At 41.9% G+C, this 72,089-nt stretch overlaps 1 long non-coding RNA gene across 4 annotated transcripts; it reads right to left on the bottom strand.

The window, feature by feature from the left end:
- Positions 1-18,494: 18,494 nt before the first annotated feature.
- LOC147380051 (uncharacterized) lies at positions 18,495-68,768 on the bottom strand. Of its 4 annotated transcripts, none has more exons than XR_015166398.1 (3): positions 68,640-68,768; positions 23,780-23,915; positions 18,495-18,906 (listed from the first exon to the last, which is right to left on the bottom strand). It is a non-coding gene; the product is annotated as an uncharacterized LOC147380051 (long non-coding RNA). The 4 variants fall into 4 exon arrangements; XR_015166394.1 differs by lacking the exon at positions 18,495-18,906 and adding an exon at positions 19,859-20,799 and having other exon boundaries at positions 23,780-23,918; XR_015166393.1 differs by lacking the exon at positions 18,495-18,906 and adding an exon at positions 19,859-20,799.
- Positions 68,769-72,089: the final 3,321 nt, after the last annotated feature.

Here is a 72,089-nt window from a genome sequence, read left to right as displayed (position 1 = left end):
CATCACACCTGGCCAATAAGGCTCAGCCTAAAACAATTCGATGACAGACAGTTCCATTGTCAGCACTCTCCCTATGGAAGGAATAACCAGGAATTGAAATATGTTCTTTTTAGTGTTCATAGTCGTATTAAGAAATGGATTAATCTATGGTTTGAAGGTTTTCTTTTCGAAAATTTTTAATAGTTTGGAATAGAACAGAAAGTAAAGAAACTGCTCCTATTCCAGAGTTTTACAGGAAAGCAGAAAAAATACAGCCAGATCAGGGCAGGAGAACTTGTCATGGACCTGGAGAAGGGCACCTGGATCTGTGTGGCGGGGAGCTCACGGTCCTTGCAAGAGGAGCAGAGAGAGATAAATGAGCAGGATTGTGCAGCCCTGAACTGTGCCGAGGAGTATGTAACTGACTCTGGAGGCCAGGAGACTCGTGTTATTACAGAGAAAGTGTATGGAAGGAATTTATATACAGATCTGGAGGAAAGAAAGACTGGAAGAGAGAAACATGCTTAAGATCAGCAGTGTGTTTAATCAAATAAATGAAAAACTGCAAAATATTTAGGCATTTGTTAGTGTTGTACTTAAGCATTCGTTTCTTTAGGGGAAAAAATGTACCAAGTTTTTAACCAAGACATATCTTTGGCATCAGTAACTACATGTAATGTAAGACAACAGTTTAAAAAAAAAAAAGAAAAGAAAAAACGAATTTACATTTCTAGGTTGGGATAATTTTCTTTTTCCTTCTGTTGCTTCACAGAGACTAAATTGTCAAAATAAAGATTTGGTTTTTCATTGACTATCAATAAATACATTTTGCACATGTCAGTGTGGGTGATTGTGGCTGCTGTTGTTTAGTCACTAAGTCGTATCCGACTCTTTTACAACCCCTTATATTGTAGCCCACCAGGCTCCTCTGTCCATGGGATTCTCCAGGCAAGAATACTGGAGTGGGTTGCCATTTCCTTCTCCAGGGGATCTTTCTGACCTAGGGATCGAACCCAAGTTTCCTGCATTGTAGGCAGATTCTTTACCGATTGAGCTACCAGGGAAGCCTAATGTGGAAGATACTATGGGAATATTAGACTAAATTAAAGACATGATGTCTGTCATTAAAAACTATATCATTCTCTAACAGGAGAGGCTTTGAGAAGCCAAGTAAACAGTTCACCATACCGAGAGTGCAGGCGTGGGGAGATAATAAACTGGATTAAATTGGAAATTCAAAAAGACTGTGAAAGAGTAGAGTGTGGCATCATGGAGAGGTGGGAAGAGGACAGAAGTTCACATACGACTGTCTGGGCTCAAGTCTCAGTCCCTCCAGTGACTAGCACTTGAGCTGCAAGCTCATTCACGGTTTTCAGCCTCAACTTCCTTCTCCATACATTGGAGCTAAAATATGTGGGCTGTTGACTCACGCTATTCCAATCTTGTATTTTTACAGCTTATTCCTTAGGTCTCTGTAGAAACCTTTACTTTTATCTCAGTCAAATTTTTCTTGGTAGCAATTTTGCAATATGTGAAGGTTTAGTATACTTGTGGAGGAATTAGACAGGGTTTGTGAGACCAGAGGCCAGAAGCAGGACAGATGTGGATGAGAGAAAGACAGATAAAGGGAGGGTCAGCATGGAAAAGTAATCTTCTACCTTCAAAACAAAAATAGGATACTTCCTCTATATCAGGAGGGGTGGATTTCATGTCACTAGAGGTGTCTAGAGAGGGACACAGCAGAGATGATTCAGACATCAGGTGGTATCTTTTCCAGATACAAAGTCGAATTTAAAGTGGCCCTAAATAAAATCTCATCAACATGCAACCAGAGTAGAAGGAGGAGGTGGCCTTCTGGTTGAAGACTAATGAGAAGGTTTCAGTTTAGGTTTTTACCACAGTGAGCTGACTTTGAATCTAATACCTATTTTCTTCCTCTTTTCTAAGGTAATTCTATTTTAAATAATTCTTAAAATGTATTTTACATTTTAAAATACAGGGTCTAAATACAAGGCTTCCTTTCTTTTTGAAAGAAGTGATTTCAATGAAAAATTACTTAACCCTAAAGTGCCTGACAAAGGTAAGCTTAAAAATTCTGGCAACGATAAGCTTAAAAATCCTAAGTAAAAGTAGAATTTCTATTGATATCTAGTAAATATGTATACACTATCAGTTCAGTTCAGTTAAGTCGCTCAGTCCTGTCTGACTCCTTGCGACCCCATGAATCACAGCACACCAGGCCTCCCTGTCCATCACCAACTCCTAGAGTTCACTCAGACTCATGTCCATCGAGTCAGTGATGCCATCCAGCCATCTCATCCTCTGTCGTCCCCTTCTCCTCCTGCCCCCAATCCCTCCCACCATCAGAGTCTTTTCCAATGAGTCAACTCTTCGCATGAGGTGGCCAAAGTACTGGAGTTTCAGCTTTAGCATCATTCCTTCCAAAGAAATCCCAGGGCTGATCTCCTTCAGAATGGACTGGTTGGATCTCCTTGCAGTCCAAGTGACTCTCAAGGGTCTTTTCCAACACCACAGTTCAAAAGCATCAATTCTTCGGTGCTCAGCTTTCTTCACAGTCCAACTCTCACATCCATATATGCCCACAGGAAAAACCATAGCCTTGACTAGATGGACCTTTGTTGGCAAAGTAATGTCTCTGCTTTTGAATATGCTATCTAGGTTGGTCATAACTTTCCTTCCAAGGAGTAAGCATCTTTTAATTTCATGGCTGCAGTCAACATCTGCAGTGATTTTGGAGCCCCCCAAAATAAAGTCTGTTTCCACTGTTTCCCCATCTATTTCCCATGAAGTGATGGGACCAGATGCCATGATCTTCATTTTCTGAATGTTGAGCTTTAAGCCAACTTTTTCACTCTCCATTTTCACTTTCATCAAGAGGCTTTTTAGTTCCTCTTCACTTTCTGCTATAAAGGTGGTGTCATCTGCATATCTGAGGTTATTGATATTTCTACAGCAATCTTGATTCCAGCTTGTGTTTCTTCCAGCCCAGCGTTTCTCATGATGTACTCTGCATAGAAGTTAAATAAGCAGGGTGACAATATACGGCTTTGACGTACTCCAGAAATTAAATAGATATTTTATTTTTAATATATTTCATTACCAATAATTTAGTAAGAGGAATTAATTGCAGACAACTTAAGGTATAAATTGATTCTGTCTGTATTTTTCCACATGCCTGTTATCAGTCTCTTAAAGAGCTGCTCCTAGAAAAGTTTCAAAAGAATTGTTGAAAATGATTTATTGTATTCAATCTGAATGCTTGATCAAGTGGAAACATTTGCTGGCTTGTCATAATTATGTATTTATCTGAATGTTCTTTGAGACAATCACTTGGAATATTTACTTCAATCAAACTTACTAGGAATAAGTTCAAATAAAATATTATGTAGTTGAATTCCCAGATTTAACCATCTGGTCTGAAATACTCTCTCCAGGCGGCGCTGTATGCTGTCTGATGCTGTAGGTGAGTCCTGAGTCCCTTGGCCAGTTGTGCTCATTGCTCTCTCTGTATCCTGACCGGGAGGAGCTGGTCTGGATGGGGGCGGTGGTGGGGGAGGCGTGGGTAGTATCCCATCCCAGGCCATGGACCCTCTCTTCCAGTCACTGAGCATGACCTCAGCAAGCTACACTGACTGCTTTTCTCCTCAGCACTGCATTTGGGGTGTAGGAGGCAGCTCCCCTATAAATAGAAGTTTGATGTGTTTTTCTGTTCCAGCAGTTTCTTCCTTTTTTTATGCCTCTGAAGTCCTACAGCACTACCATCCTGGTAATTCTCAACCCTGGATGTCTATTCTAATCTCTGGAAGCTTTTTGAAAAAGGTAACTTGGTACCTAAAGCAGTGGTTCTTGAACTTGAGCATCTGAGTAACCTGGGGAGCTTGCAAAGCACAGATGGCTGGACCCCAGGCCTGCCCTTCGCCCCAGTGTAATGATTCAGTACGTCCGGGGTGGGCCTGAAAAATCTGCATTCCTCACAAGTTCCCAGGTGATGCTGAAGTTCTTGTCTGGGAACCACACTTTGAGAATCAAGACCTAGAGATCTGGAATTAACTGGTCTTAGATGGGGTCTGGTCCTGTTGTTGTTTAGTTGCTCAGTTGTGTCCAACTCTTCAGCGACCCCATGAGCTGTAGCCCGCCAGGTTCCTCTGTCCATGGGATTTCCCAGGCAACGATAGCAGATTCTTTTACCGCTTGGCCACCAGGGAAGCTCAGGGTGAAGAACCTGCCTGCCAATCAGGAGATGCAAGAGATACGGGTTAGCTCCCTGAATTGGAAAGATCCCCTGGAGGAGGAAATGGCTATCCACTCTAGTATTCTTGCCTGGAGAATTCCATGGACAGAGGTGCCCGGCGGGCTATAGTCCTTGGGGTCGCAAAGAGTTGGACACGACTGAGTGACCAAGCGCACAGACATACACACACACAGATGGGACCTGGGCGTGCATAATTTCAAAAATTCCCCAGGTGATTCTAATGGGCAATTAGGCTTAAGAACTACTTATTAAATCTGATGGACTTCTTTCATGGAAACATATACTTTAAAAATTTTATTAAGTTCATTAATTTTATCAAGTTACATGTGATGTGAAAACGAGATGCAAAATACCAAGGTAGCATAATATCAACTGCTGAAAGTTGAGTGTGACCCAATTTAAATGCCCTTATTGACTTAACTATTACACCATAAAGGCTCTAGCTGTTAGCACATACAGTACGTGTAACGCTATGAATATCTTCTTAAAATAATTCTCACTGCATACTTAAGAAAAACAACAACAGGCTCACTAAATTACAGTCCCAAACATGTTTCAGTGTGTTCTACTCAGACCTCATAAGGCCGTAGAAGGAGCCAACAGAGTGTTAAACAAACATGGAGAATCTAAACAAACAAATGTGTTATTGACAATGACGTGGGAGCAATAGAAATCATTTTAGATGGAATAGGCTCATTTCAATTAATGCCAACAGTAAAGAGATTATAAAACCTTGGTTTAGAATTAAATCTTGTGCTGTTATCATGTATCATTCTGGATCAATAAAAACGGAATGAGCAAAAGTAATTTGGGAAAAATTTTTAATTGGCAAATCATTGAAACAGAGTACTGAGCGGTTATCTTAAAAGGTCCATGGGTGTATTTCTTTACATACACGTCCTGGGAACCCTACATCAGAGCTTACTTTAGTTATAACAAAGATTGCGGTGGAAATTATCCTAGGGAGGTTTTTACCAGAAAGCTGAAACACTCTATTTGGCCTGTAGCCTGCCTGTCTGGGATCATGCAGACTCTGATGTAACCAGTTTGTAATCTCGTACAATAGGCATATGTGCGGAAAGGAATTCCTTAAGATCAAGATGGTTAAAAATATGGATAAGGGGAACTTTCAAATATTAAATGGTGTTTGAAATCTGATGAATGTTTTTAGAAAACTAAAACAAAAAGCTAAAGTGAGTAGATATGTCTCTTGTGAGGGCTTTATTTCTACTTGCCATTACAGAGATATTCTTTCAGATGAAACATAATAACTGATGTTTACACAGCACTTTACAGTTTTCAGAGCACTTGTGTATATATTACTCACAGGATCTGGGCTTAATAAAAAAATATTACTTTTTGGGAAAACTATCCCAAGAAAGAGAAGTAGAAAATAATTTGCCTGCTCTTGTTCAATGATATTTATCCATGAACTATGTATATATGGTTCTTCCCTGGTCGCTCAGCAGTAAAGAATCCACATGCAATGAAGGAGATGCAGTTCGATTCCCTGGGTCAGGAAGATCCCCTGGAGATAGAAATGGCAACCCACTCCAGTATTCTTGCCTGGGAGATCCCATGGACAGATGAGTCTAGCGGGCTACAGTCCATGGGGTCACAAAGAGTTGGACATGACTTCTGGACTAAACAGCAACAAGACACAAATATTTGGTACAAGCTGAGCTGGAGGTGGAGGGGAAAGCCGCAAGCTTGGCTCAGGGCCCGGAGAGAGGGTGCGGGGTAAGAGATGGCGCTGTTTGGAAGGCAAGGGATAGGTGGGAGTCCCCTGCCCTAGGTGAAGCATCCAAGAATGCTCAGCTCCACACCTGGGTGGGTCTGGAGGTTGCAGACGACCTGGGCCAAGAGCCATTCACCAGAAAGGAGTCTAAAGCCAGACAGATGAAAGCGGACACTTGAGTGGGTTTCAAGATCAAGGTGCTTAGCTCGGTGCCCTGTGATGACCTAGAGGGGTGGAATAGGCGAATGGGAGAAGAGGCTCAAGAGGCAGGGGATACATGTATACATATGGCCGACTCATGATGTTGTACAGCAGAAACTAACACAACATTGTAAAGCAATTATACTCCAATAAAAAATAAACAAAACAAAAAGATCAAGGACAGTATAGCCGGAAATGGGTCAAGATAAAGCGAAACAGGAGGATTGAGAGAAGGGGAGAACATAGTGTAAAGGCATGGCGGGCATGTGGGCACAGGGAACTCTCAGGCACTGGGGGTCAGACCAGGTGTGGCCACTTCCCCGCTGGGCCTTTCCTCCTCCGGCCTTCATCCTGACATCGTGCCCAGCATCTTCCTCGGCTTGGAGAGAGAGTCAAAGTCGTAGTTTCAAGTTTGCACTTTTCCACAGGTCTTTGTCTCCATTTTAGGAATGAAATCGTGCCTTGGATAAATTCCTTTTCAGCAGGAATCAATTGCAGGCTTTAATATATGTATATTTTTTGCCAAAATAATAGGCCATTATCTCAGATTATCTGAATATGCTTAAGTCATATCAACTCATAAAATTAAGACATCTTTTTTTTTTTTCATAGGTATTCTGTGGTGGGAAGATGGAACCAGGTTAATCTATATGCCTTGCTATTGCTATAGAATATAAAAAAGAGCTCACAGAGTTCTGAAAGCACATTTTTAATCCTCTTTATTACTAAACTAGAAAGGGTATCAGTTCCCTTCTTCCTACCTGTACAATAGTGAGTCCCTGGCAGGAGCCCTTATCATCCTTCTTCCTATATACTAAAGAAGCTTACCCGGCCCGATCCTCCCCACGTGACTCAGCTGCAAGTTCCTTGCCAGTAAAAAAGGATGCTGCTGCTACTTCCTGAAAGGTCTGTTCCTTTCACTTTCTGACTCACATTTGTTATCTCTCTTGTCACAGAAGCTGATTCAACAAACATACTCAGTTATACCCTCCCCTTCATCTCACCAGTAGCAGGAGCAGAGAAGGGATGAACATGGCATTGAAACCTGGGTGCTGAAATGCCTTTAAAGAGCCCAGTGAATATTCCCACAGCAGCATCTTCAGGACAGTGTTTCTCAAGTGGACAGGCTGGCTGGTTCCTTACAGCCGTATTTTCAATGTGGGCGACCCCCTGAACTCTTGCCTTCGGGGGTGCTGGGAGGATTATGCCCAGAGGTCCTGAAAGCAAAGCCAAATACTAACATCAGTGGTGTCCACTGACCCAATCCTGTTGCCAGCTGCAAGACTGAGGAGCAGCAGGTGCGAAGGAGTGGAGAATGGGAAATGAGAAGAGCCTAGGGGAGGGAGGAAGGATAATCCGAAATAACCTGGAAATGGACCGGCTTCTATGGCACAGCTCAGGCTGGGCAGGTTCCCGGAGGCCAGGGTGGGGGCTGGCGGGCAGTGTGGGAGTATAGGATCTGGGCTCGAGGGGTCTGGCAACCCTCAGCCACATAGAGGCAAACAGGCAATGCCTCTCATGGCAATAGAAGCAGAGGGACATTCTGATGGCTGAACTGAGCCCAACAGGAATGGGGCGGGGTCCCTCCGAGGCGCGGAGGTTTGGTGGTTGGTGGCCTGTGTAGATGTGCAGGGCGCTGAGCTTGGTTTAATTCTCTGCTCTCATGATCTTGAAACTCAATACTTTTTAAACAAGGTGCTGGCATTTTCATTTTTCCCTGAGCTGTGACATGGGGCCCTGTCAAGATAGGGGAGTGTGATGTTTCTTTCAGTTGACGGGGCCCCAGGCAGCAGATTGGGGCTTGGGGCAAAACTGCATTCCATTCCACAGTCTCCATCACTATTACCTCTTCACCCTGCTTGACACTTTAGAGCAGTCTTCTTGTCCTGAAATTTCAATACTTATTTTTTGTTTGCTGCTCATCTCCTTTTGCTCGTAAGAGGCCAGGGCTTAGTCTATCTCGCTCTGGCACCATCCCCAGTTCCCGTAGCCCATCAGTCCATGCTACAAGCCTGGAGAAAACCAGGGCGTGGGAAGGTAAGAGTTCCAGGGCCTCAGAGGAATCACTGGGCTCACAGGGATCCAGGCAGAGCTGGGGAGGAACTCAGTCCTTTACATGAGGTTTGGGAGTCTGACTCAGAAAAAAAGCAGTTCTGTGTCAGAGAATGAGGAAGCTGGTGTTGAGGAAGAGATTTGTGGTGAGGCCAGATCAGTGTTTATGCTCCTCACCTTCATCTGTTACCTGCCTCCAGCTGACTGGATACTGGGAGACTGGACGGAACATGTTGGCGGGAGAATCACTGGTGAATCTGAAGCAGGCAGAGGCAGCTTTAGTAAGATATGCCATTGCCGACTCTCAGGTATTTTTGATTGTCTGAGTCGTTCAGTCGCTAGGTCGTGTCCAACTCTTTGTGACCCCATGAATGCAGCCCACCAGGGTACTCTGTCCATGGGATTTTCCAGACAAGAATACTGGAGTGGGTTGCCATTTCCTCCTCTACGGGATCTTTCCCACCCAAGAGTCAAACCTGTCTCCTGCATTGCAGGTGGATTCTTTACCAGCTGAGCCACTAGCAATGTCCAAATTGGCAAGTGATATGCCAGTTTATAGAGGCTTGAAGATGAAAAGGAAATGGAAACCAGTTTTTCCCAATTGTTCTCATCCAAGCAGATTAGTGGCAACCTCAAAAAAAGCAACTATGGAAGGAAATTGCCTATGAGGCCTGATTTAAGACCTTGCTGATGATGTCCAAGGCTTTAGAATTGTCATAAAACTAGCTTTTATCGATGCACTTCTCATTATTGTAAATGCTTTGTGCTTATGAGACCCTGTACCCATGGCCACAAATGTTCATAGAGGCTACTTGACCCTGGGGTGTGTCTTGGACCCATGGTGACAATTCTGGTTTTTTGGAACTAGTGCAAAATATTCCAAAATGAAACAGCCTTCGCTTTCCTATCTGAGCACCTCCAAAATCTTTCCTCTCTCTGGATTCCCCACCCCACCTTCCCCGATTTGCACAAGGACAAACGAAGGTGCTGTAGCTGACATCACAATAAATGATGAGCTGGTGCCCCTGGAGCAAACCATGATAAATGTGGAGGCGCGGGGCATAGAATAATTATGTTGATTTCCGATTAGCCTGAGTGACAAGTTCGGAAAACTAGTTAAACCAAGAAAGGCCTTCGATACTGGCAAACTTGCTGCTCTGCCTATTACTGTCACCCCTTCTGAGCTCAGGTTAGAAAGATAAAACTTTCTCCTCGCTGGTCACACCCTCCCCCCACTAGTTAGAGGAGGTGAAGTTCCCTCAGACGTGTGGCCGCTGGGTTTATCCTTTAGGCAGGACATGAGTTTCGTTTAATCAGGAGAAAATTATCTTTGAACTGTTTGATCTCTGCTGTCACTAAGCATGGTAGTTCCTCTGAGGTCTCTGAGGGCAGCGTGCCTGGGTTCAGATCCCAGCGCTGACACCTGCTAGCACTGTAACCTTTCACAAATTATTTTATTTCTCTGTGCCTCAGTTTTCTTATCTGAAAAGTAGCCCCTGCCTTGTTGTTGAGGATTAAATGCATTGGTTATCTGAGTCCGTTTAGACTGCTATCACAAACTACCACAGATTGGGTGACTTGACCAACATTTCTTTCTCACATTTCCCAAGACTGGGAAGTCCAAAATCAAGTTGATGGAAGATTTGACATATGGTAAAGACCTGCAGCCTGCTTCATAGACATCCGTCTTCTGTGACCTCACATGCGAGGGGCAAGGGAGCAAACTGGGGCATCCTTTATCAGGGCACTCACCCCAATCACCTCCCAGAGTCCCCACCTCCTGATACTGTCACACTGGGGATTAGGTTCCCACGTATGAATTTGGGAGGTAGCGGGGCACAAACACTGAGCCCATAGCACCGATACATATACAGTGCTTGGTGTGCCTTAAGAATTCAGTGCATGTTGACAGTTATTTCATTTTGTTACTCTTAGCACCACCTTTGTGAGCCCAGCTCCTCTGATGGGGAAATCAATTCCTGCCCTCACAGATTCCCTTCCTGTTTGGACTGACTGCTCCCGAGGCAAAGGTGTGGGCTGAGTTATACGGCATTTCTCAATTATTAATCCATTATTTAATCAGTCAGTAAAGATCTCGCAGTTCACACAAAAGGATAGCATGAACGTCTTTCATGCGGGGAATGGACTGAGTTGACTGATCTCTAGAGGCTGAATGTCTTGCCGGTAGGGCACAGCTGTCCAACACAGTCACCAAACAAAGCATGTGACAAGCACAGAGAGATGGAATACATTTATGGTGTTCATGTAGGGTTCCCTAGAGTCACATCAAGTCTCAGTCTCCCTAAAAAGATTGGGAACCAAATCAAACCTGGTATCAGAGTGGAACATCTCTTTCCAAGGCACCTTATAATCAGGCATGACTCCAAGTCACGTAATCTGCAAAACAGAGATAATTACACCTGCCTGCTCTATGTCGCACAGAGACAGGGTAAGGATTAATTAAATAATGACTGCCAAGAACACCGAGCTCCTTGGAGATAAATATTCTACAAATGCAATCTTAGATTATTATTCAGAATTCCATTCTGTAAATATCAGGACAGAACTTCAGCTTATGAGACCCAGACCACATGAGCATGGCTAGAAGTCACTCAGAGGATAGAAAGCCTGTCTGGAAAATTCCTGACCACCAGACTAACACAATATTAAGCTTTGCTTTGTATGGTCACACACAACTCAACAGATGCTTTCTTAACTGTTATCAGAGTCTCACACCAGGCACTCAGATTTGGAGTTACAGCTTCAGTGGTGATGTTGCTCCCTTCCAAAAGAAAATCTCTCCAATGGTTAGGACCTTCTTCAGCTGATCCCTCTCCAGGCGACTTTCTCCTCATCACAGCAGAGTGACCAAATATCCAACTTTGCTCAGAATACAGGACTTTTAATGCTAAAATCAAGATAGTCCTGGGAAAGTTGGGTGGGTGGTCACCCTAACATGCTGCTGATAGTAATGACACTAAATTGCTTTAGTGACCTCTGGGATTTATTTCTGGCAACTTGTTCCATAAAATACTAGTTTTGACAATAATATTAAGAATGAATTTTGTCGATGGTGTAGTTTTGAATACTTAACGCTTAACACTCACTGTGACTCCTGAAGGAAGGCATTAGCATCATATCCACGTGACAGATGAGGCACATGGAGATAAAGGAATTAGCTTCATGTTACACAGCTAGTGAATCGGCAGGGCTGGGGTTCCAACCCAGGGGACTTGGTGCAGGCCCAGGCTCTGAAGTACCACATTGTACTGCCCCTCTGGAACTTTCAGAGTCAGAGTTGATGACTGGCCTTAAAAAAGCCATTTTTTCCCTTTATTTCTATTATTTCAAAATATTTTTATTATTTCTAAACATTTCCTTTATTTATATTATAACAGCTCAATAAACAAAGGGTACCAATATAGAATGTGTGCGTGGGTGCATGCCGTCGCTTCAGTCGAGTCTGACTTCATGACCCCTTTATACCGTAACCCTCCAGGCTCCTCTGTTCACAGACTTCTCCAGGCAAGAACACTGGAGTGGGTTGCCATGCCCTTCTCCAGGGGACCTTCCTGACCCAGGGATTGAACCTGTGTCTCTTTATGTCTCCTGCATTGGCTAGTGTTCTTTACCACTAGCACCACATGTATATATACATGCACATACACAAGCCTCTATTTCTCCCATTAAAAATACAAACAAGCTTAGGTTTCCCTATGCCAGATGGTCAACAAATCTGTTATCTCCCTTTTGAGTGTTCCTCTTCCACTGAGGCTACAGGCTGCACATGACATATGAGGAGTTAGCTACATGGAATCATGGAGGAGGGAGTAAAGTTCTCTGCCACCATTCCCGCCACTGTATTCTGTTATTGCCCATTGGCTCTCCTGGAAACTGGCCCCAGGCCGAGCTATCACAGCATCACAACAGACTGAGCCAGCACTGGCGTGGTCTCTGCTCTCTGGGATGGCCCAGACAATCTCTGTGTCAGAGATGAACACAGACAACACTCCTTGCTTGCTTGCTGGCATCACAGCTCTCTAGGTCAGAACTGTGTCAGAATCCTGCCAGACATCTGTCCCTGATGGATACAGACCCTTCTTCCCTCTCTTCCCCAAAGACTCAGGTATCTTGGGATTAGGTTGCTTTTACTTTTTCAAATCTCAGTCAAAAGTGCTGATTACTTCTTTCCACTGCAGTTGACTTATCTCCTCACAGTTCTAAGGACAGCACTTAGCTCTGCTGCCTACAAAATGCTATAGGCTGGGTGACTTAACAGAGATTTATTTTCTCATGGTTCTGGAGGTCTGATCAGGGCACCATGCTGGGTTGTGGTGAGACCTCTCTTTCTGGTTTGCAAAAAGTCACGTTCTTGCTGTGTCTTCACATAGTGAAGAGAATGCTTTTGTGTTTCCTTCTTCAGTTCAGTTCAGTTCAGTCACTCAGTCATGTCTGACTTTTTGTGACCCCATGAATCACAGCACACCAGGCCTCCCTGTCCATCACTAACTCCCAGAGTTCACTCAGACTCACGTCCATCGAGTCAGTGATGCCATCCAGCCATCTCATCCTCTGTTGTCCCCTTCTCCTCCTGCCCCCAATCCCTCCCACCATCAGAGTCTTTTCCAATGAGTCAACTCTTCACGTGAGGTGGCCAAAGTACTAGAGTTTCAGCTTTAGCATCATTCCTTCCAAAGAAATCCCAGGGCTGATCTCCTTCAGAATGGACTGGATGGATCTCCTTGCAGTCCAAGGGACTCTCAAGAGTCTTCTCCAACACCACAGTTCAAAAGCATCAATTCTTCAGCATTCAGCTTTCTTCACAGTCCAACTCTCACATCCATATGTGACCACTGGAAAAACCATAGCCTTGACTAGACAGACTTTTGTTGGCAAAGTAATGTCTCTGCTTTTGAATATGCTATCTAGGTTGGTCATAACTTTTCTTCCAAGGAGTAAGTGTCTTTTAATTTCTTGGCTGCAGTCACCATCTGCAGTGATTTTGGATAAAATAAACTCTGAGAGTGTTTCCACTGTTTCTCCATCTATTTCCCATGAAATGATGGGACCAGATGCCATGATCTTCGTTTTCTGAATGTTGAGTTTTAGGCCAACTTTTTCACTCTCCTCTTTCACTTTCAGCAAGAGGCTTTTGAGTTCCTCTTCACTTTCTGCATATCTGAGGGGATTGATATTTCTCCCTGCAATCTTTATTCCAGCTTGTGTGTCTTCCAGCCCAGCGTTTCTCTTGATGTACTCTGCATAAAAGTTAAATAAGCAGGGTGACAATATACAGCCTTGATGTACTCCTTTTCCTATTTGGAACCAGTCTGTTGTTCCATGTCCAGTTCTAACTGGTGCTTCCTGACCTGCATACACATTTCTCAAGAGGCGGGTCAGGTGGTCTGGTATTCCCATCTCTTTCAGAATTTTCCATAGTTTATTGTGATCCACACAGTCAAAGGCTTTGGCATAGTCAATAAAGCAGAAATAGATGTTTTTCTGGAACTCTCTTGCTTTTTCCATGATCCAGTGGATGTTGGCTGTTTGTTCTCTGGTTCCTCTGCCTTTTCTAAAACCAGCTTGAACATATGGAAGTTCACGGTTCATGTATTGCTGAAGCCTCGCTTGGAAAATTTTGAGCATTACTTTACTAGTGTGTGAGATGAGTGCAATTGTGCGGTAGTTTGAGCATTCTTTGGCATTGCCTTTCTTTGGGATTGGAATGAAAACTGATCTTTTCCAGTCCTGTGGCCACTGCTGAGTTTTTCAAATTTGCTGGCATATTGAGTGTAGCACTTTCACAGCATCATCTTTCAGGATTTGAAATAGCTCAACTGGAATTCCATCACCTCCACTAGCTTTGTTTGTAGTGATGCTTCCTAAGGCCCACTTGACTTCACATTCCAGGATGTCTGGCTCTAGGTGAGTGATCACACCATTGTGATTATCTTGGTTGTGAAGATCTTTTTTGTACAGTTTTTGTATGTATTCTTGCCACCTCTTCTTAATATCTTCTGCTTTATTAGGTCCATACCATTTCTGTTCTTTATCGAGCCCATCTTTGCATGAAATGTTCCCTTGGTATCTCTAATTTTCTTGAAGAGATCTCTAGTCTTTCCCATTCTGTTGTTTTCCTCTATTTCTTTGCGTTGATCACTGAGGAAGGCTTTCTTATATCTTCTTGCTATTCTTTGGAACTCTGCATTCAGATGCTTATATCTTTCCTTTTTTCCTTTGCTTTTTGCTTCTCTTCTTTTCACAGCTATTTGTAAGCCCTCCTCAGACAGCCATTTTGCTTTTTTGATTTCTTTTCCAAGGGGATGGTCTTGATCCCTGTCTCCTGTACAATGTCACAAACCTCATTCCATAGCTCATCAGGCACTCTATCTATCAGATCTAGCCCCTTAAATCCATTTCTCACTTCCACTGTATAATCATAAGGGATTTGATTTAGGTCATACCTGAATGGTCTAGTGGTTTTCCCTACTTTCTTCAATTTATGTCTGAATTTGGCAAAAAGGGGTTCATGATCTGAGCCACAGTCAGCTCCTGGTCTTGTTTTTGTTGACTGTATAGAGCTTCTCCATCTTTGGTTGCAAAGAATATAATCAATCTGATTTTGGTGTTGACCATCTGGTGATGTCCATGTGTAGAGTCTTCTCTTGTGTTGTTGGGAGAGGGTGTTTACTATGACCAGTGCATTTCCTTGGCAAAACTCTATTAGTCTTTGCCCTACTTCGTTCCGTATTCCAAGGCCAAATTTGCCTGTTATTCCAGGTGTTTCTTGACTTCCTACTTTTGCTTTCCAGTCCCCTATAATGAAAAGGACATTTTGGGGGGTGTTAGTTCTAAAAGGTCTTGTAGGTCTTCATAGAACCATTCAACTTCAGCTTCTTCAGCATTACTGGTTGGGGCATAGACTTGGATTCCTGTGATATTGAATGGTTTGCCTTGGAAAAGAACAGAGATCATTCTGTCGTTTTTGAGATTGCATCCAAGTACTGCATTTTGGACTCTTTTGTTGACCATGATGGCTACTCCATTTCTTCTGAGGGATTCCTGCCCACAGTAGTAGATATAATGGTCATCTGAGTTAAATTCACCCATTCCAGTCCATTTGAGTTCCCTGATTCCTAGAATGTTGACATTCACTCTTGCCTTCTCTTGTTTGACCACTTCCAATTTGCCTTGATTCATGGACCTGACATTCCAGGTTCCTATGCAATATTGCTCTTTACAGCATCGGACCTTGCTTCTATCACCAGTCACATCCACAGCTGGGTATTGTTTTTGCTTTGGCTCCATCCCTTCATTCTTTCTGGAGTTATTTCTCCACTGATCTCCAGTAGCATATTGGGCACCTACTGACCTGGGGAGTTCCTCTTTCAGTATCCTATCATTTTGCCTTTTCATACTGTTCATGGGGTTCTCAAGGCAAGAATACTGAAGTGGTTTGCCATTCTCTCCTCCAGCAGGCCACATTCTGTCAGCCCTCTCCACCATGACCCGCCCGTCTTGGGTGACCCCATGGGCATGGCTTAGTTTCATTGAGTTAGACAAGGCTGTGGTCCTAGTGTGATTAGATTGACTAGTTTTCTGTGAGTATGGTTTCAGTGTGTCTGCCCTCTTGCAACACCTACCATCTTACTTGGGTTTCTCTTAATCCCACCACATGGGCCCCACTCTCATGAACTCATCTAAATCTGATTACTTCCCAAAGTCTATACCTCCAAATATTGTCACACTGGGGTTTAGAGCTCCAGTACATGATTTTCAGGTGAGAGAGACACAATACTACCTGTCGATAGTAACAGCTACCTGATCATCTTCTAGGGGTCATAGACCCTACCTATGGCATCTCACTCTACATATGAAAAGTAGCGTGAAAATGATGACTTAACCCATCCAATTTAGGGCTTTGTGACTTATGGATTGGGTGTATTAGCAGTTTCAAATGGCTTTGGCATATACCTGCCTTCCTGTTCTTGATCTTGAATTTGGAATTAATGTTAAAGTGGCTTGATCAAAAGAAAATTACTATTTTTCTGTTCTATAATTGATCTTCACAATGAGCTAGATGCCAATTCCTGTTCATATCTCGTTTAGTGCTTTGGCATATGCAGAAGTGCTCACATGAATCTAGGAGATGAAAGCAGATGCCACATGAAGCTGAGATTGGAAGATCAGGCCTTCTGGACACATGGTCTCTGATTACTGAAAACTGACTGATTGAAAGGGTTCCCTACATCAAAGCATTCTACTAATTTTTATAATATCCACCCTTTTCTTTTGTTTTTACCTACCTCACTGCTCAAGCTTTGGTTTCATAAAAAGCAATATATTTAAAACTTTCCAGTGTTTCTCTGGTAACATGATACCTTCTTGCAAGTACCATTAATAGTTTCTTTTCTTAGGAGGATAAGAACAAAAACAGGTCAGCTATGGGATCCTTTGCCAGAGGTGACTGGTGCTAATCCCACTTCCACTGCTTTTGTTTGAGTGTCTTTGTCTGCAGAATATTGCAAAAATTAAATAAAATAATATACCTAGAGCACTTATCATGGTGTCATGTACAATGAGTGTTAGTTGATTTTATTATTTTCATTCTCCTAGGACAAAGTTATTATTTTTCCTTTGTATGACATAAGAGCATGCAGATAAAGGAACATTTGTTGAATGAAGATTATCTAGATCAGTGGTTAGCAGAATTTTGGATTTCAAGGTCCATTAAAACATTTAAAAGGAAATTGGAATTGATATGGAGCTGATTACTTTTTATTTTTCTAAGCTAAGGCATGGGAAAATTAATTTCCAGCTACCAGCAACAATGTGATGTTACAAACAAAGTGAGTTCTATTACAGATAAAATCTATAATTAAAAAGGAACAAATTTAACTTATGGAAAAACATGATATATTATTCATTTTCCTCATTTTGCTGAGGAATGGTGTTCTCATAGTGGTCCGGCATGGGGACAGGGACCAGCATTTAGAAATAATCCAGCTCAAATCTTGTCTTCATAAACCGTCTGAGGCAAGTGATTGTCACTCCTGATTTTAGGGATAAAGATTTCACAATCCTCTTGGCATCTTGTCCTAAAGTTTAATCATGCTTAAGTTGTATCTGAGCCACCAGAGGATTGAGTCAAACCAGTGTGGGGGGAAAAAAAAACAGCCTGACCTGCCTACCTTCTGGGCAGGCTGTGCCTTCTGGAGTGTTTAAATTTGTAATCAAATCTCCTCATGGTCATTCAAATTTGAAGATGAGCCCTACACAGAGCAAGCACTCCTCAAATTGAAAACAAATGTGAGCACCAAGTGACTCTCAAGAAAGGCCCTTTTTCTTCCTCTTTTCTCTAGGGACATACAAATATTCTGGAAGCATTAGAATCAATATAATACATCCTTCTTTTAAGTCATGTGATCCTCACTCAGAGCAAATATGAAATAAAAACCAACTCATTGCCTTGGCCTGGGGACCCAAGCAGCCACTGGAGTCATTGGATATATTCTACTCTACTTTTCATCCAAATTTCTGAGCTTCATCAAAAGCCTTTTCATAGTTATAGTAGGACTAAGAAAAAGGCAAATCAGAATCTCTCTACCTGACATTTGTAGAAATTAATGCAAGAATCTGAAGTCTGTGGCTATTTAGAAAATGTTCAGTCATGTTGCCAGAGGGCCTCGATTCTGCTTGGGGAACTGTCAGGTAAGGCAGGAAGATTGATTTTATTTGTTAAGATGATAAATTTATGCTACAAATAAGCTAGGACTTATTTGTGAGCACTAAGAACAATGGGATTGGCTTCCTTTCAAAATAGAATTACAGACTGAAAATCTACCACTTTTTGTTTAAGTTGGGTCCGCATATGACAGCTAGTTGTCAATATACTTCAGTATTTGCATCTATTTGGGGTCTACATATACCTGTTTAGAAGTTTAGGCAGAATATAAATTTAATTTGAAATAAACTTAGGAGACAAAAGATTTATTTGCTTCAAAACTCTTTCAAGTAGAACAAACGTAATTTGAAAGAAAGGTTGGGATAAGAGTTCCTACAGTCTGTATATTTTTTATCATGTTTTACAATTATCTTGTCTTCAGTTCTTACCTAAGGTGGCATCTTTTCTGTACCTTCAAATCAGGACAAATGATCTAATAACAGGACAGAATATTTGGAATTTTTATTATCCTTGAAAACTTCTAGATATAAGGCCACTGAATCCAAATATGAGCAGAAAATGACCTCATAAAATATCAAACTGTAGCCTTGATTACCAGCATACTAATTTATATAGTTCTGTTTTTTTAAACTCGCCTTAAGATGAATCAAAGGAGTTTTTATATACACAGACTCATACACATTCATGCCATGAACTAGAGAATTTCCAAAAACATACTTTGTTTGTTAATAAATGTTACTGCTGCATTATACATTTTTATAGTTCTGAATCAATAAAGATTTATGTTAAAAAAAAAAGTGCCCTGAAGAACTAGGTAGACAGCTGAAAACAGGAAATTTGTCAGCTTTATTCGGTACACACCATTTTAAATGAAAGCATCATTCCTCAGAGACGAGTACGCTTCAGGAAAGCTGGAAACACATCATTCCACAGGAGAATTCTCTTCGCCCAGGTGACCCTTTGCAAAGACTCTGAAAACTGAAATTGTATAGTAAATGCAGAGTCTCTCTGCAACACGTGGGTATTTTGAGTAAAAGTCTAATTGTACCCTTTGCCTTCCTCCCTCAAACAAAAACCAAATGAACCTCACAACAGAAAAGGGTCTAATGCTACAAGAATTCACTCAATAAACCTCTTGCCAAAAGGAAGATACGTCACTGTTAAAAACAGAAATAGAGCTGGGTCTAGTGTGCTTTCACAACCCACTGCCCTTGCTTTTAGCAAATGCAGGAAACCAAGACATTACTAGGCCCATATACTATCAAGGGATTACCTTTTGAATACAAAGCACAGCCCAGACTGCATGAAGGACGTTGGAGAAGGCCAGAGACACTGAGCCGGAGAAGGCAATGACACCCCACTCCAGTACTCTCACCTGGAAAATCCCATGGACAGAGGAGCCTGGTAGGCTGCAGTCCATGGGGTCGCTAAGAGTCGGACAATAATGAGCGACTTCACTTTCACTTTTCACTTTCATGCATTGGAGAAGGAAATGGCAACCCACTCCAGTGTTCTTGCCTGGAGAATCCCAGGGACGGGGGAGCCTGGTGGGCTGCCGTCTATGGGGTCGCACAGAGTCAGACACGACTGAAGTGACTTAGCAGCAGCAGCAGAGACACTGAGCAGGGAGCAGGGTAGTAACGTTGAAAGGAAGCGTTTATTGGAGCCATTGGAAAGAAAGGCCATGTGGGGATAACGCTTTCTGGGAAATGTTTCAATTATAATCCTCCAAGGTCCAACTATCCATGTGCGTATGGACCACGTCTCCACAATGCTGCCAGTCTTTGCTGATGTATTACAGCATTAGTGCTATTTATAATCAACAGAATTACTAGCGCTGTAATCATGGAAGTTTCGTGATAGTAATTATGACAGAATAAATAGCAGTCAGAATGCCTTGCCTCGGTTATTGATGTTGATGGCAAACATGGCCAAGGGAAGCTTTTTATTTTTTTCTTTTTCTTTTTAAGGAAACCATTCAAGAGGGCGGAACCTGCAAGTGTTTGCCAAGAGAAAGATTTTACATACCCTTTTAAAATAGACTTCATGAGGAGCTGAGATTTCACAATGCAGATGGGGAAAAAAGAAGGCAGGGAGTGTACATTAGATCTGGTATGCTGGGTACTACTTGCCTTCAAAAGTCAAATAGAACTTCTCTCTGTCCAAAAAATACAAAAGTAAAATAAAATAGACTTCCTGAAAGATGTCAGAAAGGTGCATTGCCTCTTTAAATGATGTATGAATAGTTCATTTATTTTTAAAAATAGTCACATATGTGTTTATATAAATTATACATGCAAACATATGCTCAGCAGTTCTCCTCATGGAAAGGCTGTTGCTTATCCAATTTGGCGCTGACACTGTCTTTCCATGGTCCTCTCTCTAGCGACAGGATTCTGCTGTCCCCCCCCATGTAAGTGCCTGCATATAGAGCTCCTTCTGCACGACGCCAAGCAGTTACTTTTATACTTTTCTTACCACTGATGCTGGGTAAGAAATAAAATCCAGAGACTTCACTACCTATAATTAAGACTTTTGCTGCCACCATGATATAAAGATTGGGAAACAGATATTTTATCTTGTGGTTGGTTTTACTTCCTTGTGGCTTAAATTATGAGTGAATGTTTTTCTTATTTCTTACTTTCCCCATAAGTAGTCTTTTCAGCAGCAAAATTACTACTCATTCTTAATAACTACCAAGCAATAAAGTGAGATGTCTGTTTGGGAGACAGTGGGTGTGCATTCCAATTACTCCATTCATCATGATTTTAGGGTAGCATGCAGGGCCTCCAGGGAGGGTGGCTTGAAAGACTTCAGGAAGTTAGTATCAGTGCTTCACTTCTTGATGGAAGAGTCGGCTTCATGATAGCTCTGGGATTGAATAGGCACAGGCAAATAAAATCAATTCCCTCACACTTAGGAGCCCCATTACACAGAGCACTAGTTTGAACTTGGGTTTAAAAGTTCTTGCCATTTGATTCAGTAGTATACATTTCTAGGAATTTATTCTAAGGATAAGTCAATGGCCAAGATGTACATTTAAGGACATTTTATGTGTCACTACTTATCATAGTCTCTATTTGGATTCTGAGCCCGAGAGCAGGACTTACCTGGATACAGGTAGTTTATTTCCAAGATGATCCTAAAAGCAGGAGAGACAGAGTAGGAAAGGAGGAAAAACAAATATAATGCTTTTGGGTTCCTGGGGCTAGACTCCACTCTACCCTCTTGAAGCTGAAAATGTTAGTCTCTCAGTGGTGCCCAGCTCTGCGACCCATGGACTGTATCCTGCCATGGGTCTGTATCCTGCCATGGACTGCATCCTGCCTGTCCATGGAATTCTCCCTGCAAGAATCCTGGAGTGAGTTCCCATTTCCTTCTCCAGGGGCTCTTCCTAACCGAAGGATTGAGTTCTGGTCTCCTGCATTGTACCCTCATGGGCCTCTGGAATTTTCCTCTTGAAGGACAGGCAGTTGGAGCATTTATTCACCAGCTCAGTTCTCCACTGGCTGAAGGGTGCCTGGGGGCAGGGGCACAGTGCCCTCTCCTCTGCTTCTGGGCTCCTTCACCACTGGAAAGCCCATGCTGCCTTGGGCTTGGCTATCAGCTCCCGGCGAGTCTGCGCTCCCCTGACACTTTACCACTGCAGTTGTGGCTGCAACCAGAGGTAGGTCCATCGAGGAACACGACCCTGGGAACCAGAGACATCACTACAGCCCAAAGTGTAAACACCCAAACGCCCAAGTAATTAGAGGCTGTTTAAACAAATTGTCGTAGATTCATACAATGGAATATTTTTTAATGATGTCTGTGCTTATTTATGGATGTAAAGAGATGTTTGGCAACAAAAAAGTGAGTTACCAAGTGGTATATATACTATGCATTTCTTTTTTTTTTTAAAGAAAACTGTTAAGTATACACATGTTAAACCAGGTTGTGGGACATGGAATGGACACAAAATTGTTTCATGCAAATTACTCCAAAAGAGATGAAATTTAATGTTAGAGACTGGACACTCTCACACCCAGCGTGCAACACGAAGTAGCCCAGCACACAGACAAACTGTGGGGAGTGCCAGTGAGCCCACAGCAGCCGCCGAGCCTGGTCCTGCTGCCGTGGGATCCTAGGAGTCGACCGCTTGGCCCCTGTTGTTTGTGCCATTTGCCTTTCCTGCATTCTAATTGCAGCTGCACAGCGGTGATAAGGCAGAGGCCAGCAGTCTATTTGAAGGCATAAAAGGAAAAAAAATACTTCGTCCTTCGTACAAAGTTTGTGGCTAGTCACAGGTGGTTCAATAGTTCTAAAGATCTTGTCTTTTTCTGTAAAAAAAAATCATTTTAAAAGGGAATGGTAACACTGCTGGTGCTGATACAAAAGTAGTGGAAGCAAATCTCAAGCATTTCAATGTTTACAAAATGTGATTTACTCCAGACCTTTGAAAACTAGATGATTGCATAAATTGAAAGCGGTCTATATTTCCTAGGAAAAGTGGTTTTCTCTGCACGGTGGAATTTCAAATTACATTCCTTTGTTGGCTTTTTCCCCTTAATATTATCTCCAAAAACTGTGTTAGTTGATAACAAAGCATGGTGATGAAGGGGACAGGGAGGAAAGACATAGCGTCCTCTTCATCACTTGCGGTTTTTGTGGGAAATGGCCATTAAGAAACACACACAGGCAATTTCAGAACATCTTTATAGGTATCTGCTGGGAGGAGCAGGCTGAAGCTGTCAGAGCCTTCCAAATAAGACAGGGACGGTATCAATTCCAACTCTCTCTGGGTCAAAAACTGAGGAGGGTAATTATAGAGATTATGGCCAAAGTTTCCCCTTCCCCACAGCCCCCAATCTTTGCAGTGTGGCCACCTGAAAAGGTGATCCTCCTAAGGATGAGATCTCATCTGCCTCCACAAGAGCACAAAACCAGCTTTCTAAATTCACAGAAGGGCACAACCAGATAGCCTGGAATGTGGCTACAAGCAAACTTTCTGGAGAGACTTTCTCGGCTCCCTCTGACAGTGGATCAGTCAAAGCGGGCCAGCCAGCACTTCCTCAAATGCCACCAACTCTGGTTGTCTACGATGCCAGCTGTATCCAGCTGATTCAAGGAACAGAAACCTGTTGACTAGGGGTCAGCCAGCAAGAACCACTTTTTTTTTCTGTTATTTCATTGAGCTAAGTATCTTGTATCTTTAAAATAAAACACAATTATTTCCTAATTACTTATAAATGATGCTAATTTTAAAGTGCCATGTATTTTTAAAACACATACATGCCCTGGCTGAAGACAGCCATAATAAATTCTATAAATTGAAGTTAATAAATATTTAGACTTCTCAGTGCATAAAAAATGGAAGGTTGATGGGCACCCAGAAGAAAGGGGACATTATTTAAATTTCATGCATTTTAATAGAAAAAAATGGCTCAGTTGTCCTTCCTTCCTTCAAAGCAATGATTTTCAGGCTTAGATTTTTAACACCCCTGGTATCACCAATTATCCCAAGGAAGGCCACAGAATTGCTATTCTCTTGTGTTGAGCTCATTGCATTCATTGATTTAATGGGTCCACCTGGACATTTTTCAAAGATAGTAATTGAAAACGCAGCCTGACAGGTTCGCAGGAGTGACAGGCTGGAGTGGGTGTGTGAGGATGGAGTGGGGAGGAGGGTGAAGCTTGTTCCTTACGCCTGTGGGGTACAGTGAATGCTAGCTTTCAGGTCACAGACCTGGGGCCACCTGAACACCTGAGGACATAAAACAGGTGTGTCCTTCTGACTACAGACTGGCCTCAGGGAAGGGCTTGGACTCAGGAGAGAGGCAGGAGAGTCACGTGACAAAACGATGCTGCTCACCATGAATCCAGTAAGTTCAAAAGCAATCATGGGGGACTTCTCTGGTGATCCAATGGTTAAGAATCCTCACGTCCAATGCAGGGGCTGTGGGTTTGATCCCTGGTCTGGAAACTAAGATCCCACACACAGCACTGACCTGCTTAAAAAAAAAAAGGAACCATGTTACAAAGACCTTATGTTATTTTCTCTTTTCTTCATTATCTGAAACCTCTACCCCATTTTTTTTTTTTTGGCTGGGTGGACTGTCTCAAACTCAACTTACTTGGTTCTATTTACGCACACCCATGGGCTTCCCTGGTGGCTCAGGGGTTAAAGCGTCTGCCTGGAATGCGGGAGACCTGGGTTTGATCCCTGGGTCGGGAAGATCCCCTGGAGAAGGAAATGGCAACCCACTCCAGTACTCTTGCCTGGAGAATTCCATGGAGGGAGGAGCCTGGTAGGCTACAGTCCATGGGGTCGCAAAGAGTCGGACACGACTGAGCGACTTCACTCACTCACTCATGATTATGTTGGTAGCAGTAGTGGGATATAAACTTGTATAAGATATTTTGTTGTATAAAATGTTAACTGAACATTCTATGTTCATGTCGGTATTTTCCACCCCTGTCTCCATCGCTTCATGTCAATTGGCAATTCTGTGCTCATTATCTTGAAGGAGGAAGAGAGGGAAGGAATCATGGGCAAAATAAACCCAAGGCCTCCAGGAATGATGGCGCCTTTGGGAAAAAGCTGAGTCTGGGAAGGAGACTGTCACAAGGAATTATAAGGGAAGTAGACTCCTCCGGGCCTGGAAGGCATTTCCCCAGCACCAGTAAGGAGACTCGCAAGTATGGACAGATGTTTCCTTCTTGTTAGTAAATAGGAACCTGAGAGACAGTCTTAGAACTGGGCAACAGATGGGCTCCCATTATTATCTGAAGACCCCAGAGAGAGAAGTTGATAAATTGAGGAAGAGGGTCCTTATATAGTCTCTCAGGAAACCCCCATATCTCCAAGGATGTGTGGACACAGCGGCAAGGTGTATAGGGTCTAAGGTGCCAGTCAGACAGAAAGAAAGGATAGGTCACTGGCAACTGATGGGGCAACATCGAGGATGCCCAGAGGCCCCCACAGGCATCTGTGGGGCATTGGAAGCCTGGCACCCCCACCCCCATACTCACCTGTGCTCCTCCAGACCCCAGGGTTCACACTCCACTCTGAGTGTAAGAGTGACCAGGGTTTTGTCACAAGGCCAAGGTATTTAGGCTTGAAACAAACATTGAATTTAGTGGGAGAACATCAGCTATGTTTTTGTACATTTGAATTATGCAGAAGGTTCATGTCCTACAGTGTTACTTATCCCTAGCCTCCTCTGTCGGTGTTAGAATGATTAAATGTACATTGTAGATTTTACCATGTCAAAGCGTTTCCATGAACTTGTGGGAAATGGAATCTTCCCCAGAAGTGTGGGAGGTAGGCAGGAAGGGTGTTATCGCATGTCATAGATGAGGCTGCTGGAAACTGGGGTGAGAGACAAGGAATGTGTCCAACACCTCATAGCTGATACCTATATCCTGTTCACTGGACCAGTGCTTATCAGTCCTTTCAATCCATCCCTCCACCATCCTCTCCCTTGACCCACCCACCACTTTTTCTATCCATTCCCTAGTTCAGTTCAGTTCAGTAGCTCAGTCATGTCCGACTCTTTGTGACCCCATGAATTGCAGCACGCCAGGCTTCCCTGTCCATCACCAACTCCCGGAGTTCACTCAAACTCACGTCCATTGAGTCTGTGATGCCATCCAGCCATCTCATCCTCTGTCGTCCCCTTCTCCTCCTGCCCCCAATCCCTCCCAGCATCAGGGTCTTTTCCAATGAGTCGACTCTTCGAATGAGGTGGCCAAAGTATTGGAGTTTCAGCTTCAGCATCAGTCCTTCCAAAGAACACCCAGGACTGATCTCCTTTAGAATGGACTGGTTGGATCTCCTTGCAGTCCAAGAGACTCTCAAGAATCTTCTCCAACACCACAGTTCAAAAGCATCAATTCTTTGGTGCTCAGCCTTCTTCACAGTCCAACTCTCACATCCATGCATGACCACTGGGAAAACCATAGCCTTGACTAGATGGACCTTTGTTGGCATAGTAATGTCTCTGCTTTTCAATATGCTATCTAGGTTGGTCATAACTTTCCTTCCAAGGAGTAAGTGTCTTTTAATTTCATGGCTACAATCACCATCTGCAGTGATTTTAGAGCCCCCCAAAATAAAGTCTGACACTGTTTCCACTGTTTCCCCATCTATTTCCCATGAAGTAATGGAACAAGATGCCATAATCTTAGTTTTCTGAATGTTGAGCTTTAAGCCAATTTTTTCACTCTCCTCTTTCACTTTCGTCAAGAGGCTTTTTAGTTCCTCTTCACTTTCCCTATGATAACCACAAAAAAATTTCACGACTTCTTTAGCATGGTTTTTTTAAAAATAATATTTTAAAACAAATTAATGTATGTATTTAAAAGAAAAGCAAAGCAATGGGACAGAGAATTGCTTTGCTTTCAACGTCTGTCCCACCTGTCCCATTGTTCTTAAATATTATTGATTTGGTAAGCTTTCAGAGACTTATACATTCTTTCCTATGTTTTTGCACAGAGTCAAAGCAGGGAGTCATTCCACGATTGTTTCATCCGATGTAGAGCTGTTAGGACTATGTCAGCTGAAGACACCCAGGAGGATAGGACTAGGAGGATTTTGGAGATCACCTGTTCAACTCTCCTGCATGTACAGTAAGAAATAGAGTGATTATTCAAGATGACACAGGCACATATGTGCACATTGAGTAGCCTGGTCTATAGTAAATAAAGACTGGTTTCTTTACTCACTGTAGACTGCATTGCCAGCTAGCTTGAACAAAAAAAGTATAAATTTTGATGAATTTAATTCTGTCTCCCAAACTCTATTTATAAAAAATAGCCCTCAGCCTCCCCAAAGTTTTTATTTATGATTCTCTCCTTACTTTCAGATGCTTAAAAAATTTCTTCTACAGAGAAAAGGGAGTCACAAATACATTTCTTATACTGAAAATGTCGAGTTCCTGTTTGTTAAATGGTGATGTCAGTGACTACAAAATATGAACTTCTGGTTAACGATATAAACTCTACAAAGACTTGGATTCCAATATCTGTAGAGATACGAGTGATAACAAGGAAGTTGCTCTTCCTGAGTTGTTTTGAAACAGTTGTAATGACTTGTCGTTATTATCAGCAAGGGCACGTATGTGCACGTCTGAAAGAGAGATTGCGATTGCTGATATCTGTACTTATATTTGTCACTGTCACCAAACTCCACGCAGATATTGCCAAAAGGTCTCATTCTCATGTAAGAAATTGTGGCTGGCAACATGAAGGACAAGGCCCGGATATTTGTTGAGCAGCTAATATGTCCAGGGATCATGCTAGGAGGAAAGTGAATGGCCTGCAAGCTTAAACATACCATGACTAACTCACACGTCATTCATCAATACATCCATTCAACACATAGTCTATAATTATACACTGGGCTCCTGGGGATTGTTCTTGGTGCTGAGAATATAGCAGTGAACAAACCAGATAAGCTCCTTGTGTTCCTGGAGTTTGCATTCCAGAGAGGAAGAAAAAACAATGAAAAGTAAACAAATAAATGAACAAGCTAATGACTCTCTTTCTACACTGTGCTAAGCACTTAATTACACCATATCATTTAATTATCAGAACAACCCATGTGGGTACTACTATTCATTTAATGTTACAAATGAGGAAAATGAAGGGCAGAGAGGGTAAATCACTCTACACAACCTCTCAAAGCCCCACGAGTGGCAGAGATGAAGTACAAACTCAGGAAATCTTGTTCCTGGGCTATAAAACTTTATAAATAAGCCCCTGTTAAATGTAGGACTGACCTCCCAGTTGGTAGGGGAAACAGAATGAGGATATGGTGTGATGGGTGGTGTTATTATTAGAAAAGCAAACTTTCAGCAGGTACACATAGGAAGGGCAACAAATCCAGAATAAGGATGTCTGGAAAGGTTTTCTGGAGAAGTTGAAGTCAGATCTGCTTCTTGAAAAACAAACGTGAATTAACTAGGAAGGGGCGTGGAAGGGCATTGGAAGCCAAGAGTACACCTTGAACTTTAAGCATGGCCAGACCCAGGAGAAGGCAATGGCACCCCACTCCAGCACTCTTGCCTGGAAAATCCCATGGATGGAGGAGCCTGGTAGGCTGCAGTCCATGGGGTCGCTAAGAGTCGGACAAGAATGAAAGACTTCACTTTCACTTCTCACTTTCATGCATTGGAGAAGGAAATGGCAACCCACTCCAGTGATCTTGCCTGGAGAATCCCAGGGACAGGGGAGCCTCGTGGGCTGCCGTCTATGGGGTCGCACAGAGTGGGACATGACTGAAGTGACTTAGCAGCAGAGAGATGTGTGTCAGGACACAGGAGGCCCGAAAGAAATCAAGGGCCTTGGGTACTATGACTAGAACCAGTTTAGACTTTTCATCCAAAGATAATGGGAGCCGTTGATTGATTTTAAGACGGAGTGATAGGATACAATTTGCATTTTATTCTTTACTTTTTTTCAACAAGAAAGAAATTGTTTCTTTTTATTTTTATTGAAATATAGTTTATTTACAATGCTGTGTTAGTTTCAGTTATACAGCAAAGTGATTGTTGGAAATATATAAAAATTTATATTATTTTTTCACATTCTTCTTTCATTATAGGGTATTAAAAGATATTGAGTATATTTCCCTCTGCTATACAGTAGGTTCTTATTGGTTATCTATTTTATATACAGTAGTGTGTATAATTTAATCCCAAACTCCTAAAATATCCCTTCTCCCTCCCACTCCTTCAGTAACCATAAGCTTGTTTTCTATGTCTGTGACTCTATTTCTATTTTGTAAATGTTCATTTGTATCATTTTTTAAGATTCCACTTATAAGCAATATCAAATGATATTTGTCTTTTTCTGGCTTATTTCACTTAATATGCTAATCTCTAGTTCCATCCATGTTGCTGCAACCATTTGCATTTTAAAATGATTCCCTTTGGGCTCCTTGTCCACAGGGAGTTTCAGTTCAGCTCAGTTCAGTCACTTAGTTGTGTCTGACTCTCTGTGACCCCATGAACTGCAGCACGCCAGGCCTCCCTGTCCATTACCAACTCCCGCAGTTCACCCAAATTCATGTCTATCGAGTTGGTGATGCAATCCAGCCATCATATCCTCTGTTGTCCCCTTCTCTTCCTGCCCCCAAACCCTCCCAGCATCAGAGTCTTTTCCAATGAGTCAGCTCTTCGCATGAGGTGGCCAAAGTATTGGAGTTTCAGCTTCAGCATCAGTCCTTCCAATGAACACCCAGGACTGATCTCCTTTAGGATGGACTGGTTGGGTCTCCTTGCAGTCCAAGGGACTCTCAAGAGTCTTCTCCAACACCACAGTTCAAAAGCATCAATTCTTCGGCGCTCAGCCTTCTTCACAGTCCAACTCTCACATCCATACATGACCACTGGAAAAACCATAGCTTTGACTAGATGGACCTTTGTTGGCAAAGTAATGTCTCTGCTTTTGAATATGCTATCTAGGTTGGTCATAACTTTCCTTCCAAGGAGTAAGCGTCTTTTAATTTCATGGCTGCAATCACCATCTGCAGTGATTTTGGAGCCCAGAAAAATGAAGTCTGACACTGTTTCCACTGTTTCCCCATCTATTTCCCATGAAGTGATGGGACCGGATGCCATAATCTTATTTTTCTGAATGTTGAGCTTTAAGCCAACTTTTTCACTCTCCTCTTTCACTTTCATCAAGAGGCTCTTTAGTTCTTCTTCACTTTCTGCCATAAGGGTGGTGTCATCTGCATATCTGAGGTTATTTATATTTCTCCCGGCAATCTTGATTCCAGATTTAGTAAGAGTTAAATTCCCTTTCTCTCCTACTCCCTCATCCTGGCTTCCATGACCAACCTGGGTTGGTTCTGTATTACTCACCCTAGACATCCTACCACCAGTAAAACGCGCTACTTTTGATATGAAAAGACAGATCTTGAATTGGAGTGCAAGCTGAATAGAAGTATCATGGCCAGAAAATATTCTGGATCATTGATCATTTCTTTTTCTTCTCCTGCCTTCACCATGCCATATGCAAACCTTGAAACCAGCAAAGCTAAAAGTTTTGTTAATTTCATATGATCCTCTCAGCACTTCTCAGCTCATCATCAGTCCTAGAGAGAGTTGAAGACTTCAAATAGCTGAGACGGGGAGGCTGTCCGGGTAGGAATGTGGACCAAGATCCAAAATGTTTTTCCAGCTTCTCTGTACTTAAGAAAAGCAGTTTCTCAGTGTATAGAAACTTTGAGCTTTGAAGCCCAGTAGGATTGGATTAAAATTTCTACTATGAGGGCACAAGCTATATGGTAGCATACCAACATTTCTTTTTAGTAAACAAAGGAGATAAGATTATATGTTCACTTTTTACTTTTTATGCATCAATGAACTCTGGAAGGATTCGCGGAAACCAACAACAAGCAGGGTATGGGCTGGGAGAAAGAGAACTGAGTAGGTGGGAGATGAGGCAAGCAAAATTATTCATCTTCATGTTTACATATTTTAAAATCTTTGAATCTAGGTATTACATTTCCAATTCAAAAGATATTTCATCTCTAAAAGTGATATAAGCATGACTACCAGTTGGACTGTGGTGATAACTGAGAGAAAGCACCTGAAATAATATTGCCCTGAAACACCAGGGTGAAAGAGACATCATCCTTGCCTTTAAGAAGGGCCACGTTGCCTGGTGTATTTGGGGTTTAATGTGTGGCTTCCCTGGTAGCTCAGCTGGTAAAGAATCTGCCTGCAATGCACGAGACCCTGGTTCGATTCTGGGTTGGGAAGATCCCCTGGAGAAGGGAATGGCAACCCACCTCTTGCCTGGAGAATCCCCATAGACAGAGGAGCCTGGTGGGCTACAGTCCATGAGGTTGCAGAGCTGGACACAACTGAGCAACTAAGCACATGATGATGGTAAACCTCGAGGGTACTTTCTCTTGATCACAGTACAGAAGGCACAAGATGGCACCAGGAGAAGGCTATTGATTTGACCAGGAAACTGCCACTATACAAGACAGCAAAATGGCAGTTTTCTCTTCCAGGACGATCAGTCAGCAGGCACCCATTTTACTGTATGGTCACAAATGAATTTGTGAGCTGGAGAATATCTCATTGCTTTCAAATAGGGAAAATTTGGACATTTTCATTGAAAAGAATTTCCTGCTGCTGAACATGCCTAGAAGTATAATCTAAGATTTCCTTCCAAGTCCAGACTTTTAGGTTTGGGTAAAAATCTATTTGAGAAATATGTGGTTGAGTGGCAAAGGGAAAAGTCAGAAAAATGATTTCTCAGTGATTTAAGGCAATAGCTGAGAAATTATTCAAATTCTTCCTAAAAGATGATTAATAGCCACAGTGATTCATGGATTTGAGCTTGACTTAACATTTGTTTCTAGTTTCATTTTAGCAAATATTTATGGAGGGTCCTATATGTACCAAGGATTGTCTTAGATTCTGAATGGGCTTCTAAAGAAATACTGCATATAATCCAGTCCCTGTCCTCAACAATTTTTTTTTCCTTTTGGCAAAAATATACCAAGCAGCACGTAAAGGAGTCTTCACTTACACGTAGTAAATAAAACACCGGGGCAGGAAGAAAGCCGTGCTGGATGGGTTGTCATGGAGAAGAGGAACCTTAGAAGGATTAGGCAACCAGGATGTGAAAAGACACCAAAAGGAATTATTTTCAGTAAAAACAGTAATCACTGTTTTTTCATGGTTAGGCAGACTCAAATGTTAATTGTGCTTTCACCAGAAAATTTAAACAGGGAGTATAAAACTGCAAACATGAGGACAACTAAATCTTCCTGCTTAACCATTTGTTCCTTAAGTCGGCTTTTTATAATGAATTGTTAGAGAAAACTGGGGGTGGGAGCTGGCTTCTGAAAGTAAACTCTGTCAGGAAAAATAAACTCTCTGAGGTATGAAAATGAAGTCTCCTTCTATTCATAGCCCCGGAATTGGGATGGACTGGATACAATAGAAAAGTTCCCCAGGTGTAGGCAGATGCCTATCATGAGAGCTTAAAAGAGCTTGAAAAATTAAAATGTGTTTGGGGAGTCAGTTCAGTTCAGTTGCTCAGTCGTGTCTGACTCTTTGTGACCCCATGGACTGCAGCACACCAGGCTCATCTGTCCATCATCAGCTCCTGGAACTTGCTCAAACTCATATCCATCAAGTTGGTGATGCCATCCAACCATCTCATCCTCTGTCATCCCCTTCTCCTTCTGGCCTCAATCTTGGCCAGCATCAGGGTCTTTTCAAATGAGTCAGTTCTTCGCATCAGGTGGCCAAAGTATTGGAGTTTCAGCTTCAACCTCAGTCCTTCCAATGAATATTCAGGACTGATTTCCTTTAGGATGGACTGGGACTCCAAGGGACTCTCAAGGGTCTTCTCCAACACCACAATACAAAAGCATCAATTCTTCAGTGCTCATTTTATTTATGGTCCACGCATGACTACTGGAAAAAACCATAGCCTTGACTAGATGGATCTTTGTTGGCAAAGTAATGTGTCTGCTTTTTAATATGCTGTCTAGGTTGGTCATAACTTTCCTTCCAAGGAGCAAGAGTCTTTTAATTTCATGGCTGCAGTCACCATCTGTAGTGATTTTTGAGTCCCCCAAAATAAAGTCAGCCACTGTTCCCATTGTTTCCCCATCTATTTGCCATGAAGGGATGGGACCAGATGGCATGATCTTAGTTTTCTGAATGTTGAGTTTTAAGCCAACTTTTTCACTTTCCTCTTTTACTTTCATCAAGAGGCTCTTTAGTTCTTCTGCACTTTCTACTGTAAGGGTGGTGTCTCTGCATATCTGAGGTTATTGATATTTCTCCCAGCAATCTTGATTCCAGCTTGTGCTTTATTCAGTCCAGCATTTTGCATGATGTACTCTGCCTATAAGTTAAATAAGCAGGGTGATGCACTCCTTTCCCTATTTGGAACCAGTCTGTTGTTCCATGTCTGGTTCTAACTGTTCCATGTTGCTTCTTGACCTGCATATAGATTTCTCAAGAGGCAGGTCAGGTGGTCTGCTATTCCATCTCTTGAAGAATGTTCCACAGTTTGTTGTGATCCACCCAATCAAAGGCTTTAGTGTAGTCAATAAAGCAGAAGTTTTTCTGGAACTTTCTTGTTTTTTTGATGATCCAGTGGATGCTGGCAATTTGATCTCTGGTTTCTCTGCCTTTTCTAAATCCAGCTTGAGCATCTGAAAGTTCACGGTTCATGTATTATTGAAGCCTGGCTTGGAGAATTTTGAGCATTACTTTGCTAGCGTGTGAAAAGGCAATGGCACCCCACTCCAGTACTCTTGCCTGGAAAATCCCATGGACGGAGGAGCCTGGTAGGCTGCAGTCCATGAGGTTGAGAAGAGTTGGACACGACTGAGCAGCTTCACTTTCACTTTTCACTTTCACGCATTGGAGAAGGAAATGGCAACCCACTCCAGTGTTCTTGCTTGGAGAATCCCAGGCACGGCGGAGCCGGGTGGGCTGCTGTCTATGGGGTCGCACAGAGTCGGACACGACTGAAGCGCCTTAGCAGCAGCAGTAGCAGCAGTGCAGTAGTTCGAGCATTCTTAGGCATTGCCTTTCTTTGGGACTGGAATGAAAACTGACCTTTTCCAGTCCTGTGGCCACTGCTGAGTTTTCCAAATTTGCTGACATATTGAGTGCAGCAGTTTCACAGCATCGTCTTTTAGGATTTGAAATAGCTCAACTGGAATTCTATCACCTCCACTAGCTTTGTTCGTAGTGATGCTTCCTAAGGCGCACTTGACTTCACATTCCAGGATATCTGGCTCTAGGTGGATGATCACAGCATCATGATTATCTGGGTCGTGAAGGTCTTTTTTATATAGTTCTTCTGTGTATTCTTGCCACCTCTTCTTAATATCTTCTGCTTCTGTTAGTTAAGTAGTTTGAATATTCACCATTATGTAGATTATAAATCTGGTAAAAGTTCTTAAGCAGTTGTGATCCTTTTTAAGAGTAATGTCTTTTAAATAAAATATATATAGTTACACACAGACACATATATGTATAATGTACAGTTATACATACACAATACATATATTCAAATTATAATTTTAAAATGTGTACATTTAACTTAAAAGCAATAATTCATTAATAAAGCTCTCACCCAATACCCAGCAACCACAAATCACAGCATAGTGGAACCCAGGTCCCCTCCCGCTCCTGTGAGGGGTTGTGAGCACCCCGCTTGCCAACACTTCTCAGGCAGGGCCTCGGCAGACAGAGACTGAAGGAAATGAGAAATGCAAAGCAAAGACAGCAGTGACGGCAGTGCACAATTATTTTTATTTTTATTTGTTTGTCAAGTGCATCTTCTCCCTCTCCACTACAAGGGCTTCTCTTTAAGCCTAGAAGCCAAGGGTGATTCTTTCGAATTAGCCTGGTGGTCAACATCATGGCTCCAATAAAATCAATGAAATGACTAATTAGATGCAGAAAATCATGCTATCGTTACAGTCCACTAATGAGCAAAAATGTGAATGTCTCAGCTTAGGAAACTTATGGCCTAAAGGAAATACAAACAGACTTCAATTTCCTTTTTTTTCTCACTTGAGTGAGCATATCTTACACAGTTCTGTCAAATCAGAAAGGCTCTGTCAGGGAGAATAAGCTCTTTTTAATATGTATGCAGAAAAACCTGAGGATTTCATGTGGTGAACACAATAGAGTCACCTTTCCCAAAGGCTCAGTGAGGCCCTGTTACAAGAAACAGCCTTGGAATAGAGACTGCTCGCTCTTCTCAGCCCTGGTGTTGAATCCAAAGAATGTGCCATCTGCATAAAAGACTGAGGAAAGTCATCTTCAAGAGACAGAAGATGAATGGTTGTGAGCTCCCTAAAAAGATGTTTTATTTTACTTAGCCAAATTACTATTATTTTCATTGGAAATCATGGTACTTCACATCTGCTAACTTAATGCTGTGATGCTGTGTCCCTCAAGGGAGAGGCTCTGGGTACCTGAAGAGCCATCTCTAATGGATAGAAATACAAATTGTAATGCCTTTCAATGCTTTTCCCAGAGGGCAGCCCTCTCATTCCAATGAAAGCTGAGCAACATGGTGATTTTACATGAAGAGCCCAGAGTAAAGGCAAACTGATTGTGAATGAAAGAGTTAACACATCTCCGAGAATAAACATTGACAAGGGTGGTTTTCCCTGACTTGCTTTTGAGTGAAAATTTGGAGGTATTTGGTTGTTTTCTGTGGATTCCCGCCTTCTTTCCATGTCACCTAGCTCCTGTGTTTGCCTTTACTCTCCCACTTCTGCCGCCGGATTTGAGGTGTTTCCCCCCCCCCCCCCAACACTGACCAATACTCTGACACCAGCAGGATGTCCTATAATTCATTTCTGACTTTGTTTACCTGAAGTTCATGTGGATCTTACAGGTTAAAGGGTGAGACTCAAGAGTGCCCCCACTTGAGACAAGAACTGCAAATCCCAGATTGGCGCCTGTACTTCTGACCAACTGGCTATAAACTGGCTTCCCATGACCCTCTTCTTGGATTGGATAGTTTGCTAGAAAGGCTCTCAGAACTGAAGGAAATACATTTACTGGTCTATTATAAAGAATATAATAACAGATACAGATTAACAGTCAGATAACTAAAAGATACCTAAAGCCAGGTCTGGAAGGGTCTTAAGTGCCGGAGTTCTGTCCCTGAGGAGTTACAGTACACCTCTCTTCCAGGATGTGTTTGTGTTCAGCAACATATCCTGTACTAGAGGTACTCTATAGATTTTTCTGGAGGCTGCATCATGGGGGCATGACAGATCATCACCTCAGCCTCCAGCCCCTCTCTCCTCTCTGGAGGATGGAGGATGGAGCTGAAAGTTTCGAGCTTCTGTTGTTCTTCAGTCACTAAGTCATGTCCAAATCTCTGTGACACCATGGACTGCAGCATGCCAGGCTTCCCTGTCCATCACTATCTCCCAGAGTTGTTCAAATTCAAGTCCTTTGACTTGATGATGATGCCATCTAACCATCTCATCTGCATATCTGAGGTTGCTGATATTTCTTCCAGCAATCTTGATTCCAAGCTTCTAATCATGGCTTGGTTTTTCTGGTGACCAGGCCCCATCCAGCAGCCCAGCCAGAGCCACCTCATTTGAACAAAAGACACTCCAGTCATCTGGGAAATTCCAAGGGATTTACAAGCTCTGTGTCAAGAAATGAGGTCAAAGACCAAATATTAGCAGGAACCAGGAGTAAAGACCAGTGTATATTTCTTATTATTTCACATCTACCTAAAGTTAAAGGCCAACAGGATATAGCCCATCTAGGGATCTGCACTACACTTGTGTGCAAGAGAGAAAGGCTGCATTCAGTTCAGTTCAGTTCAGTCGCTCAGTTGTGTCCAACTCTTTGCGACCCCATGAATCGCAGCACGCCAGACCTCCCTGTCCATCACCAACTCCCAGAGTTCACTCAGACTCACATCCATTGAGTCAGTGATGCCATCCAACCATCTTATCCTCTGTCGTCCCCTTCTTCTCTTGCCCCCAATCCCTCCCAGCATCAGAGTCTTTTCTAATGAGTCAACTCTTCGCATGAGGTGGCCAAAGTACTGGAGTTTCAGCTTTAGCATCATTCCTTTCAAAGAAATCCCAGGGCTGATCTCCTTCAGAATGGACTGGTTGGATCTCCTTGCAGTCCAAGGGACTCTCAAGAGTCTTCTCCACCATCACAGTTCAAAAGCATCAATTCTTCGGCGCTCAGCCTTCTTCACAGTCCAACTCTCACATCCATACATGACCACAGGAAAAACCATAGCCTTGACTAAACGCACCTTTGTTGGCAAAGTAATGTCTCTGCTTTTGAATATGCTGTCTAGGTTGGTCATAACTTTCCTTTCAAGGAGTAAGTGTCTTTTAATTTCATGGCTGCAGTCACCATCTACAGTGATTTTGGAGCCCAGAAAAATAAAGTCTGACACTATTTCCACTGTTTCCCTATCTATTTGCCATGAAGTGATGGGACCGGATGCCATGATCTTCGTTTTCTGAATGCTGAGTTTTAAGCCAACTTTTTCACTCTCCACTTTCACTTTCATCAAGAGGCATTTTAGTTCCTCTTCACTTTCTGCCATAAGGGTGGTGTCATCTACATATCTGAGGTTATTAATATTTCTCCCAGCAATCTTGATTCCAGCTTGTGTTTCTTCCAGTCCAGCATTTCTCATGATGTACTCTTGGTATCTCTAATTTTCTTGAAGAGATCTCTAGTCTTTCCCATTCTGTTGTTTTCCTCTATTTCTTTGCATTGATCGCTGAGGAAGGCTTTCTTATCTCTTCTTGCTATTCTTTGGAACTCTGTGTTCAGATGTTTATATCTTTCCTTTTCTCCTTTGCTTTTTGTTTCTCTTCTTTTCACAGCTATTTGTAAGGCCTCCTCAGACAGCCATTTTGCTTTTTTGCATTTCTTTTCCAAGGGGATGGTCTTGATCCCTGTCTCCTGTACAATGTCATGAACCTCCGTCCATAGTTCATCAGGCACTCTATCTATCAGATCTAGTCCCTTAAATCTATTTCTCATTTCCACTGTATAATCATAAGGGATTTGATTTGGTCATACCTGAATGGTCTAGTGATTTTCCCTACTCTCTTCAATTTAAGTCTGAATTTAGCAATAAGGAGTTCATGATCTGAGCCACAGTCAGCTCCTGGTCTTGTTTTTGTTGACTGTATAGAGCTCCTCCATCTTTGGTTGCAAAGAATATAATCAATCTGATTTTGGTGTTGAGCATCTGATTTTGGTGTTGAGCATCTGATGATGTCCATGTGTAGAGTCTTCTCTTGTGTTGTTGGAAGAGGGTGTTTGCTATGACCAGTGCATTTTCTTGGCAAAACTCTATTAGTCTTTGCCCTGCTTCATTCCGTATTCCAAGGCCAAATTTGCCTGTTACTCTAGGTGTTTCTTGACTTCCTACTTTTGCTTTCCAGTCCCCTATAATGAAAAGGACATCTTTTTTGGGTGTTAGTTCTAAAAGGTCTTGTAGGTCTTTATAGAACCATTCAACTTCAGCTTCTTCAGCATCACTGGTTGGGGCATAGACTTGGATTACTGTGATATTGAATGGTTTGCCTTGGAAAAGAACAGAGATCATTCTGTCATTTTTGAGATTGCATCCAAATACTGCATTTTGAACTCTTTTGTTGACCATGATGGCTACTCCATTTCTTTTGAGGGATTCCTGCCCGCAGTAGTAGATATAATGGTCATCTGAGTTAAATTCACCCATTCCAGTCCATTTCAGTTTGCTGATTCCTAGAATGTCCACGTTCACTCTTGCGATCTCCTGTTTGACCACTTCCAATTTGCCTTGATTCATGGACCTGACATTCCAGGTTCCTATGCAATATTGCTCTTTACAGTATCAGACCTTGCTTCTATCACCAGTCACATCCACAGCTGGGTATTGTTTTTGCTTTGGCTCCATCCCTTCATTCTTTCTGGAGTTATTTCTCCACTGATCTCCAGTAGCATATTGGGCACCTACTGACCTAGGTAGTTCCTCTTTCAGTATCCTATCATTTTGCCTTTTCATACTGTCCATGGGGTTCTCAAGGCAAGAATACTGAAGTGGTTTTCCATTCCCTTCTCCAGTGGACCACATTCTGTCAGCCCTCTCCACCGTGACCCGCCCGTCTTGGGTGGCCCCACGGGCATGGCTTAGTTTCATTGAGTTAGACAAGGGTGTGGTCCTAGTGTGATTAGATTGACTAGTTTTCTGTTAGTACGGTTTCAGTGTGTCTGCCCTCTGATGCCCTCTTGCAACACCTACCGTCTTACGGGTTTCTCTTACCTTGGATGTGGGGTATCTCTTCACGGCTGTTCCAGCAAAGAGCAGCCGCTGCTCCTTACCTTGGATGAGGGGTATCTCCTCACTGCCACCCCTCCTGACCTTGAATGTAGAATAGCTCCTCTAGGCCCTCCTGCGCCCTCACAGCTGCATTCAGATCAGATCAGATCAGTTGCTCAGTCGTGTCCGACTCTTTGAGACCCCATGAATCGCAGCACGCCAGGCCTCCCTGTCCATCACCAACTCCCAGAGTTCACTGAGACTCACGTCCATTGAGTCAGTGATGCCATCCAGCCATCTCATCCTCTGTCGTCCCCTTCTCCTCCTGCCCCCCATCCCTCCCAGCATCAGAGTCTTTTCCAATGAGTCAGCTCTTTGCATGAGGTGGCCAAAGTACTGGAGTTTCAGCTAGAGCATCATTCCTTCCAAAGAAATCCCAGGGCTGATCTCCTTCAGAATGGACTGGTTGCATCTCCTTGCAGTCCAAGGGACTCTCAAGAGTCTTCTCCAACACCACAGTTCAAAAGCATCAATTCTTCGGTGCTCAGCTTTCTTCACAGTCCAACTCTCACATCCATACATGACCACAGGAAAAACCATAGCCTTGACTAGACAGCTGCATTAGGGCAAGACAATTCCTCACACAACCTCCTGTCAGGCTGCTTTAAGACTAGGTAAGACCAGGTGACCACCTGGTTGTCACATGGAAAACCAGGAAAGCTAAGGCACTCTCAGATCCATGGACCTTGAAGAACTTGCATTGTTTTCTAGGCTCCACTGAGCCTGGTCCCTCTCACCTGGGGAATGATTTAGAGTTGTCTTACTTGGTCCTTGGATTTCAGCTTCCACTTTGATCCCTGATCTACAGTCCTCCAGCCCTCTGCATCATTTTTTTTTCCCCAAAGCCCCTTGATTGGATGAGGTAAGCTTCTATTGTCTGCTGGTGTTTCTGCTATACACTTTGCTCCTCCTCAATTTTGTATTCTGAAAGCCTTCAATTTTGTAACTCTGAAAGCTTTCAATTTTGTAACTCTGGTGGTGGGGAGGGGTGTGAATATGGTATCTCTGGAATGGAGAGTCACTTGTCACCTCCTTAGCACCTCCTAGACACCTGTTCCAAGTGTGGGACAGGTTGAGGCTGCTGCCTTTGGGCTCCTGGCAGCAATATTTTTCATGAAATTGGGTTCACCAGTTGGTGTTATGTTTCTGGGCTCTGAAATAGAAAGAAATCAGAAAACAGAATAAAATCTTCACTGGGAAGAGTACTTTGGAAATGTTTGAAAACATCTGAGCTCTGTATTCCTTGGAAGGAAAGTTATGACCAACCTAGATAGCATATTAAAAAGCAGAGACATTACTTTGCCAACAAAGGTCCGTCTAGTCAAGGCTATGGTTTTTCCAGTGGTCATGTATGGATGTGAAAGTTGGACTGTAAAGAAAGCTGAGTGCTGAAGAATTGATGCTTTTGAACTGTGGTGTTGGAGAAGACTCTTGAGAGTCCCTTGGACTGCAAGGAGATCCAATCAGTACATCCTAAAGGAGATCAGTCCTGAGTGTTCTTTGGAAGGACTGATGCTAAAGCTGAAACTCCAGTACTTTGGCCACCTCATGTGAAGAGCTGACTCATTGGAAAAGACTCTGATGCTGGGAGGGATTGGGGGCAGGAGGAGAAGGGGACAAGAGAGGATGAGATGGCTGGATGGCATCACCGACTCGATGGACATGAGTTTGCATGAACTCCGGGAGTTGGTGACGGACAGGGAGGCCTGGCGTGCTGCAATTCATGGGGTCACAAAGAGTCGGACACGACTGAGTGACTGAACTGAACTGAAATGAGCTCTGTATTGAGATATGTGATACAAATTGCTTGATTATTGTAAAAGGTGAATGTGACAAAAAATATTGTGCAGCACCAGCATCTGGCTGTCCACATTATAGGATTAATGAGATTCAAAGATCTTTGTGATAAAAAAAATATTCCCAGGTGTCTTATCATAGCATCTGAAAATTTGCATTTTTATGTCCATAATACCCTTGTTCAAATGCAACATTTTTTTCTGGGAGATACACATGCAAATTAATTACCATCAATGTACTAAATGCAGTGATACTGTGTCCTAGCTGAACAGGCTTTGGAAAATCAAACATGGGGAAATATTTTAAATAAAAGTGAGTTGAGAATGTTTTAGAGCTGTGTTGTCCAATTCAATGGACACTAGCCAAGTGTGGATTCTTAAACTTAAATTCAAATTTAAATCAATTAAAATGAAATAAATAATTCAGTCATTTAGTCATGTTACGCACTCCAGTGTTCTTGCCTGGAGAATCCCAGGGACGGGGGAGCCTGGTGGGCGGCCGTCTATGGGGTCACACAGAGTCGGACACGACTGAAGTGACTTAGCAGTAGCAGCAGCTACATTTCAAGTGCTAAAAAACCACATGTGGCTACCATATCGGATAGTGCAGATATAGAATACTTCTATTATTGCTAAAAGTTTTATTGGGCATCTCTGGTCTTTCATTGGACAGTAAAGAGGACTTAATGGAGAGAGGATATTTCAGTGGACTGTTTCTATGTTGTGCTTAGAATACAAAGAGCAACAAAGAAAGTACCAGAAAAGGCATGGAAGAGTGCATGGACTCCAATTGAAAAATGAGATCACACAAAATTGGGAGTGGCAGGAAGACCAAAGGCAAGCATTGGCTACTTCAACATTTTGGCTGGAGTCTCCTGATTATGAGTTCTACTAGGAAAATGCAGATTTTCCAGCAAGTCATTCTTGGGTTCAAATGCTGGCTCTACCACTACTAGCTGTGTGGCTGTGAGTATGTCATTTAACTCTTTACCTTTCATTATCAGAATAGAGACTATATATCCTACCCTGCACCGATGGTGTGATCACTCACCTAGAGCCAGACATCCTAGAATGTGAAGTCAAGTGGGCCTTAGGAAGCATCACTACGAACAAAGCTAGTGGAGGTGATAGAATTCCACTTGAGTTATTTCAAATCCTGAAAGATGATGCTGTGAAAGTGCTGCACTCAATATGCCAGCAAATTTGGAAAACCCAGCAGTGGCCATAGGACTGGAAAAGGTCAGTTTTCATTCCAATCCCAAAGAAAGGCAATGCCTAAGAATGCTCAAACTGCGACACAAATGCACTCATCTCACACGCTAGTAAAGTAATGCTTAAAATTCTCCAAGCCAGACTTCAGCAATACATGAACTGTGAACTTCCAGATGTTCAAGCTGGTTTTAGAAAAGGCAGAGGAAACAGAGACCAAATTGCCAACATCCACTGGATCATCGAAAAAGCAAGGGAATTCCAGAAAAACATTTATTTCTGCTTTACTGACTATGCTAAAGCCTTTGACTGTGTGGATGATCACAAACTGTCGAAAATTCTTCAAGAGATGAGAATACCAGACCACATGACCTGCCTCTTGAGAAATCTGTATTCAGGTCAGGAAGCAACAATTAGAACTGGACATGAAACAACAGACTGGTTCCAAATAGGAAAAGGAGTACGTCAAGGCTGTATATTGTCACCCTGCTTATTTAACTTCTATGCAGAGTACATCATGAGAAATGTACTGGATGAAGCACAAGCTGGATTAAGATTGCCAGGGGAAATATCAATAACCTCAGCTATGCAGATGACACCACCCTTATGGCAGAAAGTGAAGAAGAACTAAAGAGCCTCTTGATGAAAGTGAAAGAGGAGAGTGAAAAAGTTGGCTTAAAACTCAACATTCAGAAAATGAAAATCATGGCATCCGGTCCCATCACTTCATGGGAAATAGATGGGGAAACAGTGGAAACAGTGGCTGACTTTATTTTTGGCGGCTCCAAAATCACTGCAGATGGTGATTGCAGCCATGAAATGAAAAGACGCTTACTCCTTAGAAGGAAAGTTATGACCAACCTAAACAGCATATTGAAAAGCAGAGACATTACTTTGCCAACAAAGGTCTGTCTAGTCAAGGCTATGGTTTTTCCAGTGGTCATGTATGAATGTAAGGGTTGGACTGTGAAGAAGGCTGAGCGCCGAAGAATTGATGGTTTTGAACTGTGGTGTTGGAGAAGACTCTTGAGAGTCCCTTGGACTGCAAGATCCAACCAATCCAACCTAAAGGAGATCAGTCCTGGGTGTTCTTTGGAGGGACTGATGTTGAAGCTGAAACGCCAATACTTTGGCTACCTCATGCAAAGAGCTGACTCATTGGAAAAGACCCTGGGAAAGATTGAGGGCAGGAGAAGAAGGGGACGACAGATGATGAGATGGTTGTATGGCATCACTGATGCCATGTTTTTGGGTGGACTCTGGGAGTTGGTGATGGACAGGGAGGCCTGGCATGCTGTGGTTCATGGAGTCGCAGAGTCAGACACGACTGAGTGAACTGAACTGAACTGAACTGCACCGTTGTCAGGGAGATAAAAACAGACCATAACTCACCTATCTTTGTAGCTGTCTCAGAGTCCAGCACATAGTAGGCATTCTATAAATAGTTGTTGCATTTAATTGAATTGGAGTATTCAGTATCTCTCTTTTTTACACTCTTGCTATCACTATGAATAAAGATCCCATGAAAGAAAGATGCTGTGCAAATGTTATTGGTATTGCAAGAGTAATTAACATGAAATAGGATCAGAGGACAACAATACCTTGGAAGCTAATCCTTTTAACTTAATGGAATTGAAATATTATAATTCATGAAATAACGCTTAAATGATACTGCTTGGACAGTTACTGCTTGTTATTTACATTTGTTGAATTTTTAAACTTGCCTCCTGCACAGAATTGCTTGAGGGTACAAGTACAAAGCATTAATACATTAATTATCATAAATGAATCATTAAACAGCAACAGTAATTAACAGCTTAAGCTAATATATTAAGAGAAGAATTTTTTTCTCAACAGTAACCTTAGTGCTCCTCTGATGGAAAAAAGTTGGCTAAACAGCTGATGGGTAGAACAGCAGATCTGAAAATGGAATCATGTGAGTTCATCTCCATTTTACTGACTTTGTATTTAAATCACTGTGGACAAATGACCTCTCATTATAAAGCTCTTTACAAGAGATTTTGTAAACATTTTCAGGCCTGCACTCTGTTGGTGATATTTTTTTCTCTCTAGACATCTGAAAAGGCTATTAATCTATTCATAGGCACTAATGAGCAGCATCTGGGTCTTCACTTCTGAATCTGCCAAATAAAACATTTGAAACTTTCAGATGAGAAGTTTTTAAACTTGGCTCCAAGGAGTCCAGAACCACTTGGGATCTGGGAGGGCAGAGAGCAGGACAGGGTGTGTGAGCAGGCAGGACTGTGGACACCATCTTCCCAGCCCCAACATTGTCCTCCCCACCTTCACTAAGCCAGCACGGTCCACATTGTATATACTTAAGTTTGCTTTAACTGGACTTTGAAAAAAGGCTCCAACAACTTAAAAATAATTATTTTTAAAATTACCAAATTAGGTATTTCTAAATTTTCTCTTCACTTGAATCCTGTAGTTCCCCACTAGATGCCAGATTCCACCCCCATGGAGTCTCTGACTCAATGAATTTGCCGGGTACATTAACATTTAGAAAAATTTCCCTAGAGGATTTTAACTTGCAGCCAGGGCCGAAGCTAATTTGTTGCTGATACATAAGAAGAAAATCAATTTTAGTGGTTGACTTTGTGTCCAACAACCTTGCCAAATTTTCTTGTTAGCTCTAAGAGAGCTTGTGTAGATTCGTTTAGATTTAATTTTGACAGTACTTGTAAATAGTGACAGTATTTTATTTTCTTTCTGATATTTATGTTTTGCAACCTTTTTTTTTTTTGTCTTACTGCATTGTTTAGGACCTCCAGTATAATGTTTAATAAAATCCAGGGTAATGGAAGTTCTTGGCTTCTTTCTGACAATAAAGGGGATGCTTCTAATGCTTTAAGAATTATGCCAACTGTTCATTTTTGTGAGTTCTTGTCATAGATACCTTCTGTGAGATTTAGAAAGTTTTCTTATTTTGCCAAGTTTTTACAATAAAAATACACTAAATTTTATCATGTGCTTTTATTCACGTCTACTGACAGATTGTATGGTTTTCTTTTTTAATCTGGGAAGAGGATAAATTATATGAATATACTTTATTTTAAAATTACTGTATGAAAATTTATTGTATGGTAGTTTTAAGTTAGTTCTTTTTTAATTTTTTGATTGGAGGATAATTGCTTTACAATGTTGTGTTTGTTTCTGCAACAATGCAAATCAGTCACAACTATCTCCTCCTTCTTGAGCCTCCCTCCCACTTTGCACCAGGCTGGGCTCCCTGTGTTCTATAGCAGCTTCCCACTGGCTATTTTACACGTGATAGTTCTTGTGTGTTGTCTACTCTTTCCATTAGAGCCTTAAATATTAGCCATAGCTATGTTCTTTCTTTTCTTGGATGCACAGTGAGACATGCGGGATCTTAGTTCCCTGATCAGGGATCAAATCCTGCAGCAGAAGTGTGGAGTCTTAACCACTGGACCACCAGGGAAGTCCCAGTGATAGTTATTTTAAGTTTCCTATTTTATAATTCCAACATTGTTTCATATTTAAGTATGGTTCTGATGATTATGTCATCTCTTTCAATTGTGTTTTTATGTCTTTTGATATTCCTTATAATCTTTTGTTGAAAGCTGGACATGTTATATTGGATGATAGAAATTATTCATACAGAAAATGAATCTATATGAAGATTTCTGTTTATGTGGCTAAGAGTTGTGTTGTGTTAAATCTTTTTTGTAGCTTCAGGTGCCAGAGGCTCCAAATTCCTTGTTTTCGTCTCCTCTCTTGACTTCTTTGTATTCCTCCTCAGAGAGAGTATACGTTTGGCAAATCTTTCTGCAGTATCCACTGTTTTACTTGAGCCCTCTGATGTGGTGCTAAGGTATGCGAGACAGAAAACATTCTATAATCTTCCAATCAAATCTCAGTCCCCTAGTGAGCTTGTGACTTGAGTCACCTTCAGAAATATTTCTCCAGTGGCATAGCTTTTCCCCCATCCCAAAATCTTCTCCCTGGATGTTGTGTTCCCAATCTATTTTCTTAAGACCTTGACCTCTGTTGACTACACTGTCCCCCCAGTTATGTGAGACAGAAAGAGGAGAATGCACTTCCAAGTTGGGATAAGGCTCTGGCCAAGTCTCTTCCCCAGGAAAGGAGGTCTAGAGATATATTTCACAATAATTACTCTTTCTCTCCCCCTGCCAGAATAAAGGGGATCTCTCTTGACTCTTCACCATTAGAGTCTGGTAGAGTTCCTGGAGGTAAAGACCATGAAACTGTGCCCCTCCCTCCCAAAAATGTGTCTTCCAGGAGTTTCTTATCCTGTTATTTCACACTCAGCCTCCAATAATTCATCACAGCTACCATTTTCCACAGAATATTTTCCAACTTACTGATCTAGGAGGCTTTTGTTCAGTGATCCACGAATGGAGCAGCATCCAACCTAGTAGACAGAGAGGAGCTCAGAAGAATTCAACAAGGTCAGAGAACTTTGTGATGAGGTTTGCTGATTGGTTGAGGCAGGGTTACTTTCTTTGTTTGGAGCAAACAAATGTGTTGTGTACTGATTTGATATGATTTCAAATCCAGGTTTTTGTTTTTTCTTTTTTAATCTAAGAATGAAGCTGTTTTGTCCTAAGGGTGATGTTGTTTACACTGAGGAAGCTGCACCAGGATGTTGTCATCAACATCTGAGGTTGTCTATCAGCACTCAGTAGCATAGCTATTGATGAGTACTGCTGGGGACTTATCAATAAGAATATGCAGAAGAGACTATGACTAAGGGATGTTTCAGCTTTAAATACCAAGAGGTTTGACCTGCAGCTTGGGAATGTTGAGTCTGGGCAGGGCAAACCTTTGCTCATGTCCAACTTGAGGGACATGAGTTTGAGTAAGCTCCTGGAGTTGGTGATGGACCGGGAAGCCTGGCATGCTGCAGTCCATGGGATGGCAAAGAGTCAGACAAGACTGAGCGACTGAGGTGAACTGAACCTTTGCTCAGGTAAATAGCTCTCGAAGATCTTGATACATTAGCTCCTCCTTGGGCAAAGTGACACTTTGTTCGCAGTGGTGTCAGCAGTGGTGAAAACTGTGGAGTGGCCCTGAGAAGATGATCTTGCCCTTCAAAACAAGCATCTCCAGTCCCTAGCAATGAGCTATAGCGATAAGGGACTTTTCTTTTGTGCTGGCAGCTGGACTTCAGCTCTTTGTTGACCAAACAGACTTTTCCCAGAACTAACTTGTAGAAAGGTACACTTCAATGAAATTAGGACTTTATTCCTTTCATCTCCCCCTTGCCTAGAGTGACTTTCACTTTCTTTGGGGCTTCCTTGGTGGCTCAGCTGGTAAAGAATCCGCTTGCAATGTGGGAGACCTGGGTTCAATCACTGGGTTAGGAAGATCCCCTGCAGAAGGGAAAGGCTACCCACTCCAGTATTCTGACCTGGAGAATTCCACGGACAGAGGAGCCTGGTGGACTATAGTCCATGGGGTCACGAAGAGTTGGACTTGACTGAGAGACTAAGACTTTTACCGAATCAGGCCTAACCTGGTTACTTTAACAGTAGGACAAGGAGAAGAACTTTTAAATATTGTGTTTTAAATATCTCAAAATTATTAATTTTAATATTAATTAAAAATTAAAAAATATTAATTTAAAATGTAATAATTAATTAAAAGTTTTAAAAAGCTCTACCCCATATGGACTTTCCCAGGTCCAGTTCTGTTCAGTTCAGTTCAGTCCCTCAGTCGGGTCCGACTCTTTGTGACCCCATGGACTGCAGCACGCCAGGACTCCCTGTCCATTGCCAACTCCCAGAGTTTACTCAAACTCATGTCCATTGAGTTGGTGATGCCATCCAGCCATCTCATCCTCTATCATCCCCTTCTCCTCCTGCCTTCAATCTTTCCCAGCATCAGGGTCTTTTCCAAGGAGTCAGCTCTTTGCATCAGATGGCCAAAGTATTGGAGTTTCAGCTTCAGCATCAGTCCTTCCAATGAATATTCAGGAGTGATTTCCTTTAGGATTGACAGATTGACTGGCTGGATCTCCTTGCAGTCCAAGGGACCCTCAAGAGTCTTCTCCAACACCACAGTTCAAAAGCATCAATTCTTCGGTGCTCAGCTTTCTTTATAGTCCAATTGTCCAGGTGGCTCAGTGGTAAAGAATCTTCCGCAATGCAGGAGATGCACAGGGGATGCAATCTATCCCTGGGACGGGAAGATCCCCTGGAGAAGGAAATGGCAACTCACTCCATTATTCTTGCTTGGGAAATCCCATGGACAGAGGAGCCCGGTGGGCTACAGTCCGTGGGGTTGCAAAAGAATCAGACACAACTTACCAACTAAGCAACAACAACCTATCCCATATAACCTTGAAGCTGTGGAATATGCCACCCCAAAATACTCCTCTTTGGTTTAAGGATTATTTTGAAAAACAACAGACACAAAGAAGCTCTGAAAATAGGGAAGTTAGCCTTTTGTAAAGGAAATTTACTTTTGTTAAGGAAATCTCTATCTGTAAGGGTATCTCCTACTCTGTACAGAAGAGAAAGATGACTCATGAGAAACTGTTGTCAATGGAGAAGGCAAGACCTAAATCCACATAAAATATCCTTGTTCATCATGCTTTTCCTGATAATTTCTCATAAATGCCCCCCACGCCCCGCTTCTTTTGTCTTTAGCTGAAGATGGTAGTCGACGTGGTAGTTTGCACCGTCTTGGAAAGTAACTCGTTTTTCCTGGGTATCTCTCGCATATACATGAAGTATACATATAAATTAACTTTTTTTTTTCCTGTTGTGACCATGTCTTTTATTACAAGGGGTCTCGGTCAAGAACACAGAAGGGTAGAGGGAAAATCATTTTTCCTCCTGTACAGAAGATTCTTCCAAGTATTGTTATATGTACAGCTCTAGTTAACTTATTTTCCTAGCTTGATAATATTCCATTGTGTAAGGATACCATAATTTATTTATTTGGTCCACTCCTGGGCATTTAAGTCTCCAGTTTGGGGCTGTTAAGAACAGTGCTGATGTGAACATTCTCATACGTGTGTTTTGGTGCATGTGTATTTGCACTTCTAAGAGAAAAAGCGATGAATCATAAGTTTTGCATATTTTCACCTTTCTTGGTGTTGACCTGAAACAAATAGACCACCAAATATTCCTCCAGCAAAGATACGTTTATTTGGGACCAGCAGAGAATTTTCAGTTTGGCGTCTATAACCACGGTGAATCACAAGCAAGTCCCCACACAAGGGAAAGAGGACACTTCTATAGAAGGAAAAGGAAGCCGGGAGGATTGTAGTAAACCAAGAATCCATGACTTTCCGTTGGCTGAGTCCTTGCCTGGAAAGAAGTCTTCCTTCTCCCTGTTGGGCTCTGCTATCATTATAGGGCATGAAACCTCCCCCTTCTGGTTTCCTGACTTCTTAACTGAGGTTTCTGTTTATTAATTTTTTTACAATAAAAATCACCAGTTTTCCAAAATGGTTGTACCACATTTTACTCCCAGTAGTGTGTGAGAGTTTAACAAATGTGTTTTGAATAAATTAATATATAAGTAAAGGAAATAAGAGCATTTTCTCTGTAAATTTGGCTTCTAGAAGTGACAGTCTCTCTAATTTTTATGGAAAAAAAAATTTTCTGTTCTTTCCTTTTTAATTTTCTTCTTAAATATTTAATGAGCCATAAAGTAGGGTTAAATGAGAATGTATATAAATGTTACCTGTGAGAAAATTTCTAAGTCATTGAAGCAAAGCTATAATGTGGATGTTTCCTTTCCTGTCTTTGTAATGTAATTGCTGATTACCATTCTGGGGACAATTAGCTTTGTTGGTTGTGAATAATTCTGAGGGTATATTTAATTTTTCAGACCCATGTGAATAATATATATCATCCTTGGTGGAATTGCTTAGACTCTCTTCTTGCTGTAAACATACCCTAATCAAAAGTAATTGTGGAGTTAGACAATGGAGACCAATTAAAGTGCAGTTACTGCTTGTTGTATGAGTTCACCAGTGACTCCACTCTCTGCCATGAGACTCTGCTCTTTGATCGAGTTGGCCACATTACAGTATCTGGTCTGGGCATCCCTGGTTCAGAGCGGGTGAGGAGAAGTGAGCTAAGAGGAAAAAACTAAGTGTTGCTAAGAGGTAAGGTAATATATTCAGGAACCAGCTTTGTTCTTGAAGAACTGCTACAAAGAAAACCAAAAAAGAGGGGATATATGTATGCTTCTGCTGCTGCTGCTGCTGCTAAGTCACTTCAGTCGCACAGTGTCCAACTCTGTGCGACCCCATAGACGGCGGCCCATCAGGCTCCCCCGTCCCTGGGATTCTCCAGGCAAGAACACTGGAGTGGGTTGCCATTTCCTTCTCCAATGCGTGAAAGTGGAAAGTGAAAGTGAAGTCACTCAGCCGTGTCCGACTCTTAGCAACCCCATGGACTGCAGCCTACCAGGCTCCTCCATCCATGGGATTCTCCAGGCAAGAGTACTGGAGTGGGGTGACATTGCCTTCTCCGGATATATGTATACACAGAGCTGATTCACTTTGCTGTACAGTAGAAACTAACACAACATTGTAAAGCAACTATAATTAAAAAATAAATAAAATTTCAAAGAAACAAAAAACAGTCTTTCCTGACTGCAAGTCCGTGTAATTTCCTGGAGGGCAGCTTACATTTTAGCACAGCATCAACAGAGGACGGGCCTTGTCAGTTTAGCAAATTTTCACTTACTCCTGTGGTCTCCTCTGTGATGTATAATCAAGGGAATTCACTGAACATCCCATGCAGGCTCTGTTTTAGGACTTATCAAGCAGTGGTTGTTGCTACAGCCCTACTAATAGTTATCTTGGACACTAGGAGACGTAGTTACATTAGATTAGAGGAGGAGAATGTGGGTCAGGTCACCACATGTCTGCAGCTCATATTCACAGCCTGTGTGAAAACTCTTTCTAGAGTGAGGCTGACAAGTGTTCCATGGTTTAGTTTCAAAGATTAAAGAAAATTTAGTGACCATATGTAAAGATTTTAAATCTGTTGGTTTCCTACCAAGCCTCAAATGTAGGCCTGAAGGGGGTGGGTGTGTGTGTGGGGGTGCGCAGTGCAAATGATGTGATTTTGCTCACTGACATCAATGTGGTAAAACTCTCCATTTCTGAACCATGATTTCTAGTACAAAGTGAAAAAGTAAAGTGAAAGTGTTAGTCACTCAGTTGTATCCAACTCTTTGTGATCCCATGGACTGTAGCCCACCAGGCTCCTCTGCCCACGATATTCTCCTGGAAAGAACACTTCGGTTAGTTGCCATTCCTTTCTCCAGGGGATCTTCCTTATCCAGAGATTGAACATGGGTCTCTCACTGCAGGTGGATTCTTTACTGTCTGAGACACTAGGAAAGCCTTTTCTAGTACAAATAGCAAATAGTTCCCATAAATGATAAGATGTAGATTGAATCATGCAGCCTGGGGAATTTCACTGTCTTCAACTTGAATCTTTGTGGATTAATGGAATTGTATGGAAGCAAAACTTGCCACCCCAAAATGTGTCTCTTTAGCATGGGGATTATTTTGAGCTAAAAACAATCATTTCCAGCTAAAAAGACACAGAAGAAGCTTTGTCCTTGCCCATTATCCTGCCTAAAAGAATTTACATATAACTTGTTCTAGAACGGGAGCTATCATCATGGATAACCACAATATAATGTAAACTAGAATGTGAATTGGTTTGGTAGCCAGGGAGGAACTGAGAAAGTCTGTTTGTGAAAATTTCTCTCAGCATCCCATGATATCTATATGGCCCAGCAAATGTTTGTTTACTAAATTTTGCTTGTTTTTCATCTTCTTTTGTGAGGGTCTTCCTTCCCTTTGAAGACCTAAACCGTTACCACCTTCCCCTTTTCTCAGATAACATATAAACCTCAATTTCCTAACTTCTCCTTGGGCTTCATATCTTACCAGTTCAGTCGTTCAGTCGTTCAGTCGTGTCCGACTCTTTGCAACACCATGGACTGCAGCACTCAGGGTCTCCCTGGCCGTCACCAACTCCTGGAGTTTTCTCAAACATGTCCATTGAATTGGTGATGCCATACAACCATCTCATCCTCTGTCAGCCCCTTCCATTCCTGCCTTCAATCTTTCCCAGCATCAGGGTCTTTTCCAAGGAGTCAGCTCTTCCCATCAGGTGGCCAAAGTATTGGAGTTTCAGCTTCAGCATCAGTCCTTCCAATGAACACTCAGGACTGATCTCCTTTAGGATGGACTGGCTGGATCTCCTTGCAGTCCAAGGGACTCGCAAGAATCTTTACCAATACCACAATTCAAAAGCATCAATTCTTTGGTGCTCAGCTTTCTTTATAGCCCAACTCTCACATCCATACATGACCACTGGAAAAACCATAGCCTTGACTAGATGGACCTTTGTTGGCAAAATAATGTCTCTGCTTTTTAATATGCTGTCTAGGTTGGTCATAACTTTCCTTCCAAGGAGTAAGTGTCTTTTAATTTCATGGCTGCAGTCACCATCTGCAGTGATTTTGGAGCCGCCAAAAATAAAGTCTGTCACTGTTTCCACTGTTTCCCCATCTATTTGCCATGAAGTGATGGGGATGCCATGATCTTAGTTTTCTGAATGTTGAGTTTTCAAGCCCACTTTTTCACTCTTCTCTTTCACTTTCATTAAGAGGCTCTTTAGTTCTTCTTCACTTTCTGCCATAAGAGTGGTGTCATCTGCATAGCTGAGGTGATTCATATTTCTCCCAGCAATCTAATTCCAACTTGTGCTTCATCCAGCCCAGCGTTTCTCATGATGTGCTCTGCATATAAGTTAAATAAGCAGGGTGACGATATACAGTCTTGATGTACTCCTTTTCCTATTTGGAATCAGTCTGTTGTTCCATGTCCAGTTTTAACTGTTGCTTCTGACCTGCATACAGATTTCTCAAGAGGCAGGTCATGTGGTCTGGTATTCCCATCTCTTTCAGAATTTTCCACAGTTTGTGATCATCCACACAGTCAAAGGCTTTGGCATAGTCAATAAAGCAGAAATAGATGTTTTTCTGGAATCTCTTGCTTTTTCAATGATCCAGCAGATGTTGGCAAGTTTTTTGTTTATTGTTTCTTGTTTCTTGTTCCTTTGCCTTTTTTAAAACCAGCTTGAGTATCTGGAAGTTCACAGTTCACGTATTGCTGAAGCCTGGCTTGGAGAATTTTGAGCATTACTTTACTAGCGTGTGAGATGACTGCAATTGTGCAATTGTGTTTGTCATTGCCTTTATTTGGGTTTGGAATGAAAACGGACCTTTTCCAGTCCTGCGGCCATTGCTGTGTTTTCCAAATTTGCTGGCATGTTGAGTGCAACACTTTCACAGCATCATCTTTCAGGATTTGAAATAGCTCAACTGGAATTCTATCACCTCTACTAGCTTTGTTTGTAGTGATGCTTTCTAAGGCCCACTTGACTTCACATTCCACGATGTCTGGCTCTAGGTCAGTGATCACACCATCATGATTATCTGGGTCGTGAAGATCTTTTTTGTACAGTTCTTCTGTGTATCTTGCCACCTTTTCTTAATATCTTCTGCTTCTGTTAGGTTCATACTATTTCTGTCCTTTATTGAGTCCATCTTTGCATGAAATGTTCCCTTGGTATCTCTGATTTTCTTGACCAGATCTCTAGTCTTTCCCATTTGGTTGTTTTCCTCTATTTCTTTGCATTGATCACCGAGGAAGGCTTTCTTATCTCTCCTTGTTATTCTTTGGAACTCTGCATTTAAATGGATATATCTTTCCTTTTCTCCTTTGCTTTTTGCTTCTCTTCTTTTCACAGCTATTTGTAAGGCCTCCTCAGACAGCCATTTTGCTTTTTTGATTTCTTTTTCTTGGGGATGCTCTTGATCCCTGTCTCCTGTACAATAGTCTCCATCCATAGTTCATCAGGCACTCTGTCTATCAGATCTAGTTTTTAAAATCTATTTCTCACTTCCACTGTATAATCGTAAGGGATTTGATTTAGGTCATACCTGAATGTTCGAGTGGTTTTCCCTACTTTTGTCAATTTAAGTCTGAATTTGGCAATAAGGAGTTCATGATCTGAGCCACAGTCAGCTCCCGGTCTTATTTTTGCTGACTGTATAGAGCTTCTCCATCTTTGGCTGCAAAGAATATAATCAATCTGATTTCGGTGTTGACCATCTGGTGATGTCCATGTGTAGAGTCTTCTCTTGTGTTGTTGGAAGAGGGTGTTTGCTATGACCAATGCGTTCTGTTGGCAAAATTCTATTAGCTTTTGTCCTGCTTCATTCCGTACTCCAAGGCCAAATTTGCCTGTTACTCCAGGTGTTTCTTGATTTCCTACTTTTGCATTCTAGTCCCGTATAATGAAAAGGACATCTTTTGGGGGTATTAGTTCTAAAAGAACTTACCATATCTTATAGAGTCCCAATATACATATGTTAAATAAAAATTTTTTTTCCTATTAATCTCTCATGTCATTCAGAGTACTCCAGCACTGTCCATTGGCTGACTGTAACTACAGGAGACACCCTGAGGGAAACCACCTGACTGAGCCCACTCAACACCCCAAACCAGGAGAGTTAATACAAAGATGATTGCCATTGTTCTACACCACTAATCCTTGGGTTGGTTTGTTATGGAGCAATAGATAACCAAAGTTTTAATTGTGCTTTCATTGTGAAACTAGCAAAAGCAATCCCTCAAAGGACGGCATTAACTACTTGCTGAGGGTATATTAGATACTAGCTCTCATGAGGTGAAGGCAACCTGGGAACACCAAATTTAATAAGCATAACATCTCAGAGGAAAGAGCAGCTGAAAGTTGCTTCTGTCAAGGGTGATGTACCAGACCTGAAGACTGAGTAGCAGGAGCACAGAGAGCTGCCAACAAGATGTCATGGGTTTTTATCCCACACTATTCAACAAAGATATGGATTCTGGTGAATGATGAAAACAGGAATTATTGACAGAGCTCTTCTTATGACCTGGTTCGTATGACATTTTGAACTAACTTCTCTCCCTGTGCTGACCCCCTGCCCACCCAGGAAGCTGATATGTATAAGGCTGCCCTGATATGTATCTCCTGCCCACAAGGAGAAATTGTGATGGCAGGACCAGGGCACAGGATCGTGCTGACCCTACGAATTCTGTTGACAGGTTCTATTGCCTTTATACTTCAATGGGTTACGAGACTAGTTAAAGTAAATCAGTCTCCTGTAACCTGTTATCTCATAGTAAACTGATAAATATTGATTTCCTCAATGTGCAATTCTAACCAATGGAAAGGACCCTAATAACTCCTCAAAGGCCTCCCTCAGAGCTGGCACTGCCCACAACACTTTACGTATCCAATTCACATCTGATCAACAACATCGCTATTTGTAACGGTCATCCTGTATAGGTTTGGGGTGGCATGTGTCTTTATTTTTTTTCAGTAAATATCTAGGATCGGGATTACTGGGTGATATGACTAAGAGTTTTAAATACAGTGTGTTATTTAATTCTCACCAGCAGCCATTTGTGAAAGCATTGTTTTCAGTTCCTCTTTAGACATGAAAACTAAGATAGACAGAGGTTATATAATTGCCTAAAAGTATGTGGTCTGTGAGGCTTCCCTGGTGGCTCAGATGGTAAAGAATCTGCCTGTAATGCAGGAGACCCGGGTTCGATCCTGGGTTTAGGAAGATCCCCTGAAGAAGGGAATGGCAACCCACTCCAGTATTCTTGCCTGGAGAATTCCATGGACAGAGGAGCTGGGTGGGCTATAGCCCATGTTGTCATGAAGAGTTGGACTCGACAGAGAGACTAACACTTGCACTTTTCATGTGGTCTGTGGGGAGAAACTCAGGCTTGTTTGATTGCAGAAACTGAAGGAGTGGATCATAAAGCAACAGAAATATGAAGGTGACAATGAGGCTCAATTCAAAACTCAATTCAGAGATGAGTCGTGACCTTTACCTTTTTATCCAGTTCAAATACTATAGGATTGTGCCAACCTCCATCACTGAAACAGAACTCTGATCAATGTCTTCTCATAAGGCTCCTCTGCTGATAACACCTACTAAATATGTTAGCACACAAGCAAGTGTAAACAATATGTCTCCTCAAACACACACTCACATTTGTGAATTTCTAATGTTCTTTTTGCACAATAATGATAGGAATAACTTAAGTATATGAATAATAACATCTTTATCAATTGCATTTTATCTTCAAATATATATTGCTTGGATTTCAAAATTGTATTCATAATATGAACAAGAGATAAATTGTAATGAAGATTAACCTCTAAAAATGTATTGTGGAGATTTTTGAACTCTTCTATAGAATTGGAAATAATAGAAAGTTGACAGTAAAATATAAAAGTAGATCATGAATGGTTAATACTCAATTTTTATATGATGAAGGAATTAAAATAAGTAGTCACCACAGTGACAGTTTAAGGCAAATTTGTCATCCCCCAGTCCCTAGCACAAAGTCTTGCATTTATTATGAGCTGAATAAACATCTGCCGAGTTGAATTTAATCTTTCCAAGATGAATGTTTATAGGAATGGTGAGATAATAGTGACAAGTACTCTTTGTAAAGTCTATGGGTTTAGCATTAATAAAGGCAATATATTCTCATCTTACTAACAAAACAAAAATGGAATACAAATGTATTTTGAATGCTGTAACCAGCTTCCCCAGGAAGTCCAAGCTTAATGGGGTTGTTGACAATTATGACTGACACTTGGCTCATAAGACATTTGAATACCAGTGTATTCTTTTCTCATAGGCTTTAACTACTAAGGAAAACTTATAAAATCCTTTTGAGGATTACTCACTGGAGACTTTAGAAGAACAAAAGTAAATGCAAGGAATCCAGCATATGGAATCTTCTACCTTGGGAGGCAGAGCTCATCTCCCGTTCTAGAAGTTGAAATTGGTAGAAACTGTCCACCTGCTGTTCCCTTACAGCCAAGGCTCAGGATGTGGGCTCTACTCATCAGGTGCTCTGGCCCCTGTTTGAAGGGGAACCCAGTGATCTGGAGAAGGAAGAACTCCATAGAATTCACTCTGGCAAGTCTGTGGGCAGAGGCACCAGGACATCCAGCTTCCAGAAACTGCAGTGGTCAGAGTTCCAGTGGCAGCATCTGGCTTGTGTGCCTGCATTATTAGCAGTGTATACTCTAGAGCTTATGCTCATGGCTAGTAGCAGCAGTGCTCTCACGGGAATAATTCTGTGGTATGATATTGGGTAGTGTTCAAGAATGCTTATCCTTTGATTCCGGAACTGAAAAACTTAACTGATACAGCACCATTGGAAAAAAAAAAATAAAACAAGCTGCAAATAGCTGAATCACAAAAGGAATCTTGCACAATAAAATTGGGGCATACTGCTTACTCCAGAGGAAAATAGGAGAACTATGATGACCTGAGGCTCAGTGTCTGTGAAACAAACGCAGAGACTGTTAATAGTGCAAGAGTGTCATTCCCCCAGTAATAGTAAAATAAGTGTTCTGCCTAACACCTGCACAGATGTTTACAGGAGTATTTTGTGCAGCCACCTTTGATGGTGGTCTAACATTAGGTTAATTGCAATGGATCTGTGGATGACAGTAAGAATCAGTTTCAGAATTTTACTTTCCTGGGTGATATGAATTGCTTCATTGTCCTAGAAGAAATTACATTAAAACAAACCTCTCAAGGAAATGCATTGTTGCCTCCCCAGCATTCATTCTTTCTGTCTCCTTTCTAATGGGACCTAGAGCTTCCCAGCTTTGCAGATTGGTTGGAATTGATCTCACAGGAGCTGAAGAAGTGGACCACAGTCTCAGTGGTCGGATAGGATGATTCAAGCTGTGTCAAAGGGCCATAAAGGAGATGTTTGATGAAGAACATCTGGAGAATAAAATTATTCTCTCTCATGTGAATGTTACCAAAAGATGCTCCCTTCTCCCACTGGCTGTGAAAGGGAAGCAGTTAGCTCCAGCTGGTTCTTGTGGCATGGTACTGTCATGAAGACTGACAGCTTTAGGGCAGTTCTGCACTCAGCAAGGCAGAGTAGAGAGTCAGATACACAGTGGGCCCTGTGGCATCACTAAACTACTGGCCTAAGAGGCCATTCATGCCCTTCAGTAAGCAGCTTGGAGATGGCTGCCCAGTGACCACGATTTATTAGGGGTAATGCCAGTGGAAGAAAAAAGTGAAGAAGCGTGCTGGACAGTGACACCTGTGAAAGCAAAGGGGAGGAACTCAGGATTGGGCAAGGGGAGCCCAGACTGTGATGCAGATTTTATAAACTACTGGCCAGCCCAACAGGGAGATTTAGAGTAAGACATGTTTATTAGAGGATTCTCACACTGGCAGAAATGCCCAGGCCCTGGTACTCCACCTGTGCTTACTGACCAGGGCTGCCCAGAAAGAGTGTGGTCCCAGATCAAGACTGTGGGAACCCCAATGCCCAGTGGCTGGTGGCTGAGTTACCTCCACTCGTCACAGTTGACAGTCCATCCTTTTTGGAAAGAAGATCCACATGGTGTAACTTCTCTACCTTTGGACTTCTTAAGTTACTTGACCCACCAAATCCCTGTCTTCTTATTGCTGTTACTGCTGTTATCATTATTATTATTAAAACAATTTGACTTCAGTTCTTTTCTGTTACTTGTGACCAAAGGAATTCCAACTAGTATGTGAAATTATATTTTTAGACTTTAAAAGATTGTGAGCTCATTAAAAGATTGTCAGCACACTTAAAGAGCAAAAACAAAACAAAAAATAAATGAATAAACTTGATGTATATCACAGAACTGATATGTAGTTGGAGGTAATAAATGGTAACTACTGTGATTGATATCCCCTACAGTTATATTACTCATCAATGTTTAATAATGGTAATTGAGTTTGTAGTACCCAAAGCTGCTTTTTTTTTGGTGCAGAAGATCATAGTTATAGTTCCCTATATGCTTGTGCAAATATTCAATTTATAAAAAGTATAAATTTTATAGCCTAGTTTATATAAGCCTTCACTTTTAACTCACAAATCTTGTTAATATATTTACAAATGTTATTGTGTTATAATTTTAAACACAATTTGTTATTTAATTAATGCTCAATTACCTTATAGATTTGAGGGATTAAATGCTTTAAATGTTAACATCACTTAGAACATTTATGAACTAGATTTTCTTAGATATTTCACTCTTTTATTGCCAATTTGATGAACTGATTCTCTCAAATATTTCACCTGATAAGGCAAACTTACAAATCTAACATGTAAGATACCTGTAATCTTTATAAACTCTTCTAAATTTAGTAAATCAGATTTATAAGTTCAATAAATTAGATGCTCATATCCACTTGAAACATCTTACAACAGATAAAGCACTTATAAAGCAGCATAATAACTACAGAACAGCTTACACAAAGAGGTGAACTCTATTGAATTTATCCTTTTCTGCAGTAGAGCACTCAATCACCCAACTAAAAGGTACAGATCACCATCAAGAGCCTGCTGTGTGTGACAGAGAAAGACAAATACTGTATGATCTCATGCATATGTGGAATCTTAAAAAATGTTCACAAAGCCAAACTTTCAGAAACAGAATAGAAGGGTGGTTGCCAGGGTCTGGGGGTGGGAATAACAGGGGAGGCATGCTGGTCAGTGGGTAGAAGCCTTCAGTTATAACATGAATAAATTTGAGGATCTAATGTACAGTTTAGTGGCCAAGGTTTATAGTGCTGTATTGTATACTTGAAGTTGGCTAAAAGAATAGATTTTAAGTGTACACACACACACAAAGGTAACTATGTGAGCTTATGGATGTGTTTGTTAATCTGACTGTGGTAGTCATTCCACAAAGCACATGCATATCAAATCATTACACTGTACACTCTATTGCTTAGCTGCTAAGCTGTGGCCGACTCTTTGTGACCCCACGGACAGTAGCCTGCCAGGCTCCTCTGTTCATGGGATTTCTCAGGCAAGAATACTGGAGAGGGCTGACACTTTCTTTTCCAGGGACAGTTTCGTTCAGTTCAGTTGCTCAGTCGTGTCCGACTCTTTGCGACCCCCATGGACTGCAGCACGCCAGGCCTCCCTGTCCAGCATCAACTCCTGGAGTTTACTCAAACTCATGACCATTGAGTCAGTGATGCCATCCAACCATATTATCCTTTGTCAGCCCCTTCTCCTCCTGCCTTCAATCTTTCCCAGCATCAGGGTCTTTTCAAGTGAGTCAGCTCTTTGTATCAGGTGGCCAAAGTATTGGAGTTTCAGCTTCCACATCAGTTCTTCCAATGAATATTCAGGACTGATCTCCTTTAGGATGGACTGGTTGGATCTCCTTGCAGTCCAAGGGACTCTCAAGAGTCTTCTCTAACACCACAGTTCAAAAGCATCAATTCTTCGGCGCTCAGCTTTCTTTATAGTCTAACTCTCATATCCATACATGACTACAGGGAAAACCATAGCCTTGACAAGACAGACCTTTGTTGGCAAAGTAATGTCTCTGCTTTTGAATATGCTGTATAGGTGGTCATAGCTTTTCTTCCAAGGAGTAACTGTCTTTTAATTTCATGGCTCAGTCACCATCTGCAGGGATTTTGGAGCCCCCCAAAATAAAGTCAGCCACTGTTTCCACTGTTTTTCCATTTCGCATGAAGTGATGGGACCGGATGCCACGATCTTATTTTTCTGAATGCTGAGCTTTAAACCAATTTCTTCACTCTCTTCTTTCACTTTCATCAAGAGGCTCTTTAGTTCTTCTTCACTTTCTGCCATAAGGGTGGTGTCATCTGCATATCTGAGGTTATTGATACTTCTCCCAGCAATCTTAATTCCAGCTTGTGCTTCCTCCAGCCCAGCATTTCTCATGATGTATTCTGCATATAAGTTAAATAAGCAGGGTGACAATATACAGCTTTGACATCCTCCTTTTCCTGTTTGGAACCAGTCTGTTGCTCCACGTCCAGTTCTAATTTCTGACCCACAAGCAGGTTTCTCAAGAGGCAGGTCAGGTGGTCTGGTATTCCCATCTTTTTCAGAATTTTCCACAGTTTATTGTGATCCACACAGTTAAAGGCTTTGGCATAGTCAATGAAGTAGAAATAGATGTTTTTCTGGAACTCTCTTGCTTTATCGATGATCCAACAGATGTTGGCAATTTGATCTCTGGTTCCTCTGCCTTTTCTAAAACCAGCTGGAACATCTGGAAGTTCACTGTTCACATACTGTTGAAGCCTGGCTTGGAGAATTTTGAGCATTACTTTACTAGCATGTGAGATGAACTCACTTGTGCAGTAGTTTGAGCATTCTTTGGCATTGCCTTTCTTTGGGATTGGAATGAAAACTGACTTTTTCCAGTCCAGGGACACTGTACACTCTAAACAGATACAATTTTGTCTGTCAATTGTAAAACTGGGAAAAAAGAGAGAGAGAAAGCATGTTGTGTTTGCTGGGTAACAACTTAGAACCACAGGAAGGGTACTGATCCAGGTTCAGGTAAGGAACGTGGACTGGGCACAGCACCCAGGCACCTCTTCAAGGGTGCTGCTACCTGAGCCACATCCTCTGAGTCCCTTCTTACAATCTGGTTTTAGCAGCTTTAACCCTGGAAGACTCCCAGCTTGTAATTTTCAGCTGGGATAAAATTTAGTTTCATAATCCAGTGTATCACATATGTCTTTTTGTGCCTTTTGAGTTTCATCCTGACCCAAATTTACAAATTTTTATTATTTGATTTCCATATACATAATTCTGAATCCCTTACCTAAACTGCAGCTTATCTCCTTATAGTCTGATTAGACATAACAAATATGGCACCCTTTTATATTTTACTTTTTCTTTGCCTCAATTGTCTCTCTTTCACAGTAATTTACTGAGAAAGAAAACATCTCTGCTCTAAAGAGTTATTTTTCTGTTGGAGACAGCTAAAGCATCTACAGAAGTCACCCATAAAATGGGCAAAAATAAAGACTGCTATAAAAACTTTATAAGCAAATATCTATGAGATCCCTGTAGCTGACAGAATTCTAAAATGGCCCCTATGAATATTGCTCTCAGCATTACTCCTGCTGTTGTGTTACCTAAAGAAGGCTGAGCACTGAAGAATTGATGCTTTCAAACTGTAGTGCTGAAGAAGACTCTTGAGAGTCCTTTGGACATCAAGGAGATTAAACCAGTCAATCCTAAAGGAAATCAACCCTGACTATTCAATGGAAGGACTGATGCTGAAGCTCCAATACTTTGGCCACCTGATGCAAAGAGCCAACTCTTTGAAAAAGACCCTGATGTTGGGAAAGATTGAAGGCAGGAGGGGAAGGGGACGACAGGATGAGATAGTGGGATGGCCTCACTGACTTAATCAACATGAGTTTGAGAAAACTCTGGGAGATAGTGAAGGGCAGGAAACCTGGCATGCTGCAGTTTATTGGGTCATAAAGAGTCAGACACGACTTGGCGATTGAACAACAACATGATAAAAGAAAGTTTTCCACTTGTAAATAAGGTTATCAATCAATTGACCATAGATAGGTTATCCATATGGACTAACCTCATCACAAGAGCCCTTTAAAAGTAGAGAGTTTTCTCTAGCTGGTGGCAGAAGGAGAGACAGGAAGATCAAAAGCCTGAGTAGGGATGAATGAGAAGGAAGCTGTTGTTTGGACAGGAGTTTCAGAGCCAGGACCTGAGAGTGGACTCTAGGAACTGATCATAGTCCTAAGTGACCACCACGAAGGAAGTGGGTACCTCAGCCCTGCAAGTAACTGAATTCTCCAAGAATCTGAATGCTTGAGAAGAGGCTCCAATTAAGAACTCAGTTGGACTGATGCCTGGGTTTCAGCCTTGTGAGAACCCAAGCAGAGTACTGAGGTGAGCCTACCCAGACTCTGATCCACAGAACTGGGAGCTAATAAATGGATGATGCTTTACTCTCTTCCTGCTATTTGTTATGCAGCCATGAAAGCTAACACAATTGCATAGATAAAAGTTCTACTCATGCTCAAAGACTCAATTTATTAAATTCTTGTGTGTGTGTGTGTGTGTGTGTGTAGGCATCTTTAACATAAGGAGGTCTTAGGATATAAGAGGGTATTTGGGGGACTTTCCTGATGAAAGTAGGCAGTGAGACTGGAAGGCTGCAACTTGGCTGACTGCAGGGAGATCTTAAAAATGTGGTGAAATGCTTTATCTGGGAGAAAAGTCAAAGGCCCAGAGTTTTTCTCTATTGACGTTAGCAGAAATGTCTACGCTGTTTTCCTCCTGGCAGGAGGCATTAAAATGAAATGTGTTTCAGTCTGGATAACATACTCTACCATTTATCAGCGAGAAAGATTTTAGCTTATATTGTTTATCTAGTTGGCAACACCTAGCAAAGCTCTGGAGAATGGCGTTCAGGGCGGATAACTGCTGGTCGAGGTGGGGTCCACGGAGGGCAACTCTGGAGCGGCCCTGAAGCACGCATAGGGAGGGGCGCACAGCGCGGGGAAGAAGCGCAGGAATGTGACGGAGGGGGCGGGCGTGTGGCCGCACCCGTGTTTTATCCAGAGCTTTTCTGGGCGGGAAGAAACATGGCAGCAAACTGTCTGCCTTTTATTTCCCTCATGTACAAAGAAAAGGAAAGAAAGTTCTAAAACAACCACTTTTACGTCATGTGTACGTTCTCCCCCTTATCCTTCCTGGGAACTAGTGGCGACCGGGCCCTACAGGTCCTACAATATGTTTAACTCCAGAGTACTTTAACTTTTTCAAAACACGGCCTGTTACAAAGATCTTTCATTTCCTGACTGGACACGAGGATGAAGTTTATAGTCTTTTTATTGCTACTATTTTGACATTTTTATATACTTTTTCCCGCATAGCATAGAACATGTCACTCCTCATAATTGCTTTTATATACTACTTGACTTAAAGATTATTTCAAACCTTCTTGCCCCTAAATCATTTTTATTTTTGGGCAGTCAGAACAAAGGATAGGTGGTTTTTTATGAAGTACCAGAGTGTTCAAGCTGAAGGTTTTATTTTTCACTCTTGTGTTCATCCACCTAAAATGATACCAATGGTTTCTAAAGAAATGAGAGTTTGAATTTTTATCTTTTTTAGCTCAATTGTTATTATATGTATAAATATATTTAAATATACATTAAGCCTTCTAATTACCTTAGCAAATGACATAATTTTGAGGTACATTTTACATTAATTAATTTTCTTTTTAACTAGGATTAAGATTGGACAGTATGTCTAATTACCTCATCACTGGTATTTTTAATGCGATATAACAATAAACATCTGTGAAATGTCCTCAGTACATCAAGAGTTTTATAGAATCTCTAACATGGCAAATTTCCACTCATAGAACATATTGATGTTATTCAATATGCTTTATTCAAGAACATATTGGATATTCTATATCCCATCATTCTTAATGATGAGAAAAAAAACTCAATTTCGCAAAATATCTCATTCCCAACTGTTTACCTTAGTCTTCCACTAAGGTTTTATTTCATAATTTTTAAAATGAAAAGTTCTATAATTTTTATTTTAATGTAGTCTTTGTTATAAAAAAGCTTAACTCAGAGTAATGATTATAAACTTAAGCTTTTCAAAGCAGAAATTAAGTCCCTCATCAAGCAACAAATATTCAAACTGTTGGTACTCTGTATAGAGACATAATTTCTCAGGTCTGCAGTTAATGGCCTCAAGGTCTCAACTTGTAAAAAAATGAAAGGTATGTAAAAAATAATATTTTGACCATATATTTATTATATTCAATGACTATATATATATATATATACTTTTCTTACAAATACCTGTATTGAAAGACAATATATAAAGAGTTTCATGAATGGAACAGACCAAGTTCTCTTAGAATACAGGAGAAAGAGGATTTGGATGAGAAGGAAAGAGCATAGTCATTCCCAGAAGACAAGTCATGGGGTTTATCCTGACTGATTCTTATTTAAGTGATCTTGGACCTATTATTACTTAACATTTCTAGACTTCAGCTTCTTCATTTGTAATAATAATATTATTGATAATAATAATAACAATTATTGTTATTTCAGCTCCTGATATATACAAATTGATCAATAAGTATTTTATTTTTTTCTTCATTTGTTATTTGTAATGTCTTCAAAATAAAAATTAATACTTGGGAATTCCCTGGTGGTCCAGTGGTTAGGGCTCTGCACTTTCACTGCCAAGGGCTCAGCTTCAATCCCTGGTTGGGGAATTAACAATCTGCAAGATGCACAGCAAAGCCAAAAAATACATTAATACTAAATTTTCTAATAAAAAGATTCTTAGGCCAAAGCATGTATATTAACACAACACCATAGACTAGGTGGCTTAAACAAAAATTTATTTCTTACAGTTCTGGAGGCTAGAAGTCTGAGATGAAGGTGCCAGGCTGGTTGGTTTCTGGTGAGGGCTCTCTTCTTGGCTTACAAAAGACTGCCTTCTCACTGTGCCCTTACATGGTGAAAGGAGAGAAACTAAGTTCCCTGGCATCTCTTCTTATGAGGACACTTATCTCATGGGACCAAGGCTCTACTCTCACAACCTCACCTAATCCTGATTACTCCCAAAAGGCCCCAACTTCAAATACTCACATATTGGAGGTTGGGACTTTAGCATATAAGCTTGGTGGGGGGGACACAAACATTCAGTCCCTAACAACAGGTTTTTATCTGCATATCAAGCAAGGTAAAAACATGACTGGTGAGAGAGTAACATACGAGGAGGCTTTTCCAAAGGAAACTTTGATGTGACTTATTGATTAGCCATGGTAAATTGATGTTTTACAAGCCAAGAATTTTTATGATGCTTTATAAGCCAAGAATTTTTATGATGCTTTATAAGCCAAGATACCAGACCATCTTACCTGTCTCCTGAGAAACCTGTATGTGGGTCAAGAAGCAACAGTTAAAACCCTGTATAGAACAACTGATTGGTTTAAGATCGAGAAAGGAGTACGACAGGGCCGTCTGCTGTCACCCTGTTTGCTTAATCCATATACTGAGCACATCATTAGAAATGCCAGGGTTGTAGTTACAAGCTGAAATCAAGATAGGTAGGAGAGACATCAACAACCTCAGATATGCGGATGATACCACTCTAAGGGCAGAAAGTGAAGAGGAACTAAAGAGCCTCTTGATGAGGGAGAAGGAGGAGAGTGAAAGAGCTAGCTTAAGAATAAATATGAAAAAAAACCAAGATCATGGCACCCAGCCCCATTACTGCATGGCAAACAGAAGGCTAAAATGTGGAAGTAGTGACAGATTTCCTCTTCTTGGGCTCCAAAATCATTGCAGATGGTGACTGCAGCCATGAAATCAGAAGACAGTTGCTTCCTGGCAGGAAAGTGATGGCAAACTTAGACAGTGTGTTGAAAAGCAGAGACATTACTCAGCTGACAAAGGTCCACACAGTCAAGTCTGTGGTCTTCCCAGTGATCACGTAAGGTTGTGAGAGCTGGACCATAAAGAAGGCAGAACACCAAAGAACTGATGCCTTTGAACTGTGGTGCTGGAGAAGACTCCTGGAAAGTCCCTTGGACAGCAAGGAAATCAAGCTAGTCAATATTAAGGGAGATCAACCCTGAATATTCACTGGAAGGACTGATGCTAAAGCTGAAACTCCAGTATTTGGGTCATCTGATACAGTCCCATAAGACTGTCCCCACCCTACCTCAGAGCTAATTGCACATAGCGGGTCACTAGTCAGACTTCTGTCTGACTTTTCTTACAAAGGAGCGTTCCACCACCCTTTCCTTGGCTTTGATTAATTTAGCTCAAAGAGCTCACAGAACTCAAGGAAGAACTTACATCTGCTTACCAGTTTACCAAATGATGCAGTGAAAGATAACAGATGAACAGCCAGATGAGAAGACACATATGGTGAGGAATATGGGAGGGGATGCAGAGCATCCATGACCTTTCTGGGCATGCCTCTCTCCTAGAAGTTCCACCTGTTCACCAACCTGAAAACTCTCCAGCGCTCCTTCCTTTTAGAATTTTATGGAGGCTTCATCATGTAGGCATGACCAATCATAAACTCCATTTTCAGCCCTTCTCCCTTCTCAAGAGAATGAGGGGCAGGGCTGAAGATTTCAAGTTCCTAATCATGTCTTGGCCTTTCCAGTGACCCATCCACATCCACGAGCCCAACCAGAGTCATCTCATCAGAGCAAAACCCTCTCCTATCATCCAGGTTGTTACAAGGGTTTCAGAAACTCTATGCCAGGAACCAGGGGCAGAGGCCAACGTACATGTTTTCTATGATCTCATGGGCTTCCCAGGTGGCACTAGTGGTAAAGAACACACCTGCCAATGCAGGAGACACGAGAGATGAGGGTTTGATCTCTGGGTTGTAAAGATCCCCTGGAGGAGGGCAAGGCAACCCACTCCAGTACTTTTGCCTAGAGAATCCCATGGACAGAGAAGCCTGGCGGGCTATGGTTGTGAAGAGTTGGACACAATTGAAACGAGTCAGCACGCACGCATGATCTTGTACCCTCTACATGAGAACAGGACAGAGATTGAAATGCTTTGGGAAGCTATTTGACACATGATCTACCACATCAGACATAGGGGCTTAAGTAGAGGATTTATTGATGCCTAAAGTTTGGGAAATTATAGTGCAGCATTTACAGAAATCAAATGTTGCTGGGAGAGTCAGATCAGAATTTTAAATTCTGTTTTGTCTTCCAGGCCTGTTCTAGGGATAGTGAGATGGTAATATCTTTCATGAGGTCGAGAACTAGGGCTGAAAATTTCCCCGGGAGTTTATTCTATTATAGTCTACAGCTCTCTCCCACTTCCTCACCTTTACAGAGCTGCTCAACAGATACCCTGTATGCTCATAATTACCCCCTACAAGAAATTCTGGAATCTTCTCTTGGAAAAATAACCCAATGAAAAACATGATGACAGTTATGTATTAAATTATATGGCATCTCAAAATACCTCAGAACAGCATTTTATCATTTTCTGACTGCCATGCATAAGAAACATGGTTGTAAAAATCTCTTTCACTAAACTTTAGGAGAAAAACATCTCACTCTTGGAGCTCTAATACTGGATGGTTATGATTAGAGAAATTGCAGGTCAGCTTCCTGGGACTAATGACATCTGTGGAACAGAGGAAGCCTGTCAAGGAGAGAACAATGAGATATTTGATTTGTGGCTCCTGCATGCCCTGACACTTGCTTCCAGTTGCTGATAATCATAGTACACATGCAGTTATTTAGCTTCTTACACTGGTGAGTCCAGAAGTACTGTACTAACATTAGTTTAATAACTATGAGAGCCTTAAATAGAGGGGCTATTTTATTTAAGTGGAAGTTATGGATCCTCCCCCCTTTTAATTCTGAAGGAGGCCTACGTTTTCTAAATGAAGTTTGAGTGACAGAAGAGAATGTTGTCATAACGTCTCCATCTTCTGCCTGCCCCTGCCCTGAATCCAGCGTGATTCTGTGATGTTCAGCAGTAGTTGTTCATTGCTAGCCAAACTTTTTCTCTATGTGGGCCTTTGTGTACTTTCACAGCCCAAACACAGTTACCTGATATCAACGTACACAGCATTTGTCTGCTTTTTTAGGAAAACATTACTGCAATATGAAACAGGATAAACTAGACTTGGTTGTAATGCAACTTGAGAAAGTGTAAGACCCGCTGATGTAGCTCTCCCAAACTGCACAGCAGCGATCAGCCTAACACGTGGAAGGAAGTATCCTTGGATTTTTCACCGTGGCTCCTGAGACAAGTCAGGAAAGACAAGAAGCCAGAAATTCTCACCCGAATGCAACCCAATCCATTCTCCTCTACCATTTGTATGATTCTATAAATAAACAGAATGAGATCACGACTTACCCCTCTGAGACAGTGGTTTTCAAACTTTCGTGTCACCAAGACCCCTGGAAGCTGTGTTAGCACACACATGGTTAGGCTCCCTTCCTGGAGTCTCACTTCAGGAAGTCTGGATGGGGCCTGAGAACTTTCATTTCTAACCAGTTCCAGGTGATAGCAATGCTGCTATTCCAGCGACCACACCTGAGCGTCATTTCCTAAAGAAAAGACTTCCTGGTTTCACCTGGTTCTACCCACACCACAGTTTTTCTGGTTGGGTCTCATTACTGAAGTTAAATAGCCTGGACTGTTTTGTTTTGTTTTGTTTTTTGTTTTTCAGATGGCAGTGGGTCTAAATTATTCAAACACTTTAACTGTGAGTCAGCCCTGAGAAAAGAGCACCGGTGATGGCATTGGCCGCGCTAAAATGTCAGGTTCCATCTGTGCCCTTTATGGAACCCGGCTGAGCAGAAGCAGGACGGCTCGATTCCAGACGCTGCAGGTGTGAGGCCCGCGTGCCTACCTGGTTAGGAGCCGGCAGGACAGTCTCACAAATGCCCTGCCTGGCTCTGGAGAAGAAAGCACATCTCCCCCACCCCTCATTCCCCTCCTGCCCCACCTCTAGGGGCAGAGTCTTCCATACACCCTGGTTTGAGGTTTGTAGGAGAAGTGGCAGGCTCCCAGGGAGGCGCTGCTGTCTTCTAGCTCTTGGTGGTACATCAAATGGTATCTTCCCACAGGTTAGACTGACTCGTCTCCAGGCGCTGTGCCTGCCCGGGGCACGGAAACCGCTCCGCACACCTACCACTGTTCTTTTATGAGAGGGGATTGATTTCCCTGCGAGGGTATGTGTGCGTGTGTGTTTAAGAAAAACCTCCAACACCTTAATTGCAGGTTTCTTAATAGCACTGTATGAAAACACTCATAGCTTACAAGCATTTATATAATCTGGGTCCTCAGAGTATCTCTTACACAGCTTTTTGATCTTTGAAGCTCCCCCCCTCCCATTTACTCTGCTTAACAGATGCAATTTATTTTCCATCTGTGCCACAAGTTTCCTGTTGAAGTGTCTAAAAATTTCTGGCTGGGAAAAGCATGACTGTAGGTCTGGGGCTCTGCTGATGTTCTATGCTGGGCAGCCTTTCCATTTCATGTCCGTAGCACTGTGTGCAGAGGGGCGCTCAGGCTCTGAAAATGAGAACTTCACTGGATGCTGTGGAGATGAAAACCATGGGTTTGTCACGTAGAAGTCAGTGAGTGATCAACTCGGAAACTACGAGGGCGTAAATAATCCTCTTCTTGGTCTGTGCTTCATGGCTCACTTCCTCTCCCTCAGGGTGACTCTGGTGCCCTTTGAAGGAGGGTGTGGATGTCTCCCTTAACCTCAGAGGGCCAAACACCTCCCCCCAACATAAATCATTTTCCTTGATAACCAAGTAGGATCCTACGATCATCAGGCCCAGTGACTAACACGGAACAGGTGCTTTTAAGTGACTTATGAATGAATGAGTAAATGAATATCATTCATAAGTGTAGCTAAGCCCTTCTTGAACCTAGAAATACATCCAAGCTATTACAACTCATGGGTTAGTGGGTTCCATAAATTTACTTTGGGCCTTGGCAGACACTAGTTCCTTTTTTTTTTTTTTCCCTTACAGTTATTTTTTCCAGAGGATTGCAGAGAGGTAGGAGAGCCTACGGAGAAGGCAATGGCACCCCACTCCAGTACTCTTGCCTGGAAAATCCCATGGACGGAGGAGCCTGGTGGGCTGCAGTCCATGGGGTCGCTAGGAGTCCAGCACGACTGAGTGATTTTACTTTCACTTTTCACTTTCATACATTGGAAAAGGAAATGGCAACCCACTCCAGTATTCTTGCCCGGAGACTCCCAGGGACAGAGGAGCCTAGTGGGCTGCTGTCTATGGGGTTGCACAGAGTTGGACACGACTAAAGCGACTTAGCAGCAGCAGCAGGAGAGCCTATTTCTAATATTCTGGGAATTGTTCAAAACAAAGATAGTCTATGCATGTATTAGTTAACTTTGGCTGTCTAATAAATTATCTCAGTTTAACAGTTTAACAAAACAAGCATTCATTGTCACACAAGGTTTCTGAGGTGTGGTTTTGGCTCAGGGTCTCTCAAGGTGCAGTTGAGAAGTTCCAGGGTTGCCGTCATCCGAGGGCTTGACTGGAGAGTTTGCTTCCAAGATGGCTCCTCACATGACTGGTGGCAGCATTCTGGGGTTCCACACCACAGGGTGTTCTCTGCATGGAACCTGAATGTCCTCACATGTCTGCTGGCTCCCCCAGAGTAAGCAGTCCAACAGACTGCAAGCGAGGGAGTGGAAAGCTGAAGTGCCTTTTGTGATCTAAAATTCTAAACTCTGATGTCTCACACCACCATCCCACCCCCTCTTGATTTTATTTCTTGGAAAGGGACCTGAAAGTCCAGCCCACATTCAAGGAGAGGAGGATTAGGCTCACCTTTTAAGAAAAGAGTAGCAAAAATCTGTGTACATGTTGTAAAATCACTACAATGAACAATAGAATTAGGAGACAGAAATATGTTTTAGCACATTTAGTGCCTGGTGAAAATAAATGCAGATTTACAGAATCTCAATTCTTTCTGCAGACACTGAAGGTGTCCTGCTGAGGAGGAGGGGTGTGTAACATGACATTTTGAAGTTAGAAGGGGCTTGCTGTCACACACATTTTTTTTCTTTTTAATCTATTTTTTTATTGAAGGATAATTGCTTTACAGAATTGTGTTGTTTTCTGTCAAACCTCAGCATGAATCAGCAATAGGTAGACATATATCCCTTCCTTTTTGAACCTCCTTTCCATCACCCACCCCATCCCACCCCTCTAGATTGATACAGAGCCCCTGTTTGAGTTTGAAGTGAGTCACAAGGAGAAAGTTAAATGTTGTATTCTAACGTATATATACAAACCTAGAAAAATGGTACTGAAGAATTTATTTACAGGGCAGCAATGGAGAAACAGACATAGAGAATAGACTTACAGACATGGGAGAGGGGAGGAGAGGGTGAGATGTATGGAAAGAGTAACATGGAGACTTATATTACCATATGTAAAATAGATAGCCAACGGGAACTTGCTGTATGGCTCAGGAAACTCACATGTTGTTTACGTGTGTTAAAGTTTATCTTGACTATGCAACTAGTCAATATTTAAATTCCTTCTACCAGCCTCTGCTTGGACACAGGGTAAGGGAACTTCAATTTAAAATATTCATCCATTTTGTTTATTCAGTCATTCAACCTTCACAAAGCACCTACAATATGTCAAACAATCCTAAGCCTTTAGTATATAAAATGAATAAGACATGATTTCTACTTCAGAGAGAGTAAAATCTAATGGTGGAGAAAGTCATATAAAAAAAAACCAACTAGCACGAGAGGGTTGCAGTACATAATTCATGTAGAAGGAGCTATGGTGTCACTGCAGGGGGAGG

Source organism: Bos grunniens, chromosome 1 (assembly GCF_055505025.1).
Source record: "Bos grunniens cultivar Pamir isolate PY7600 chromosome 1, Bosgru_T2T1.0, whole genome shotgun sequence".
In the NCBI taxonomy this organism is placed as follows: Eukaryota; Metazoa; Chordata; class Mammalia; order Artiodactyla; family Bovidae; genus Bos; species Bos grunniens.
Note: the sequence above shows the minus strand (reverse complement) of the source record. Positions and strands in the feature narration are given on the sequence as shown.